Source organism: Magnolia sinica, chromosome 2, assembly GCF_029962835.1.
Source record: "Magnolia sinica isolate HGM2019 chromosome 2, MsV1, whole genome shotgun sequence".
NCBI lineage: Eukaryota > Viridiplantae > Streptophyta > Magnoliopsida > Magnoliales > Magnoliaceae > Magnolia > Magnolia sinica.
This window is the reverse complement of record NC_080574.1, coordinates 39,973,248-40,045,336: the sequence shown is the minus strand read 5'-3', so window position 1 is coordinate 40,045,336 and position 72,089 is coordinate 39,973,248. Positions and strand designations below refer to the sequence as shown.

At 39.0% G+C, this 72,089-nt stretch overlaps 1 protein-coding gene and 1 non-coding gene across 3 annotated transcripts; one reads left to right on the top strand and one right to left on the bottom strand.

The window, feature by feature from the left end:
* Nucleotides 1-22,941: 22,941 nt before the first annotated feature.
* LOC131238339 (small nucleolar RNA R71) lies at nt 22,942-23,048 on the bottom strand. Its single transcript, XR_009167740.1, has one exon. It is a non-coding gene; the product is annotated as a small nucleolar RNA R71 (small nucleolar RNA).
* An 18,999-nt stretch (nt 23,049-42,047) lies between these two features.
* On the top strand, nt 42,048-63,996 carry LOC131237005 (uncharacterized). Of its 2 annotated transcripts, none has more exons than XM_058234610.1 (6): nt 42,048-42,376; nt 43,979-44,179; nt 44,702-44,781; nt 45,692-47,416; nt 47,840-48,008; nt 63,132-63,996. In XM_058234610.1, the coding sequence occupies exons 2-6, from the start codon at nt 44,098-44,100 to the stop codon at nt 63,734-63,736; spliced, it is 2,661 nt and encodes an 886-aa protein (XP_058090593.1). In that variant the 5' UTR covers nt 42,048-42,376; nt 43,979-44,097; the 3' UTR covers nt 63,737-63,996. The 2 variants fall into 2 exon arrangements, with proteins under 2 accessions (XP_058090593.1, XP_058090594.1); XM_058234611.1 differs by having other exon boundaries at nt 42,055-42,168.
* Nucleotides 63,997-72,089: the final 8,093 nt, after the last annotated feature.

Below are 72,089 nucleotides of genomic sequence, written 5' to 3'. Positions count from 1 at the left end.
AGGGAAAATAGAAATTTCAGCTTGACCCAGAACTTCTGTGGCCGTTGAGAATTTTTAATTGTAAGCGTTCAAACCCCATGTGTGGTTCATTTGAGCCTTAGATCTGTCTCATTTTTTGGGTTTATTCATAAAATAATTCTTAAAAATGGATTAACGGTGTGGATAAAACCCATACATTACGATGGGCCTCACAGAGCCCCGCCTGGACCGATTCTGTCCAAGCGGGGGCAGGACGCAATCCTCTCCCCTTTCTCACCGGACGAGGCTGGGAACTTAGGTAGGGCCCACTGTGATGTTTGTGAGAAATCCTCCCCGTCCATCCGTTTTTTGAGTTTATTTTAGGACTTGTTATCAAAAATGAACCGTATCCAAAGTCTGAGTGACCAGTACTAAAGGAAAATGTGGTTAGGGAAATTCCTACCGTTGAAACCTTTCTAGGTATAACAGTGATGTTTAGATGTCATCCATACCGTTAATAACGTCATTCATTTTGGGATGAACTGAAAACAAAAATATTAACATGAATCAAAACTTCTGTGGCCCCACAAATATTTCAACTGTGGACATTTAATTATCACATTTTCGGCTCACTTGAGCTTTGGGTACGGTTCATTTTTGGTAACATGTCTTAAAATGAACTAACAAAACGGATGGACGGGAGGATTTCTCACAAACATCACAGTGGGCCCCACCTAATTTCCCAGCGCAGGAACTTCCCGCGAAAGGCTTTCGCAGGAAATCCGCGTCCTTTCTTACCCGTTGTCGACAACTAAGTTTTTGGGGTGCATTAAAAAAGAAATGCCGTTCATATGCTGCAAGCGAATCTGTGGCTGTAGAAGCTACCCTCGCTACTCAAGGGGCCGTTCATGTGGTGGGCCACACTGCGCATGTGCTGTGGGGCCAAAAATCAGGCTGGTCTGGTCATCGAGTGGGTCACACATGTATGGAAAAGAGTATCGTAGCCTTCTATTACACCTATTTTAGGTATCGTGTACAGCACTAAAGCTATGTGGGTCCGCCACGTTGTTTGCCTGACAACCACTCCGTCCATCAGGTGCGGTGCACCACATGGAACAATGGATTATGGGACGCCAACCATGTTTGTTTGTGGGGTCACCACGGTGTGTATCTTTCATCAAGCCTGTTCAACAGTTTGAATCACAGGGATGAAGGGAATACATGAAAATCGGCATGAGCTTTGGGATTACATGAAAATCAGCGTGATTCAAAGCTCAGGTCGACCATACCCTGTGAACTTGTATAAGATTTTATAAGAATTCGGATCTCAGCTTTACACAAGCAAGAAATGTAAAATTGCAAAGCATCGTGCCATGCATTGAGTATGGAGATCAAATATAGTGAATATATCATGTAACTGATTGGGACACCATTGTTATTGGCTTGATGATGTAGTCTTTGAATATATCATGTAGCTGATTGGGACACCATTGTTATTGGCTTGATGATGTAGTCTTCCGTACCTTACACTCTTAAAGAAGCACTGTGATGGGAATGCAGTCTTCCGTACCTTACACTCTTAGAGAAGCACTGTGATGGGAATGAAAACTTCTGTTATTATAGGTTTGAAGACCCAACCCTATTTATATAGTTTTGAGGGTTGATCAGGAGTTTAGAATCCATCGAAACACCTCTCCATAAATTTGGTAATCTTTTTTTTTTTTAGTTAGCTTGTCAATACACCACACTGTGAGTTCACGCTTCACTGTTATCCACCCCCCACTAGGGAATCGATACTAAGACCTTAGTGTTAGTAATCCTAATTCAATTAGAACATTGTATGTGTGACACGGTTATAGTGCACTACCCCTTACACGATTTTAGATGCATTACAACTGAGTGGGGTCTACTGATATTCTTGATCATACTATCTAACACTTAAAACAATCCAGATTATTGATTAATGAGGCCCACAGTATATAATTCTTACATTCTTCTACTTAGGCCAAATTGATCAATGTTAATGATTAATATTTGAAAACATTTTAGAAACATATTTTAATTTTGAAAAAAAAAATATCTGAATGGTTATTCAATCTAATTGTTGGATAATACAAGCAACGCTATTACAATTTGGTCCATCAAGATTGTAACAACCTATCTTTTTAACAGTGGAAACCATTCCTACCGTCCTTTTTCGTGTGGCCCACCTGAGTCTTGAATTGGCCTCATTTTTGGCCTCATGTTCTCTCATGGTCAGGCTAAAATGACGGATGGAGTAGATTTATAGCATCATCAGTGGAACCCACCGCATCTAAAAAAAAAAAAAAAGAGTTATCTATAGTGACATGCAGAAGCACGTCACCATCCAAACCAACCCACTCCTTGACTCTCTCTTCCTTCTTCCTTCTTCTTCGTACGATAATGGGTATCAGGCCCACCACCATTTCATAACTTCCATCATGGTGGGACCCTCCAACCAATCTAAACCATCCCATATCCACCCCACTCTTCCATTTCGTTTCTCATTTCCTTTAAATAAAAAACAAACAAACAATTAAATAAAAAATAAAAAAAAGAAAAAAAAAAGGGGAAAGAAGATAAGGAGAACTCTTGAGATAGGAGAGAGAAATCGAGATTCAATCATGGCCGTGTAAAGTTGGATCAACAATTTTTTTTAAAATGGTAGGTGATCTTATATAAATTTAAAATTTTAGATATTTATGCTTTTAAATTCGAATTTTCATGTAATTTTTATTATAGTTAATTAATTAAAATTCATATAATAATTTAGTCAATCCTTTGAATTTAAATAAATTATTTTGTGTTATTAGGGTGATTCTATCTTATACTTGAAATTTTCTAGATGCTTTTGTGTATTTAAATTTTCATGGTGAAAATTTAATAATTAATTTAAACTAGAAAGTTCCTTAGAATTATTAATTTAGAATTATTGCTGAAATTTCTTACGTAAATTTATGATTTCAAGTTACTGAGAATTATAAACTCTTTTGAATTGAAATGTTTTACTATCAAACCTTTAATTCTGGATGTGTTAATTAATTGAAATTTCTTTATATTTAGCTTCGAATTAATCAACAAATTTCTGAAGAAAAAATGCTTAATAAATTTTTTATTAATTAGAATATGATATAAATTATATCTGTACCATTGATGCAAATTTTATTAAGTCGATTAAGCTATAGTTTAAATTAAGAATAATAAAATTTAATAATTTAATAAAATAGTATTAAATTTCATGAATTGTAAATCTGATTGTATGTATAAAATAAATAACTTGTACTAATTATTAATTTTAGATTAAATGTTAGAATTTGTTTAAATTCATTAAGATGGATTTCTATTTAGAATTTAAATAAATATAATAATAATAATAATAAGGTGGATCTCACTTAGGGCCCACCATATAGTGTTTATGTGTGTGTGTGTGTGTGTGTATATATATATATATATATATATATATATATATATATATATATATATATATATATTTGAATTAACGACTTTTTATTATTATTGTCAAATTTATTTACACCCTAATATTCATTTTTTGAATTTTAGCATTAACTTGTACAATTAAATTATAATATGATTTTTATTTCTAAATTAGGTGTTAAGTGAATTAAATTATCTACTTAACTTGTACAGTTAGATTATAATATGATTTTTATTTTTAAATTAGGTGTTAAGTGAATTAAATTAAAATTTCAAAATGTAAACCTTGAATCTAAGTTAGACTAATTTATTTAAATCAGTTTATTCATAATAAATATTAACTTATTTTATTTCTAAATTTCAGTAAAAAAAAAAAAAAGAAGAAAGAATAACTTTACTAAGATGTATTCTAATTTAGAAGTTTTAGAATTCTTCTTGTCAAGATTAAATTAAATCATTATAAGTCTAAATTTTAAATACTTTGGAATTAATATGATCAGTTTTAGATTATTATTTAAATTATTTAAATCAAAATTTTAACCCGATATTAAATTGAACTTTTAATTGTACTAATTAAAAACTCAAATTAAAAAATAAAATCTAAACATAAGGTCCAGATAAATCTTTTCTATAAATTATGAAAATTTGAATTTAGAATAAAATACTCAATTTATATCTACACATAATTAAATTTTTTAAAAATCAATTTTTGAGATATAAACAATATTTCAACATTCTTAAGGGGTATCTAAGTAAAATTCTAGCACTATTACAGAAAATAGCTTGATATTCAGTAAATTTTAAGAACTAAATTTTTATCAGCATTGAATTTATGCACCTTATATAGAACCTATATTATAATGTAGAAATTTGATCTATTAAATTATTTTATTGCTGATTTTAGAATCGTTCATATCATTCATGCTTATCTATTGATTATTGAATAAAAAAATAGAATAAAAGAAAGAAAGTATAGTTGTATTAGTAAGTAGGGCAATGAAAGACCCTAAAGTTAACAAGTAGGGCAATCGTATCCCTTGGTGAAAAACCTTACAACCCGTTGGATTTTTTAGAGTCTCCTTTGTGTACGGCGTATGAGTACAATCGTGTTCGCGGACATACGTCAAAAGTACAACTGAAGCAGTAGGCTGACCAACTAATGTATAAATGGGTCCCTCACCATGAGATACCTGTACGTGGTCATTAATGCATCGTGACCATATACTGAGTACAGTGTTGTAATTAATGATGCATGTTTATTTGGTTATTTATGAGGATTCATGAATAGTATCACATTCATATCATTTTTACATTCTCTTTATTCGATATTACCATAAGTTATGTTGTTATGTTTGTCTCAAATATGTTACTTTATTTAAAGACATATGAATTTAGAACTTCAGCTTTATGTATGAGACGATCCTACTGAGTCGTTGTACTCACGTTAATTTAAACCATATAGGTGCTGAGTTGAAATACTTCGAGCAGACGGGCCTTTATTATTAATTACATTGTTATTAGGCTTAGTTAGAAATTTTAAATGTTAATGTAATAAGTTAAGTTATTTAATTTAATTAGTTGCTTAAATTGTAAATGGTATAGTACAGTATTGTTTAATTAAGTTTGAATAAGTAGTTGTCCTCATTTATTTTGTATGTACATAACCTTGTGGGATTAAGTATTTACTTGAACATTAATGATGATATATAAATTTTAGCTCACGTGCTTGGAATTTGGGTATTGAGTAGCCCTACTTGGGTACCCAAATTCTGGAGGCGTGACAGTTTGTGAGTATGAAGTCCTTTGTTCTTTATAGGTGGTGCAACACCTTTTTTGTATCTATCCAATATTGTATTCTTAGATTAGATAAATACTTGCCCAATATTCCAACTAAAAATGCAATATCCAATCGCGTGTAGACTTAAGCATACATGATGCTCCCTACTACTGATGCATATGAAAATTCCTTCATTCAATTATTTTCCAAATCATTCTTAAGACGCTGGAACTGGCCAAATTTATCACCCTTTATAATGGGTGATTGTCCAGGAACATAGTTTTGCATGCCATACCTTTCAAGTACCCTATCAATATAAGTCATCCGTGATAGGCTAAGCAGTTTGCATAATCTATCATGGCGTATCTCAATACCACTGAGATAAGAAGCGTCACTAAGGTCCGTCATTTCAAACTTATAACTATTTAAAGACCCACCCATCTGAGGTTACCATTCTAATGTAACTATCAATCATCAATTCAATGAGCAGTAAATTCATGTCTACCACAATACATTTCATAAATACGATAACTAAATAGAAATTAATCTAAAATAAATAAATATAAATCCTAAGTAATGAAATAGAGAAATTAGTAATCAATTCAATGCAACGAGTTCCTCTTCAGTCAAATAAGGCCACGTGTCGTGTAAGTCACTCCGTAACTCAGTTACAATTTCAGGCTCTTGTGCCAACGGTTTGGCCTTAGTTACATCTGTAGGGTTTTTCATCAATAAAGTGTAAGCTAACCAGGGTTAGTGAGAATTCTCAGCATGATTTGTTCTTGTTAAAATTAAAATAGTACAATAAACATAAGGTGCACAGAATAACCATCAAAGTCTTGTAAATGCATAAAATGTCTGAATGCATTAAGGGAGATATTCGTCCACTTGCTTGAGTCAGAATATCGTCAACCTGCATCCGTCGTTTGGCCAGGCTTCAACTAAGTTGGTGGGCATGGGCATGGCCCGCATCTGCCTAGGAATTTCTTGGCATCACTTAACATTTTAATGTCACTGATAACTAATAAAATGTCATTAACATACAAAACTAATATTACGAACTTACTTTCATTGATTTTAATGTAGATACATTCATTTGCAGTATTTTCTACAAAACCATATGAGGAAATTACTTCATGAAACTTCACGTACCACTGTTATGATGCTTGTTTCAACCCATAAATGGATTTCTTTAGTTTACAAACCATATATTCTGAGCCATTGGCTATAAAACCCAAAATCCTCAGGTTGCAACATATATACATTCTTATTTAAATCTTTATTGAGAAATACACTCTTTACATGCATATGATGTAGTTTTAAATCTATATGAGCCACAAGAACCATTATGATACTGAATGAGTATTTCTTGAATATTGGTGATATAGTCTCCTTAAAATTAATGTATTCACGTTGGTTAAAATCATTGACAGCAAATCTGGCTTTATATCTTTCAACATTATCCTTAAAGTCCTGTTCAGTTTTCAACACCTATTTACAATCAATCGACTTTATTCCTTAGGATAACTTAACAATATCCCGTACTTTGTTGTCCTTCATATATTTTAACTCATCATTCATGACATTAATCTAAAGAGAAGGGTGAGCATTCTATTTAACTTGGGTAAAAGATTCAAGATTTTTTTCTACCCCTATGTTAAAGTCGCGCTCTTGCAGATATACGATGTAATCGTCTCGATTCACAGACTTCCTCTCTCTTTCAGATCTTCTCGATGGCTCACCCTCTTGAGTGTGATTTTAATTTCCTTAATCAATGGGTTGTATAAGAGGTTTGTCATGGTGATTCGTAGTGACTATAAGCTCAACTACAGGATTTATACCAAAGAGATTCAGAATGACTGCAGTGAGAGTCATAATCCTTTCTTTCTCGAATACAAAATCCTTAATGTTCATGCTCTTACTATTTTCAATGTTCTCAATGAATCTAGCATTCCCAGTCTCAATTATCCTAATTGAGTGGGAAGGATAGTAGAATCGATAACCTTTTAACATTTTCGAGTATCTTATATAGAAATAACTTATGGTTCTGTGATCGAGTTTTCTTTCATGTAAGTTATAAACTTTGGCCTTAGCAGGACATCCCCAAACATATAGATATCAGACACTTGACTTTCTCTTATTCCACAACTTAAAAGAGGTTTTACTTACAACCTTTTTGGGGACCCTGTTAAGGATATAAAATATAGTTTTGATCGCATCACCACATAAAGATTTTGGCAATGTCTAATTGCTTATCATGCTACGCACCATATCCATAAGGGTGCGATTGCATCTTTTAGCCACACTATTATGCTCTAGTGTCCCAAGCATGTTGTACTGGGTGATAATGTCATAATCTTGTAGGTATCTAGCGAAGGGTCTTGTGTTGCTCCTGATTTATCGTATCTATCATAGTATTCACTACTACAGTCATACCTGACGACCTTAATCTTCTTATCGAGTTGATTTTCAACTTCAACATTATAGATTTTAAAAGCATCCATGGCATTTAATTTTTCACTAATGAGATAAAGGTACCCAAAACAAGAGTAGTCAATTATAAAGATGATAAAGCATTTGTGTTCACTTAAGGATGCTGTAGGAAATAGCCCATAAATGTCCGTATGTATCACTTCTAAGAGTCCTACACTCCTTGATGCACATTTATTTATAATTCTGGTATGTTTACCCTTAATATTGTAACATCCTGGATTTTTCACTATTTTGAATTTTCAAAAATCCTTGAAATTTTTTTCTGTAATTAGCTTATAATATTACTTACTGACCATTAGCACTCAATGTTAGTTGTACACGACTGGTACTAGTAAGAACTGCATAAGTTCAATTAATCAACCATAGGAAACCAACGAATCCGCCTGGATCTTGACTAATAGACCAAATCAGTCTCATTACTCCTTTAGCCTCAAACCGACGGTTCAGAGTAATCATGACCAAATCTCTACTTTCACTAGTTATAAATGGGCCACACTATGAACATAGTTAATCCAAACCCTAATCATTGCTCATGAGAAATCTCACTACTAAATTCATTTCAGAAATGCCTCGATTCTCCAAACAAGCTCTAGACCGCTCGTTGGTGGGCCACTAGTTCCAAAATTATAGAATAATATCCGTCTTACTGGGCTTGACGTCCATCGCGGGAGTAAGACCTAGGTACTGCCCAGAACCACTCAACTTGAGCCAAAGGATGAGTGCATGAGAAGCGCAAATACCCCAAAGAAAGGAGCTGGAACTTAAGTGAATTGGGTCATCCACTCTTATGTAAAGTTGAGAATTTCGAACCGTCAGTTTACGACCAAACTTCAAACGTGAAGTGATGATATTTCCTTGCTCATATCCGTATAGCCGCCGCCCCGATCGACCATCGGCGACCGTTAAACAGACTTCTTATCATATCTGTCGATCGGCGCATCCAAATAGCGGGCCGATCATATCCATACATAGATCATCATTAGGGCTAACTATCCTACAATGTATATTGACTTGTACACCTCATAGTGGGCCTTAGAGGCTAGAAAAATCCTCCCATAGGGTTAGTATAGTAAAAACCTAACACTTGGGGCCATTGACACCAAATTTGGCATTATAAAAGGGCCTCATTTGGGGCACCCCTCTCCCCATACGAATTTACCCTAGGGAAGGAAAGAGAGAAAGAGAAAAGGGAGAAAGAAGAAAGGAAGAAGAGAGAAAGGGAGAATGAAGGAGAGTGAAGGTGGGCCATAGATCAAAGTGGGGCCCAAGGGAGTCCTACCTTGCAAAACCCTACCTCTCCCTCAAGAAAATCCATCATCCACAACCGGGAGAACCCCTCTCCGCCGATTAGGTAGGTAAATCTCTCATCTTTTTGGAAACCCCTCATATTGAGGGAGGTTTTGCATGAGATTCTAACATGCAAGTGCAATGTCTTAGGATTCCAGCCGATCGGCACCGGGTTTGGCGTTTCTAGGTCGTTTTTCGAGACTTCAACAATCCATAGGTTTGGACTATTATTCTTAGGTGGCCTAGCACCAATTTTATTTTGAATCTAATGATTTTGCTTGTTGGGTGATGTATTTGTGTAATCTAGAGAAACCTAGAAAAGACCTTATACCGTAGACCCTCCCCAAATCAATGTGGAATGATTATGGAATGTTTGATGTTCTAAACATGATTGGGTGTGAATTGATGATTGGTTATATATTCCTTGCTCGATTCTTACATGATGTTTTCTCATAATATGTTTAATGTGCTAACCCTTATGTAATTTTTTGTATTAGGGAAATATATGAAGTTCTTAGCTTCCTCACTACCTCACATAAACACATGCACTTTTGTTTCCTGATATTGTTAGCTTGCTTGTTAGGAAATCCAAATTGTATGTTGAAAAAATATGAACACATGATATTGTTTATGCTAGTTGATAACCTTGATAGTTGACATACTATGGATTACTATCAAACCCTTGGGTTGGTCAGGAATATGAGGAGAGTGAAGGTGGTCCTGTTGGTAGGACTATCCTGAGACTAAACCCGTGGATTTGGGCGGGGGCGCATGGGCGACAGTAGTTCGACTACATGGGTCGCTCGTACTTGATGTCGTCTGTCACGTGCTCGCTTGAATTTGTGTAGTCTAGTCTACTTACTGACCAACCTTGTTTATTAACCCTGTCTGCTCACATATGTATGGAACCTGGAACAACCTACAATCGTTGTAGTCCATTGATAACCAATTGAAGCTGATCTACTGACTTGTGAGCCGGACATGGTGGAATGGGACACTGTAGCTGAGCTGTCGGCCTATGCTGGGGAGACGAGCTTCCCCGTAGTGACCGCGAGCGATACTTTTTCTCAGCACTCCTCATGTGCTTGAAGTCGGGGATGGGGAACCCGACAGGATCAAAGATCGCGGGGTCTTGGCCTCACACGTTGGGGGCCTTGGCCTCGTAACCAATTTAGGGCATTGATACGTGGGGTGTATCAGTTTTCCCAACCTGTTGGATGAATGAAATTAATTAAGAACTTGGCTAACATTATCATCGCATCGTACTAGCTAAGTTGGTGACTTGGCAGTCGAGGTCGCTCTGAGGGAGTGTTGGTCATACGCAATCATTAGATGGAGTCGCTCGAGGGAGTGTTGTGGCGAGGGCATGCATCATATCATCCATCATACACACACATTAATAAGATTTGTTAGGTGCTTATGAATGTATTGCCTTTCATTAAATCCATAATTTAATTGATGCCTGTTGTAATTTAAGACTAATAGCACCCACTTAGTTGATCACTCACTCCCACTCTGGGACGGTATGTTAAAATACCAACCAGACTCTCCCGTAGATGCAGGTGGCGTAGAGTACGAGGAGCCTGACGGCGCGAGTCTTGACGAGTATGATGAGCTATCTTACTTCCAGCTGATGGGCGGCTCTCCACTGGCTTGATATGCAGGATTTGGATCGCTGAGCAATAGGCTCAGCTTTATTCTTTTTGGACATATCATTCTTTTTGTAGTTTTTGTTGGATAACGCCTTGTGCGACCCATTTATATTTTTTAGACCTGTATATATGCTAGATCTCTTCATTTCAATAGACTTGTGTGGTTGTGTTTCATGTTCTAAGAAATTCCAGGCTGCGCATTTAAACCTGATTAAACATATATTAATGAAAATCGGTTATAAGTGATACTCGGGAACTCGGGAGTCGAGTGTATGCACGACCCCCGATTTCCAGGGCGTTACAACAATCAACTCATGTTTTATAGTCGGAGAAGTATAGAGAATGAAGAATCCATTCTCTAGATTGAGGCTGTTAACACGATTTGTTACTTGGTAAATCAATCCCCTTTTATGGTCATTAAATGTAAACTTTTAGAATAAGTGTGAAGTGGTCAGTCGATAGACTACTCAGGGCTATGAGTATTTGGTTGCGATGCTTATTTTCATGTACCATTAGTTAAGAGAGATAAACTAAGTAAGAAAGAAAAATTGGACCAAGGGCTAAAAAGTACATTCTTGTCGACTATGATGGTGATGTGAAGGGTTACAGGCTATATGACTAGGTCACATGAAAAATCATTATTAGTCGTGACGTTAGATTCGATAAATGATCCTTGTTCCGTAAGGATAAACACAAGGAAGACAAAAGGTCAGTTGTGGATGTTTAGATAGATAGAGATAAGACAAAGGCTGATACTGAGACATATGTAGAGGTACAGGAGTAGGTGGAGTAGTCACCTATGAGAAGAAATTTGCCAAGGGATCGTAGGTTACTGACGAGATACATGAATGACTCAAATGTTGAATTCCCCTCATTACGGATGAGGGGGATTCGTCTATTTTTCATAAAGCTCTTGATGATGTAGATACCGAAAAGTAGAAAGTAATAATGTATGAGGAGATGGACTTTTTGTACAAGAATGAGACGTGGGAGCTGGTGGAGCTTCCCATCATCTGTAAAGCGATCAAGTGCAAGTGGATCTTTAAGAAGAAACATGATTGGTACAAGGCAATGCTGGTAGCAGAGGGATATGCTCAGAGAGAAGTTGTTAACTTCACTAACATATTCGCTCATGTGGTGAAGCAAGTATATATTAGATTCGTATTGACATTGGTTTCCCAATACAATTTTGAGTTGGAACGAATGGATGTAAAGACAACTTTCCCGCATAAGAAATTTAAAGAACATATTTACGTGAAGCAGCCAGAAGGTTTCGAAATACAAATGACAGAATAAAGTTTGCAGGTTAAAGAGGTCATTGTATGGCCCGAAATAATCGCCTAGGTAGTGGTATAAGAAATTTGATTCTTTCATGATGAGTTAAAGGTTTACCAGAAGTGAATATGATTATTGTGTCTATTACAAGACTCTAAGTGATGGGAAGTTCATTATCTTGGTATTGTATATTGATGACATGCTTATCGCCAGTCATAGCATGTTTGATATTGACATGATGAAGACTCAGTTATCAAGGATATTCGAGATGAAAGATCCAAGGTCTGTAAAGAGAGTTCCCGGTATTGACATACACATAAATAAGAAAAGGAGCAAGCCATGGTTATCTCAGGCGGAATACTTTGAGAAGGTATTGGTGAAATATGAGATGGATAAGGCAAAGCCTGTTAGTGTTCCCCACGTGGCTCATTTTAGGCTTTCTTTTGAATAATGTCCTGAAACAAATGAAGAAAAGGAGAATATGTCTCGTGTATTTTATTCAAGTGAGGTTGGCAGCTTGATGTATGTCATATCCTATACAAGATCAGATATTTCACATACGGTGGATTTTCTTAAAAGATATATGTTTAACCTTGGTAAGCTACATTAGGAGGCAATGAAATAGCTACTTCGATATATTCGAGGTACGTAGGACCAATGTTTGTATTATCGGCGAAAAATCGATATTATCGCCAATAATTTCGGTATCACTGGACTTGCGATACAGAAAACCCAAAAACTCGTTTCTCTTCCAAATATCGGCGATATATTGGCGATATATCATCGATAACGTTGATGACAACGAAAATATTGACAATTCGATAATTATATCTCCGTATAATAGCCTTAAATTCAAAAAAAAAAAAGAAGCGAGAGATATTGGATTAGATAGAGCAGGTAATTGAATAGAGCTAAACTTGTGGAAGGAGAATCTATCGGAACTGCCCGCGTTGCAGTGGCTGCTGCGGAGGGAATGGGTGTGAGTTTTAGGGTTTTGAAAGAGAGGTCGAAGCTATTTGCTTTTAACTTTACCTTTTTAACTTTTTCTAAAGTATGCTTTTCTACCATTTAAAAGCATATGTCACCACTATTTTAAATGGAAATAAAACTAATAGTTTAAGTAACTTTTAAGTTACTTTTAGAGTGTAAGTTTCGTATCATGTAATAAAAGTGGTTCACCACCACTTTAAGAAAAAAAAAATGCAGTTTTAAAAAAAACTAAAAATTTCAATAGAGTGTGATATTTATGGCAGGTGAAGCCCTTATTATGGGGCCCACCATGATCTACCTATTCTATATCCACGTTGTCCATCCATTTTGCCAAAACATTTTATGGCATGAGCCTAAAAATAAAGATCCAAATCTTGTGGACCATACAACAACGGTGATTGAATGTCATACCATTAAAAACTTCCTAGGGCCCACCTTAATCTTTCCATAATGTTTATTTGTCATCTAACCAGATGCTATGGTCACGTGAACATGGATAAAGGGAAAAAGGAAATATCAACTTGATCCAAAACTTTTGTGGCCCATTTATGGTCAATCACCATCATTTCCTATGATAAGGTCCACTTGAGAATTGGATCCACTTCATTTTTAGGTTCATGCCCTAAAAGGATCTTGTAAAATAGATGGATATAGAATACATAATTCAAGGTGGGGGCCACCCTCTTAAGTGAGGCCGAGTCCACACATCATCCACTCCTGATGGTTAGATGGTTGGATGCATGGATGGGATGGGATGGTTGGATGGATGGATGGATGGATGTTTGGATGATTGGATGGGATGGATGGGTTGGTTGGATGGATGTTTAGATGGATAGATGGGATGGATGTTTGAATGATTGGATGGTTGGATGGGATGATTTGATGCGATGGATGGGATGGATGGATGGATGGATAGGTCGGTTGGATGAATGTTTAGATGGATAGATGGGATGGATATTTGGATGATTGGATGGATGGATGATTGGATGGGATGATTTGATGCATTGGATGGGATGGATGGATGGATGTTTGGATGTTTGGATGGATAGATGGGATGGATGTGTGGATGTATAGATGATTTGATGTTATGGATGGATGGGATGGTTGGATGGTTGAATTATTGGATGGATGGGATAGATAGGGATGGATGGATGGATAAATGTTTGGATGATTGGATGATTTGATGGAATGGATGGATCGTTAGATGGATAGATGGGATGGTTGGATGGTTGAATGATTGGATGGATGGATGGATGGATGGGATTGATGGATGTTTAGATGATTGGATGGGATGGTTGGATGGATAGATAGATGGGATGGATGTGTGGATGTTTGGATGATTTCATGACATAGATGGATGGGATGGTTGGATGGTTGGATTATTAGATAGATGAGATGAATGGATATATGTTTGGATGATTGGATGATTTGATGGGATGGATGGATCGTTAGATGGATAGATGGAATGGTTGGGTGGTTGGATGGTTGGATGATTTGATGCGATGGATGGATGGATGGATGGGATTGATAGATGTTTGGATGGATAGATGGGATGGATGTGTGGATGTTTAGATGATTTGATGGCATAGATGGATGGGATGATTGGATGGTTGGATTATTAGATAGATGGGATGGATGGATGGGATGGTTGGATGGTTGGATTATTAGATAGATGGGATGGATAGATAAATGTTTGGATGATTGGATGATTTGATAGGATGGATGGATGGTTAGACGGATAGATGGGATGGTTGGATGGATGGATGATTGGATGGGATGATTTGATGTGATGGATGTTTGGATGATTGGTTGGATGGATAGATGAAATAGATGTGTGGATTTTTGGATGATTTGATGGCATGGATGGATGGGATGGTTGGATGGTTGGATTATTGGATAGATGGGATGGATGGATAAATGTTTGGATGATTGGATGATTTGATGGGATGGATGGATGGTTAGACGGGATGGATGGATGGGATGGTTGAATGGTTGGATGGATGGGATGGATGGTTGGGTGGTTGGATGGTTGGATGGATGGGATGAATGGTTGGATCATTGTGCATATGTATTTTGTTTAATTTATATGCTTATTTATGAATGGTTGTAAAATGTATGAATGCATTATACTTGCTAATTGGTTTTATGAGATTTGAGTGATTGTTATGCTACTATTGGACTGTTTCTTATGATAGCACATGCTTTTAGGCCCTAATTAAATAGAAACTTATTATGTATGCATTCTTTTTACAATTTTTTTATTCCTAAACATGTAAATTTGTGTATTTAACCCTCTACTGAAGTTTCATTGAAAAATTATTTCGTTTTACAATGTTTTCCCTGCATTTTCGGTTATCGGCGATATCATCGGCGATAACGATATTATATCTTTATCTCCAGCCAGCGAAACTTGTAGCGATACCGGCAACTCGAACACTGTGTAGGACTACGTCTTGGCATTTGAAAAATTAAGGGACAAGTTAGCAGGCTATGTGAATTTAGATTATGCAAGTAGTGTGGATAATAAAAATAGACTTCCGATTACTTGTTTGTGCTAAGGGGTGTAGCGATCAATTGGATGTCAAAGCTTCAATATGTGGTTGTTCTTTCCACAACCAAAGGTGAGAATATGACAGTAACAGAAGCGTTTAAGGAATGTGTTTGGTTAAGAGGAATGATAAATCAGTTGGGGTTTCAGCAAGAGGCCGTACTAATTAATTGTGACAGTGAAAGCGCAGTCAATTTAGCTAAGAATTATGTTTATCACTCACGCACTAAACATATTGATGTGTGTCATCATTTTATTCGACAGGTGCTTAATTGACATGCTTACCAAGGCGATTCCCATAGAGAAGTTAAAATTATGTGCTATTTTTCTGGGCTTGATGAAGCTGTAATGAGAACGGAGTATGCATGAGAAGCGACAACGATTCTATGATGGAAGGCAAATTAGAGATGATGAAGGCTAAGGAGCCATGAACAATGAAGATTGAAGACACGATGGAGAATGTTATTGATGTCTTAAATCTATCAGTAACAGGGTCTGTCGATGTCATCGATAAACCACTCGATGGATGTTGATGCCATTGATAGATGCTCGATCCCATCGAGAAAATTTAGAAAATTTATGTTGGCTACTAGATTGTTTTAGAATTGTCACTCGATGGCATCAAAGGATCTTCGAAGTCATTGACTGGGTTTAATGCCTATCGAGGCCATCGAAGGTCCCATTGAGCGTGTGCAGAATTGCGTAAGTGCGCGATTTATTTCCTATTCCGGTTGTGATAGCATATATATCGGGTGTAATCGGGGTTAGGAGAGGATTAAGGTGTATTAGAGCTTTCTGAAACGTTCCTAAGGGTTCAAGGGCATAATTAAGGCTTGAAGGAGATTTGAGGCTTATTCGAATTAGTAAAATCATCTATCTCTTATAATTATGTTTTCATAGTGCATTACTCATTACATTGTGGCTTGATTTTTTTTCCCGTAAGAGTTTTTTCACGTAAAAATTGGATTGTTCTTGTTTGGCTTTATTTGTATGAATGCGTGTACTTTGCTTGTTTTACTTTATTGTTGAGACTCAAATATTGCATAATTTCTCTCATTTATATCTTGGTTTTATGAACATAAATCTACTTAATATTCTATTTTACTCATGTATGTTTTGCAAGGTGAATTTAAGTGCTTGGATTGAAATAGGGTATTAAAAGCATGAATTTGATGCTAAAAAATCACCAAGGCAAGGGATGGATCTTATGAGACCAAGATTGAATAATTCACATGCCAAAGATCCAAGAAAACCAAGTGAGGAATGAAAAGAATCGAAGATTTGAAGTGAAGAATCCTGAAATCGTCCTGAAAAGTGTATTATGAAGTTCTGAGGTCTATTTTGAAAAACTGCGCAACAGGAAACTATTTTAAACAAACTGTGCTGTGAGAAGCCTATTTTGGAAAAATATGTATATTTAAGGTGGTTTCTAGGGTTTTTCAACTTTGTACGAAAATTGGAGTTTCCTACTTATAAATAAGGCTTCATAGGGCATTCCTAAGCATCATTCAAGGCATCCCAAAGCAAAATTTAGGGTTTTTAAAGAGTTTTTAGTTTTATTAAAGCTTTATAAGTTGTTTTTTTTTAGATCTTTTCTATTTGCATTTTTTGCTTTCTTATTGTTTTTTATTTCTGAAATTTAATTATGTTTTTCTAAGTTCCTTCTAGCCCAAGCTAGAAGGGAAGCACATGGGTTTAACAATTCTTTAAGATTATGATTGTTACGCCTCAAACTTGGAAACCGGGCTCACAAAATTCCCGATTGCTGAATCTGGCGCCGACAACCTCCGTAGTACCCCATTCTCGGCTCCCGGCACTTATACACCAGGTTCCAATCCTGGGATGCTACAAGGAGGGTTTCAAATCATCAATTCAATCGTAATGAGCATAACCAAAGCCATAACCCACGAACAATAACCACAAGAACACCACCACAGAATTCATTATGATAAAAAACTTTTGAGTACAGTGCGTCTGAAAGGAAAAAATACAAGATAATGCAAAACACTGGAGTCCTCACTGCTCAACTCTACTCCACGCTCTGCTACTTTGGCGCCTACCTGACGTCACCTGCACGCATCAATCGTGCATAAGCTTATAGAAGCTTAGAGGGTGGTGTAAGTGTGTGCGCAATATAAGCGTGCTCAGAATGCAAGATCAGAGTAATGTGGAGTCATGGTGATGAGTACATGAATGTGATCAGCCGTACCAAGGCTATGCTGTGCAAGATATAAATGTCATCGGCCATAACACAGCCATGCGATGGGAGATGCAACTCAAGCATGCCAATCCTCAACATGTATCAGTACAGTTCTCATTCTGGATAATCACCGGGGTTCAATACACTCCAAATGACACTGTCACTCTTCTAGCCGCACAGTCCAAGTGAGCGTAAGAAACCTCAATATCCGCCTGGCCAATAGTCTGCTAATACCTATCCGGCACGTCGATAGCGGACCCATTCGCGAGCTGGTCAAACTCAGCCTAGTATTGCCCCCTACCCTCGGGCGAGTAAGGCCACACCCATTTTCAACCGACCACAACACAGTGGGAGACGCGGCCTCCTGGTATTCGGCCCTCGTGCGCTCATATATCCACTCGGTCTCGACGTTGGAGTCATCCTCTGGTACCATCGGGTTTAGGAATTTTCACCCAGGGACATCTATGGCGCCCGTATGCTAGAACCAAACATTTTCAGTATCCAACCCAGCCACCCACGATGAGTCTGTGGAGGTTATGGCCCTGATGTTGTTAGGGCATATAATAATCATGATCACACAAATGCAAGTGCATGAATCACCCTACCAAACATGCAACAATCCTGCGCGTACCAAGCGCTCATGTGGGGCGACTCCGCCTATCCGGGAGCCCATAAATGATCTGCCCGAAGGCATATGCTATGATCAATCACTTCTCATATCAGGCATACATATGATACGTATAATCATGAATCATGAATCTATACTAAGTATGTTATGTGGTGATGGGTTCTGATCAAAACGAATATGGGCTTAGACGGACTATATGCTACAGGTATGGGCCTATTAATAGGCCCTAGGGAGAGAGTGACAATGCAGACATTTAACCAACATCATCCTTACAATGTGGACATCAAACCATCATTGCTCCCAAGGTATAGCCCACTATAAAATCAATATATATCATAGTGGAATTACACTATATTGGGCCTTATGTATGTCCTATTGGGCCTTGACCCATGGACCTCCAGTACATCAAATGGGCCTCATAATATGGGCCTAATACAAATCAAGGTGGGCCTCAACAAGGACCACCAATACATCAAGATGGGCCTCAACAATGGGCCTTAAATTATCTCCAAAACGGTTGGACAGTTGGATGAAACACATGCATCATGATGGAGCCCACACTAATGGAGGGTGTGGATTACAATACATACATAGGTGGGTTCAAAGTAGGACTTACCATAATGTTTATTCTCCACCCGGCCTAGGGCCCAATAAAATGTTTATTTTCCACCCAACTTAGGGCCCAACATAATGTTTATTTTTCACCCAACTGTTCATAAAACCACGTGGACCAAGGTAGGGCCCACTGTAATATTCATTTGCAATCCAATCTATTCATAAGGTCACGTGGACCAGAGGAGGGCCCACTGGACTGGGGCCCACTGTAATATTTATTTGCCATCCAAACTGTTCACGTGGACCATGGGCGACGATAATGTTTATTGTCATCCAATCTATTCATGAGATCACGTGGACTAGGGCCCACCGTGATGTGGTTCACAAATCCAGTCCACCCATTGTGCGTGTCCCACCTAGTTAAGGGTCCAGACCAAGTTTTAGTCATATCCAAAACTCAGGTAGGCCCCACCAAATGATTTTATGTGTTTTAGGCATGTCTTCTCATGATTTTAGATGGTATGGCCCGCCTGAGTTCCGTTTACGGTTGATTTTTGGGGTGGACGGCTGATCCGTGGGGACCCACTAAATGCATGGTTTTGATGTTCGAAACGCATCACGTGGGGCCCACAGCTGGGGCCGTGAGCCCCAGCCCGTCCGCCCACTCGTTAGCCGCAGGTAGCGCCTGCTGCATACTGACAGCTGCAGCGCTGCTGCCTTGTTTTTATTTATTTATTTATTTTGAAAAATGAAAATCCATGGTTTTTGGTAGGTGGGGCCCACCTCGGACGAATCCAACCCAGCCAATGGTCCCTGTGGCTCGATACAATCCCATTGAGTCCAATATTGGGTGGTTTTTGATGTACAGGAGCATCAGGGAGTATATCAATGGTAGGAATACTGTTTCCTATACCATGGCCCGCTAAGAAACCAGGTCAACCTCATTTTTCGATTCAACGCCTAAAATGACCTGAGGAAGAGGATGGTCAGCTTGGATTGTATAAAAACATCAAGGTGGGGCCTGCATGAATGGCCCACCTCAAAAGTCCCCTTTTTTTTTGCTAGCTTGAAAGTACACACAATCCGTGTTAGCCACCCCAGCCCAGCGTCCAGAGACGCTGGACGCCTATAGCTTCATGGTGGGTCCCACATACACGTGGCCCACCTACATGTATATACATATATATATATATATTATATCATATATATATCATATATAATATATAGAAGTAATGGTATATTGGGTCCATCTAAATAATGGATGGTGTGGATCATCACCTGTAATAGGGTGGGTCATACCGTCTGATGTTGGTGGATGGAGTAGATATAATACATTTTGGTGGGGTCTACACCATCACAATGGAAAGAGAGAAAGAGAGAGAGAGACAAGAGAGATGGCGATGGAGAGGAGGGACCCCGCCACTATGGGCCCTCCATTGATACAACACATACATCAAGTGGGTCCCACAACAAGTGGCCCTTAAATTGAAAACAACGGTAGATCACCCACCTTATCTTCCTTCTTCTTGGTCCCTTAGACTCCAATGCTCTTTAGCTTGCCTTTTGATGGAGGTTGATGGGAGATTGATGGTGTGGATGAGAGATGAGAGGGTGCAGATGGAAGATGAGAAGTGGACCACACTTGTGGTTTGGGAGAGAGGGGTTGGACGTGTGAGGCTTGAGTTGCTTGGGAGATTTGAGAAATGAGAGAGAGAGAGAGAGATGATATGGATGGGTGAGGTGTGATGGGTGATGGATTGGGTTGAAAATTTGTAAAAGTGGTATGGTTATGGTTGAAATTTGAAAAAAGAGGAGTGGTGAGGTGGAAAGAGAGTGGACTTTTGAAAAAGTAGAGATGGGTTATTGTACTTGAGGTATGGTTGTACTTGACATTGATTGATGGGACATATCGTAGAGATTCCCTCGAGATTCGCAATGCGCGGCGTTTCTTCAGAATGAACGCAGGTCCACATCTCCTGGTCTGGGTATCGATTCGGTGCTCAAGTCACGGCGTTGGAACCACGGCGACGACACGGTCGCTATGATACAAGTTTCGAATCGAGCCGATGTCGGTGTGAGGGACCTGGCTTAGGATCGCGCGCAAACGTCGGATACGGTGCGAAGGTTGCCAGAATTCGACCGGAAGGACCGCGGAAGCTAACAGAACGATACGGACTGGGACACGGGTCTTACAATGATGATTGATTGTTTTAATGATGAGAAGAATAGTGTATGCATGTTATCTATTATTTAGATTTTATTTTTTATCCTCTTGTGAGATCCATATATTTCCATCATATGAGATCCACATTGATGGATAGGCTTACCCTAGATCAATCAGATTTCCTAGATAGGAGAGGTTCTCAATCTGTTATATTTCTTTGATATTGATTATCCTATAGATATTGAATACTTAAAATCACTAACGCTTGAGAATATATGTCAATGGTGCAAATCCATTATTTTCTAATCTTTTTTATCATTTATTAAAATATTTAAACTATTTTATTTTCTGATTAGGCTGACCATAGTGCTCAGATCCTAGTTGTGTTATCAGTCATCATGATTTTGGAACATTAACCTATGTGTGGAACTTTGAAGCTTGGGTGTTATTTTAATTCAGTTGAATTACATTCATTCAAAAATTCCAAAATCAAATAATCAGTTTAGTTTTTATTACTTAGTTTGTTTTGCATTTGATTTTTTCCTTTTTGCAATTCATCTCCCTGTGGGATTGACCATGTATTCACAGGATATTACTTATGAACCTCTGCACTTGGAGGCAAGCAATTAAGTTTTTAGTGCCGTTGCCGGGGAGAGACTGAGATAGATCAGATCTGTGCAAGATAGCTAAGGTAAGTTCTCTTCTAAACCTTTCAAATTTTCTATAGATTTTTTTTTCTTTTTTTTTTTAAAAGTAAATTCAGTTGGGTCTTTCAAGCACTAACTATGACATAAGGTTGCCCTGCTTAGGATTTTATCACCTAAGTGTTATAGTTGTCCTACAGTTGCTGTTTGATCACAAAGATCATCCGCTGAATCTATTTTTCAGATTAGCATAGTTTAATTTCTGCATTAATTTTATTTTGTTGATTTATTTATTTATTTATTATTATTATTTTCATGGACTGAACCCTCATAGTCGGCCCTGCCACCTGGGTTGTTGATTTATTTTTATTTTGTGGACTGAACCCTCATGGTCGGCCCTGCCGCTTGGGTTGTTGATTTGTTTTTGCTTTGTGGATTGAACCCTCATGGTCAGCCCTACCACCTGGGTTGTTGATTTATTTTGCTTTGTGGACTGAACCCTCATGGTTGGCCCTACCGCCTAGTTGTTGATTTATTTTTGCTTTGTGGAATGAACCCTCATGGTTGGCCCTGCTGTCTGGGTTGTTGATTTATTTTGCTTTGTGGATTGAACCCTCACGGTCAGCCCTGTCGCCTGGGTTGTTGCTTAAGTTTTTATTTTTATTTTAAGTATCATACTTGCTATTTGAATTAGTAGTATTTGTTGTGTGGTGTGGATGGTTTATGTCTCGTTAGAGCAGGGATCAAAACAATCGACTCTCCTCCAAAGGCGGACTAGTTTCAGGCCTTGATCATTCACTTAGAAGAGGCACTTAACATCACTTGGATTCCATGGCAGACCTAGTTGATAATCCAAATCCAAATATGCCAGATCCAACTATAAATCAAAACAGAGAAAATCAACCTAATCCGCTTCTTGAGGATGAAAATGAAGTTCATATGAATGTATTAAACCAACCACGAACTTTACGTGAACATTTATACCCTGAGAGATCAACTTTACTATCTTGCATAGTGTTCCTTGCTCATATAGGGAATATTGATTTTAAACCAGGTGTGATTCAATTAATTCCTAAATTTCATGGCTTGGATTCTGAAAGTCCCTACTTGCACCTCAAAGACTTTGAGGAAGTAATTACAACGTTACAAGTAAATAATAGCAATAGGGATGTACTTAAGCTTAGGTTATTCTCATTTTCTCTAAAGGATCAGGCCAAAGCATGGCTCAACTGTCTAAGACCAAATACCATCACTTCATGGCAAGCCTTAAGTAGAGAGTTTTTGAAAAAGTTCTTTCTCGAGCACCAAACAAATGCACTAAAACAAGAAATCATGTCATTCTCCCAAAAGGGGAATGAACTATTTTTTCAAGCTTGGGAGCGCTTTAAAGACATTCTAATTACTTGTCCACATCATGGTTATGAACCATGGCACATGATTAATGCTTTCCGAAAGGGGCTCACCATGGATACCCATCAGTTCATAGAGATGGTGTGTGGTGGAACCTTTCTTGACAAAGATCATAATGAGGCTTGGGATTTTCTAGATATGTTAGCAGAGAATACGCAGACATGAGATGTCTCTGCTAAATCAAACCAAACTAGATCCATTCCTAGAGAGAAAGCAGGATGTATGTCCTAAGAGAGGAAGACGACTTTAATGCAAAATTCGCTGCATTGGCTAGAAAGGTCGAAACCTTGAAAATTAGGAAGGTTGATATGGTTAAAGAAAACAGTTCTTTAGGTAATTTTTGTAGCATTTGTGGTGGATAGACCATGACACAAAAGATTGTCCAATAATCTCAGTTATACAAAATATCATACATGAGCATGATCAAGCAAATGCTATAAATAACTACCAAAGGTTAGTTATGCAACCAATGGGAAACACCTATAATCTAAATTGGCGTAACTATCCTAATCTTAGTTGGAGGAATGGACCACAAATTACTGCGCCCAATGCACCTCAAATACCTCCACAAAACAACTTCTTTGGGGCACCTAACAATGCACCATATGTGCCCCCACCAAAGCGATCATTTGTGGAGGATGCATTGATCGCATTCATGAACTCTCAAGCTCAAATGAATCAGTCTCTAATCCAATCAAATTAGGAATTAAAGGTAGCTGTGACTAGGATTGAGACTCAACTAAATGTTAGGAAAAAAGGGCACACTTTTTTCTCAACCTGTGCCAAACCCTAGAAACACACATTTCATTGGAGACGCAAATCTAAGTGATCTACATCATGAACAAGCTAAAGCTATCATTACCTTGAGAAGTGGAAAAGAGGTCGATAACAAGATAATGCAACCGGTAGAAATACCAGAGGATGAATCACTGTCTTAAGAAAATGATGAACTGGCTATGGTTCAAGAGCCGCAACAGCAAAAGGATAAAGAGACTAAGTCATATGAGCCTCCAGTTCCGTTTCCATCTAGACTTCGAAATCCAACTGTCCCCATGAAATATCAAGAGGTGTTGGATATGCTCCAAAAGGTTACTGCCAATATTCCTCTGCTTAATGCTATTGGACAAATTCTATCATATGCTAAATATCTCAAGCACTTGTGCACTGTAAAGAGGAAATTAAATATGTACAAAAAGACCTTCCTTACTGAGAAAGTGAGCGTTATCATTCAACAAAGGGTTGTACCCAAATATAAAGACCCGGGAAGTCCCACTATTCCTTGTATTATTGGGAATTTTCAAATTGATCATGCTTTTCTAGATTTGCGTGCAAGTGTTAACTTAGTACCTTATTTAGTTTACAAACAAATGGGGTTAAGCGAGCTTAAACCAACCACGATTACACTCCAACTCGCTGACCGCTCCATTAAGGTACCAAGGGGAATTTTAGAAGAAGTGCTAGTCCAAGTGGAGAAATTCTACTTCCCCGTAGATTTTATTGTACTAGACACTAAACCATGTGTAAATGCTAGTGCTTAAGTTCCCATCATTTTAGGCCGCCCATTCCTAGCAACTTCAAATGCAATCATAAATTGCAGGAATGGAATGATGAACTTGTCTTTTGATAACATGACTCTAGAGTTAAATATTTTCAATCTATATAAGCAGCCCATTGATAATAATGAGATCCATTAGCCAAATTTCATGGACTGCTTGAAAGAAAAAGAGGAATTGGAACCTAGTCTGACTAAAGAATTGATTCAAGTCATTGGGGACTTGAAAAATTCTGATTTAGAAAAAGTGTTTACTGAAATTTGTGATGATAATGAGAGCACTATCACCCAGGACATTGGTATGTACCAATGGAGACCGCACACTCAAATCCTATCTATCGAGGAATCGCGACCTCTGCCATCACCAACCAATGTTCCAAAGCTTGATTTAAAACCAATACCAAATGAGCTTAAGTATGTATATTTAGGTGAAAATAAAACTTATCTTGTGGTGATCTCTTCATTTTTAGAGAAGGATCAAGAGATTAAATTGTTGAAAGTTCTAAGGGACCACAAAGGAGCCTTGGGCTGGACCATTTCTTACATTAAGGGTATAAGCCCTTCCATATGCACCCATCGGATCCACCTCGATGAGGACGCCAAACCAATTAGACAACCTCAAAGGTGTCTCAATCCAAACATGATGAAAGTTATAAAAAATGAGGTGATCAAATTATTGGATGTGGGAATCATCTACCCAATATCCAATAGTGTTTAGGTGAGTCCAACTCAAGTAGTCCCAAAGAAATCCGGAATAACTATTATGCAGAATTTTAATAATGAACTCATACCAACACATGTCACCACTGGTTAACGTGTTTGCATTGACTATAGAAAATTGAACCAGGTCACAAAGAAGGACCATTTCCCTCCACCATTCATTGATCAAGTTTTAGAGAGGGTAGCAGGTCACTCCTTCTATAGTTTTCTTGATGGATATTTTGGATATAACCAAATAGAGATAGCCCTGGAAGACCAAGAGAAAATCACGTTCACTTGTCCATTTGGCACGTTTGCTTTCAAACGAATGCCATTTGGACTGTGTAACGCCCCACCAACTTTCCAATGATGTATGTTAAGTATTTTTTCAAATATAGTTGGGAAGTTTCTTAAGATTTTCATGGACGACTTCTCAGTATTTGAGAGTAGTTTTGAGGAATGTCTCAACAATTTATTTCTTGTCTTGTCTAGGTGTGAAGAGAAACACCTTGTCTTAAATTGGAAGAAATGTCATTTCATGGTTCAAAAGGGAATTGTTTTGGGCTATGTTATCTAAAAAAATGGAATCGAGGTAGATCGCTCAAAACTCGACATTATAGTTAATCTACATATCCCCCAAACTGTTAGAGATATTAGATCACTTATAAGGCATGCTGGTTTTTATAGAAGATTCATCAAGAACTTTAGTGCCATTACTAGACCCTTGACTAATCTTCTTCAAAAGGATGTTTCATTTAAGTGGACAGATGAGTGTGCAAGTGCCTTTAATAAAATTAAATCATGTCTTACCATTGCACCTATCATGTGTCCTCCAGATTGGACACTTCCTTTTGAACTAATGTGTGATGCAAGTGATTATGCCATAGGGGCTGTTTTGGGCCAAAGGAAAGATAAACGGCCCAACGTTATTCACTATGCGAGTAGAACTCTAAACTCGGTCCAAGTGAACTACTCAACAACTGAAAAAGAGTTACTTGCAGTAGTTTTTGCTTTGGATTAGTTAAGGTCTTACTTGATGAGATCCAAAGTAGTCATTTTCACGGACCACTCGGCTTTGAAATATTTGCTATCTAAGAATGATGCAAAGCCGAGACTTTTGAGATGGATCCTCCTACTCCAAAAATTTGACTTAGAGATAAAAGATAAGAAAGGAGTAGAAAACGTAGTGGCCGATCACCTTTCTAGATTGGTGTTAGATGATTCCACTGAGGAGATGCATATCCAGGACACTTTCCCTGATGAACAATTATTTGCAATCTCCAAATTACCTTGGTATGCAGATATAGTGAACTATCTTGTAATAGAAAAAATGCCACATCATTGGAAGTCACAAGATAAGAAGCATTTTGAAACCAATGTTAGGAACTTCTTCTGGAATGACCCATATTTATATAAATTTGGAACTGATCAGATTTTTAGACGTTGTGTCCCAGAGGATGAAGTTCAGAGTGTTATTTCCTTTTGTCACATGGAAGCATGTGGTGGTCATTTTTTTGCTAAGAAAACCACTGCAAAAATCCTGCAGTATGGTTTTTACTAGCCTACCATGTTTAAAGACACCCATGCTGTCTGTGTTGCTTGTGATAGATGTCAAAGGTTGAGAAAAGTGTCCCGATGCAACATGATGCCTTTATCCCCAATTTTACCATTGAAGATTTTTTATTATTGGGCTATTGATTTTATGGGCCCATTTCCATCTTCTTTTGGATTTCTTTATATATTGATTGGTGTGGACTATGTTTCAAAGTGGATTGAGCCAGTTCCAAGTAAGACCAATGACAACAAAGTGGTCATACGATTCCTCAAGGAAAATATTTTTTTTTAGGTTTAGAATTCCAAAGGTCACCATTAGTGATGGCGGGTCTCACTTTTGCAATAGGACATTTGAGGCTTTGATGAAGAAATATGGCATCAAGCATAAAGTGAGGACTCCATACCACCCACAAACGAGTGGGCAAGCTGAGATTTCTAATTGAAAAATCAAACACATTTTAGAGAAAACTATAAGGCTAGATAGGAAGGATTTGTCCCTCAGACTATCCGACGCTTTATGGGCTTATAGGACTGCTTATAAGACCCCGATTGGAATGTCTCCATACACATTGGCGTATGGGAAGGCTTACTACTTGCCTGTAGAATTGAAACATAGAGCCTACTGGGCAATAAAGAAATTAAACTTTGATATGGACCAAGCAAGTAGGTAAATGAAATTAGAGTTGAATGAATTAGAGAAGTTGAAGAGAGATTCCTATGATAATTCTAAAATCTACAAAGAGAGGACTAAAGCTTTTCATAACAAAAATATCCTGAGGAAGAATTTTGAACCTCAGTAAAAGGTCATATTGTACAATTCTCGTCTCTAGTTCTTTCCGAAAAAGTTAAGATCAAGATGGACAGGTCCCTTCATTGTAAAAAATATTTATACTCATGGGGCTGTTGAAATTAAGAATCCACGTAATGACAATGTGTACAAGGTTAATGGTCAGAGATTGAAACCTTATGTGGAAAACTTTCATTTGGTAGAGGAGTCCTTCCCTCTTCATGAACCAGAATATTCAGAATGATGCTTCTAGTTTGACGGAGCATTTGTATAAGATTTATATCATATTTAATTTTTTTAGTGTCACATAGCAGGTGAGTTTTTCATGGTAGGTACTATTCACCATTTCTTTTATTTTTATTATTCTCTGCATTACATTATCATTACATTGGGAACAATGTACATTTTAGGTTGGGGGGTGTCGATAGTCATCCATGTGAAGGTTTTTTTTTTTTTTTTTTTTTTTTTTTTTTTTGTTTCAGTTTATTTTATTATTATTTTTAGGTTTCAGTTAGGTTTAAGTTTTTTTTTTCTTTTTTTAGGTTTATGGGAAAAAAATTTTTAAAAAAATTTCAACATTTTCAAAATAATATTTTTATACACAAGAATGTGAACATGATATTTTGTGAATTCCAAAGGCAAAGTTAATATTTAGTCTAGGTTGATAGTAGTCAGAAATCTGATAACTGAAAATTATAGACTTGAGTTTAATTATCTAATCATTAGTTTAAAGTGAGTTGTAATTTGATGTACTGAATTCACAATACACCCTAGCTAAGTGAAGAATATGATATGTGAACTAGAATAACAAATTTTGATTCAAACCAGATTGAATGAACTAGTACCATTGATATATGCTTAAAAGAGAGAATATTGAAGAAAAAAATGATGAAAAAAGAAAATTTTATTATAGAGCATAAATGCAATGACCATAACAACGTGTCAGTAATCCGGAGTAAGGATAGCTTAGTATCCATTACTGTTACCATTACAAGTACGATACCTTAGGTTATGAAGCAAACCCGGTGAAAATTTTCATCTAAGGGTAGTCTATAATAATGAGGATATAATGATAAAAGAAGAAATGTCATAAAAAAAATGAGATAACTAGATATTTCATATTCTTGGGATGATTAAAAGGAGTTAGGATAGGGAACATGCGTATTTCTCAAAGTTAAACTAGTGTTACAAAGCACTTAAGGATATTGAATCATAACTATTCTAAATTTTGATTAGGTTTCTGAACTCAAGGATGTAATGGATTAGAAAATTGAGATTCTACTTAACTTCAGACTTAGGGTAAGTATTGTTTTGTTTTGAAATTCATATGATGAATGGAGGCATAATTGTATAAATTTCTGAGTGTTGAATTATTTTTCATGTTTTCAATGTTTGTGGGTAACATTTCTGAAAACCCTCACGATACCATAACTCGTCCATTAGGGGAAACCTAAGGGTTTAAAGGCTTGTTGCATATGTTAAATGCAATCGAGATTACCTATGAAAGTGGTGTAGTTAGAATTTTTTTCATTTTAATTTTATTTCTAGAATTAATTTTTATTTTTCTTCGCTTATTTTGCTCGGGGCTAGCAAAATGTTGGTTGGAGGGTGTGTTAAAACTCAAATATTACATAATTTTTCCCATTTATATCTTGATTTTATGAACATAAATTCGCTTAATATTCTATTTTACTCATGTATGTGTTGCAAGGTGAATTTAAGTGCTTGGATTGAAAAAGGGTGTTAAAAGCATGAATTTGATGCTCAAAAATCACTAAGGCAAGGGATGGATCTTAGGAGACCAATATTGAAGAATTCACATGCCAAAGATCCAAGAAAACTAAGTGAAGAATGGAAAGAATCGAAGATTTGAAGTGAAGAATCCTGAAATCGTCCTGGAAAGTGTATTCTGAAGCTCTGAGGTCTATTTTGAAAAACTTCGCAGCAGAAAATCTATTTTAAACAAACTATGCAGCGAGAAGTCTATTTTAGAAAAATACGTATATTTGAGGCGGTTTCTAGGGTTTTTCAACTTTGTACAAAAATTAGAGTTCCCTATTTATAAATAGGGCTTCTTAAGGCATTCCTAAGCATCATTCAAGGCATCTCAAAGCAAAATTTAGGGTTTTTAAAGAGTTTTTAGTTTTATTAAAGCTTTATAAGTTGTTTTTTTTAGATCTTTTCTATTTGTATTTTTTTCTTTCTTGTTGCTTTTTATTTCTGTAATTTAATTATGTTTTTCTGAGTTTCTTCTAGCCCAAGCTAGAAGGGAAGCACATGGGTTTAATAATTCTTTAAGATTATGATGATTGATTGTTTTAATGATAAGAAGAATGGTATATGCATGTTATATATTATTTAGGTTTTATTTTTTATCATCTTGTGAGATCCATATGTTTCCATCATATGAGATCTACATTGATGGATAGACTTACCCTAGACCAATCAGATTTCTTAGATAGGAGAGGTTCTCAACCTGTTATATTTCTTTGATATTGATTATCCTATAGATATTGAATACTTAAAATCACTGACACTTGAAAATATATGTCAATGGTGCAAATCCATTATTTTCTAATTTTTTTATATCGTTTATTAAAATATTTAAACTGTTTTATTTTTTGATTAGGCTGACCATAGTGCTCAGATCCTAGTTGTGTTATCCAAGTCATCATGATTTTGGAACATTAACCTATGTGTGGAACTTTGAAGCTTGGGTTTTATTTTAATTCAGTTGAATTACATCTATTCAAAAATCTCAAAATCAAATAATCAGTTTAGTTTTTATTACTTAGTTTGTTTTGCATTTGATTTTTTCCTTATCGCAATTCATCTCCCTGTGGGATCGACCCTATATTCACAAGATATTACTTACGAACCTCTACACTTGGAGGCAAACAATCATTTATGTACTTCCACAGTTCCCAATAAGTAACTCAATACGCAATCCGATTTCAAATTTTAGGTCATTCTTAAAGTGAAATAAACCCCACCAAGTGCTTGTAGATGTTTTAAGCATGATTTCTTATGGTTCCAGATATTGTGGCCTAGCTGATTTTTCTTACTCCTTATAACCTAGAAGGGACCTACCAAATGCATGAAATGAATGCCCATCACGGTGAGCCCATGGAGCTTCACCTCATGGGGAGCTCCCATGAGGTCAACCGGAGAGAGCGAGAGAGTGTCAAGTCATGGGTTGGACCATAGTTTAAGGTCTATCCACTTGATTACTTCAAACCTGTAAAATGCCGATGATATCCAATCCTCCTAATTGGTTGGCCCCACCATGGGAATTACCTAGTGCAAAAATAAGCCCTTTCCAATCATCAAGTGAGCCACGCCATAGAAAAAAGTGTATATCCATTGATAAATAGAAAAATACAAGTGTGGTCCACTTGGTTAGTGGATGGGGTGAATTTTGCATGAACTTTTCTTCACTGTGGGGTCAATCTATTGAAGAGGTTGGATGTCCCATGAACTTAGCAAGTTAGAAGTCATCTCCTGTGTGGACCCCACCAAATAGGCCATTCCAAAACTCAAGTGGGCCCCACCAAGTGCTTTTGAGATGTTTTGTAATGATTTTTCATTATTTCATATGGTGTGGTCCACTTGAGTTTCAGATGCGACTGATTTTTGACACATCCTATCAAATGCACGCCATGGATTGTCCCTCACACATCATGGTGGGTCCCAGGGAGCCCATGAGGTTGACCTCATAATACCATTTCTATATATTATATATTGTAACTTGGATCAAGCCAGTGGGCCTACTTGGGCCAATATTTGAATTCTGGGCTTGACCCTCAGACCAAGTTTAGGAGCCCAAGCCACCCTGGTTGGGCCGCCTGGCCTGGCCTACCCACTGCCACCCCTAATACTAAATAAGGGTCAAGATCTGAATAGTTCATACATGGGAAATTGGGCCCACATGCTGAGTGGTCAGATGTCTTTTTCAACATTGGTGCTTTTTTTTTTTCTTTAATTAACTCAACTCGATTGAACCCAACTCAACTTGAGCTGTGTTAGGGTTATAGTACTCTACTTCCCGTTGGGCTTTGAGTTGATTGATCTTGATATTGGGCCTTCAAACCAACACTAGAAAACAATACTTGTATTGGACGTTTGCCATGTGAGAGTATGAAAAGGGGAGGTGATGGATGAGAATGTCTAATGGGGGTAATTTTTGAAACGTAAAGCCATCCGAGACTTAAAAAAAAAACCAATGAAATGGACGGTCCTGATTGATACATCACACAGCCTAGTCTACAGTGAGAGGTAGCTTTACCATAATATCTCCAACAGGCTGGGCCCAGTTTTAGGAGTATAGAGGGATCTAGGCCTGGGATTTTGAAGGCTTCAACCAGAACAGGTGTGAAACCTGAATGAATCCAAAGTATGGGATGAAGGAAAAACTGGCCCCACAAAGTTTTCAATCCCCCATTGCCTTTTGTGGTGTGGTCCACTTGAGCTTTGGACCTTTTTCTTTTTGGGCTCATACCCTAAAAAAATCTGGTAAAATGGATGGACGGTGTAGATATAACAAACAGGACCCTTGACCTAGTCTCGAGGATAGCCAATAGGTGGTCAGGGAGCAGGCTCCGAGTTGCACGAACGGTTCAAAGGAGATAAAAGTTACATGGGACCCACGATGATGTATTTATTATATCCACACCGTTCATCCATTTAAAGAGATCATTATGGAGTATTATGTCAAAAATGTTTCATATTTAAATCTCAAGTGGACCACACCACAAATAGCAGTGGGGACAATGATTATCACCGTTAAAACACTCGTAGGGTCCACCATAACGTTTATTTTCAATAAAATCTGTTCATAAGGTCACACAGACCTTGATGAAGAGGAAAAACAAATATCATATTGATCCAAAATTTCTGTGACCCCGAAAGGGTTTCAATGGTAGACGTTCAATCCCACTGGTTTTTGTAGTGTGGTCCACTTGATCTTTTGATCTGTCTTATTTTTTGGCTCAAACCTCAAGCCGAGCTCGTAAAATGTACGGACGGTTTGGATATAATACATGCCTCATGATGGGACCCACAGAACTTGGTAACGTCAACACATAAGCGAGTTCGGTGGTGTATGGTACACCAGCCAATCCGCTTCCGTGTAGTGAATATTCAAATCTGACACATCAAATCAATGATCTGGACCAATGAACAATGGGCCTTGATTTAGCAAAGTACCTTGAATGTCCGTCCAATCTTACCAACCTAAATAAATAAATAAATGAACTGGACGGTTGAAAATCAATCAACATGATTTTTCAGTACTGAGCCGCACGTCAAAATCATAACATGGTTTGAATGTTTACCTGTTGTCGGCTTTTGAAGTTGAATTGTCACCACCATACTTGGGCCCCTGCACATGTCATTTTGGAGGATACGAACAGCCCTCAACAGAACATCCAGGGACCATACAATCTGACAATTTGCCTGGACCAGATCAGTCCCACCTGGTGGGCCCCACTCCAGATCATCCACGATTAGAGTCCTACGTGAAAATATTCGGTGTTTTCAATCATCCTCCCTGTTGCATGGTCCATTCTCTTGCTCCGGTGGTAGACTCTCATGAGTTTCAACACCTGGTCAAGGGCCCATAGGTGGTAAATCCCACTATTGCGTGAGTGTGTGACGTTGCGTGTACTTGTGTTTTAAAAAAACAAAAAACAAAAATATAAAACAAAAGTTTTCTAAGTCACACGCATGTAAGAGAGCTCGAGTTGGGCATGGTTTGGCCCGACTCGACGTGAACTGAATGGGTGAGTCGGTTCAAACCAAATAGGCTTTGCCTAATCCGAACTCAAATCCAGTCAAGTTTGAGTTACCTAATAACTTGACTTGGCTCGACCGAAACTTGATCCAGCCATACTAGACTTGGATTCATGTATATATATAATAAAAAAAAATTCTAATTTCTAAGTATCTCTAACTTATATACCACATCTATCCTAACCCAATCCCAAACACACACACACTCTCTCTCTCTTTCTCTCTCATCCCCCACCTCTTCCAAGCCTGGCAACCACCCACCACTATCACCACCCTCCTCTCCGCTCCCTCCCTCACTCCTCTTCCAAACCCAGCAACCATCCACCACCATCACCACTCTCTCTCTCTCTCTCTCTCTCTCTCTCTCTCTCTCTCTCTCTTCGAATCAGTGCCAACTCAGTACTTTTGACCCAGTCAGACTCGGTCCAGATTGGTCCAGGCTAGACCCGGACTCGGATCGGTTTAGACATGCTAGACTCAGTACCAAGTTGAGTCGAGTTCTCGTCAAGCCCATTTCAAAACCGGATCGCATCGGATCAGCCCTAACTCGACTCGATGCCCAGCTCTAAAGACAGTCAATCTATGCACCACCCAGGCGTCAAAGTGTCATATGCATGTGCAATGTGGTTCATCCGTCGGTGGGCCCGACCATGTAAATTTCCTTATCTGATGCCAACCTGTACCGAACCCAGACCCAATCGGATTCGGGTCCTAAAAATGAAAACGGACCCGGAAAGTCAAAACCCAGTTCAAAATGGACTGGACTTGGCTGGGATGGCCACCCTACATATACATCTGATGGGAGGTGAAATGCCATGGATGGACGAGATCCAGACTGCTTATTCAACATGTTGGCGGCTTTAAACCAAAATTCACACTGATGAGCCAATCCAAACCGTTCAATCAGTTGTACACAGATGGTTCACATTTCATGAGAGAAACAGCAAGTTCTTTGATTGGATGGTTAGGATTGTCCTACCAAGTCAAATTTTGGATATTGTCAAATCAACGGTGAAGGCCTTGGGATAAACGGTCCAGATCTCATCCGCATGCCACTTGTATAACAAATGATGCATAAGCAGGGCAACGCGTTGTAGTATCAGATACTATATATGATCAACACATGCATGGCTAGCCGTCGCGGATGGATTAGACATGAATTTTCGACACTTGAACCACTGGCGTTTAGAGCTGGGCACGGGACGACTCAACTGGGCAAACTCAACTCATTCGACCTGTTCAAATTTGACTAGGTTCGAACTGTGTGGGTGAGTCAATTCGAATCAAGTTGACTTCGTCGAATCCAAACTCAAACTGAGTCAAGTTCGAGTCACCTAGTAACTCGACTTGACTCAACCCGAAATTCAACTCAGTATTGACTCACTTGATCTGAAACTTGACTCACACATATAAATTAAAAAAAAAAAAACTCAGATATGACATTTTAGATTTGAGATGCCATGTAGATGATGGAGAGGCTACAATTCTGACAAGTGAATTTAGGCTTTGAGTGGTGATTTTGCCCGTGACTACCTATTGCACCCAACACGACTCGGTGCCGACTCAACCTGACTTCGTATTTGTTACTGGGTCTGACTCAGTCTAGATTAGTTCAGGCCAAACCTAGACTCAAATAGGGTCAGGCATGCTAGACTCGGTTCGAGTTTGGGTTAGGCCTATTTCAAAAACCGAATTGGGTTAGGTCAGCCCTAATTCGGTCCGACTCGACTCAATGCCCAGTTCTACTGGCATTGAATTGAAAGCTTGGACCAAGGCCCAATTTGAGGGGGGTCAGGTAGTAGGAAGCGTTGGCTAGTAGAGCTGGTCATTGAGTTGAGTCGAACCGAGTTAGGGCTGACTCGACTCGATCTAGTTTTGAAATAGGCCTAACCCGAACTCGATCTGACTCGATATCGAGTCTAGTATGCCTGACTCAATCCGAGTTCGGTCTAGCCCAGATTGATCTAGACAGAGTCCAATTCGATCAGAAGACTTGAGTCGGGTCGAGTTTGCACCGAGTTAGATTGAGAGATGAGGGAAGGAGAGGAGAGGAGAGAGAGGAGGAGGAGGAGGAGGGTGATAGTGGTGGGTGGTTGCCGAGCTTGGAAGAGGAGGATGAGGGAGAGAGGGAGGGAGTGGAGAGGAGAGAGAGGAGGAAGAGGAGGAGGAGGGGTGATGGTGGTGGGTTGCCAGGCTTGAAAGAGGAGGAGGAGGGAGGGAGAGAGTTTGGGATCGGGTGTAGTGGGTAGGGTTAGAGAGTCGGGTCAAGTCAGCTTTTGAATCAAGTCGAGTTTAACCAGATCAAGTTTTGGGTCGAGTTACTAGGTAACTCAAACTCGACTCGGTTTGAGTTCGGATTGGGCGAAGCCTACTCTGTTCGGACCGACTCACCCATTCGGTTCGAGTCGAATCAGATCTAAACGAGTCGGACGAGTCGAGTTAGCCGGATCGAGTCGTCCGATGCCCACCTCTATTGGCCAGTTTGTCTCACCTATTGTACAAATGGAGCCCGTGGTTCGGTGATCCCAACTGTTGATACTGTGTGGGCCCGCATGGATGGCCCTAAAAATCCCTCGGATCGGAAGGATCATAACCCTTTACTAGGGGTCTGAGAAATGTGTGGTTAATAAATAAAATGAAGCAATGGTTCACATTCAACCAAAGATAATATAGCTAGGATCTTTGAATCTCATATGGCCATCATGTCAACGATTTGGATGACCCTGCTTGAATAAATTTAAAACCCTAAGGTTTAAGTTCATAGAAGTGGAGCCCATGGTTCAATCATCCAAACAGCTGATACCGTGTTTTGAGTGGACCATGCACCGAAAAGGCAAAAATCACTCACATTGGTGTATCCTAATCTTTCAAGTCCAGCAAATGGTCGGTTAACAAACAAAATGCAGTAATTGCTCACATCCAACCAAAAAAGGTCAAATACTACATTGCTAGGATCGTTGAATCTATAGTCCCATCATATCAACGGTTTGGATGGCTGTCATAAGCCCTGCTGATACAAACTTTAAAAAAAAACCTTAAACGTCCTGAGCCCAAGCCCAAGTCATTGGTGGGCCAGGTCTGCAACGCCGACGACCGGTCAGCCCCACCTACTGAAGCGCCAGACTGGTATCTGCTACAACACCAGTTTCACGCAGCCAATAAAACACTCCAGCTCTCTGGGACCCACCATGTTGAACATGTAATATCCACTCCGTCCATCAACTTCTATACTCCATTTTAGAAAGTTGGAGTAAAAATCATCCAGTTCCACAATACATGTGGGCCACATCACAGGGACAATAGGGATGGGATGACAACCATAGCTTGTGTGAGGCCATCATTGTGGTTTATCTTTCATCAAACTCTTCAATCAGGTGTAACTCATCATTATGAAGTGAAAATACAAATATCAGCATGACCCAAAACTCAGTCAGCCCACACCACATGAACTTAATGGTTTAGGAGCAATTTCACATCATTTCCATTAGTGTAACCCATTAGGGGTTTTTATTGAGCTGATATTTTTAAAGTACGGTTTAAATAAAGCTTCTCACCTAATGGACGGATTGGATTTACATATACAAGAAATTGGGCCCCACATAGCTCCACTCCTTTTCAACCCAAGTCCAAGTCATGATGAGCCAGGTCCCCAGCGCCGACTAGTTTGGCCCACCCCATTGAGAGATAGAAAGAGAGGTGGATAAAGTGGTCCACTTTTAGGACCACAAGGGTTTTGTTTATCAGTAATTTCCTAAAATGAAAAAGGTAGGAATGGGTCACACAAGTCTCATGGTTGAAGCTACAAAGCACATGACCACATGTTCTCTCAAATCATTATACAGGAAGGCTTGACCCTTTTTCCAAAAAGTCCCTTTCTCTATTCATATCTTCTAAACTGCATCTTCTCTTTCCCCTTTTTTATTTTCATCTATCCCTTTACAACTAATCACATATATAAAATAAATCCATTTCATTCAGCTTATTTCCTTCATTCAAAAATAATATCATTTATACTCTCTCATTTTCACCTTTCAACTACTCAGCCCTGCCAAGTTTTCATTTTGCCCAAAATACCAAAGTACAAGCTAAGCTCTTTTCATTCACCCTTGTTGCTTTTGTTACCCTCATTTTCCATTTTGAGAAACTGTATGGATACCCTTTTTTTATCTTTTCAATGCGGGTTGTAGCAGTTGGATTTGGGGACATGTTGTAGTGATCCAAACCATTTATATGATGGGCCGATGAGATATTTAAGAAAAAAAATTGTTAGATTAAAAAATATATACTCTTTGATCATTTAAATATTTTTTTTTGGGATAGCTTGGTAGTACACGCCACTATGTACAGATTCCACTGTTAGCCGCCCCCACTAGGCAATCAATACCAAGATCTCCGCATTGAACGAAGGTATCTTCACTCAATCTACCACTTGAGCTATTGATCAGGGTGTTACAATCTTGAATTTATTTTATTTTGTTTTAACTTTTGGGTATCACTCATCCCATGATAAGATTGGCTTCGTTCACTACAACATGACCTCAGGTCCAGGCTATAGTCCTGGCTTAAAAATAGCAATGTATTCAATTAAAAAATACTGGAGCCTGCCAACTCCATGTAGCTAATGGACAATGCTCCATGGACCTTATCATAATGTATGTGTTTCATCTATGTTATTAGTGCATTTTTTTTAGATCATTTTAAGTCATAAGCCTAAAAATGAGCAGATCTAAATCTCATATTGAACACCCACCATTAAAAACTTCATAAATGCCATAATAATTTTGGATGAAACTAGTATTTGTATTTTTCCTTCATCTAGATTTCTCTGACCTAATCAATAAGTTCGGTGTCAAATAAAAATTACAGTGGGCCCTAAGAAGTTTTTATTGATAGCATTTAATCACCCCTAATTTTGTATGGTGTGCTCCACTTGAGATTTAGATGTATCTCATTCTTTAAAACATGCTCTAAATATAATATAAAAAAATATAGATGGACAACATAGATAAAACACACATCATAATAAGGCCCCGAGAGCACTGTCCAATAGCTGGGCAATCTGCGTTGAAAATGTGTCCCACACACAACTAATGGTGAGCATGTACGCAACTTCCTGTGGCCTATTTGAGTTTTGAATTGTCTGGATTTTTTTTAATTTCTACGGGTATTAGAGAGTACTTCATAGAAAGTGTGGATTTCATGCACGTTCCTTCCAGTCTGGTAATTGAAGTACAGGAGCTGAGCTGCCAAGGGCTGGAAACGGACCCATGCCTGAGGTAACCGAAGTACAAGAGCTGAGCTGCAAAGGGCTGGAATGGACCCACTTGCTAAATGGGCTAACTTATTTATTGCTTGGGCTGAAATGGTGGGTCCATTGAATATCTTAATCCTCACTACAAAACCTGATCCGGGCCATGCATAATCATGACTTGGAGGACATCTAAAAAACTGGAAGGAGATCTGAGTGCGGTTGTGCTGCTCATGATTCATCCGTTCATCAGGTGGGTCTCACAGTAGATGCATCATAGTGCTAGAAATCATTGACTATATGATCTTATTTCTTCTGATTGGAGAACTCTCATCTGCACGCTTTCTCTTTTTAAACCTTTCAATTGCATTTTATTGGCCGTTGCATTGCATGCAAGTGTCCTGGCTCATGTGTATAGTACACACGGCTGTAATTGGTGGGACCCACTTGTGTGTTTTGCTTTTACTTACTGATTCTTTATGTGCCATCAGGTCCTCTGATCTAACCTGTAAACACAACCTTTGAAGATCATCACGTAGTGGGGAAACCAGATGAACGGTCTGGATGATACTGACCCACATAAGGTGAATTTCATAGACCCCATGTGTAAATAATCTTTACCGTCCGATGCACATCAAAGTTTGGACAATTCAATCATGGGCTTTTTCTGTGACACAAAGTCTCATCAATCAGATAACTCGATCTTCGAATCTATGGAATGGACGGTTGTCAACAAAAGTATAGGCAAGGGTCCATCAATAATGATGGGTTATATAGCTGTGATCCGAAGTCTCAATCAAGTTATCTGATCGATTGAATGATCCAAATTTTAACGGTACATTCCCTATAACTTTATCAGTAATTCCAAAGATTTATTATTATTTTATTAATTTTTATCGAAAGACTTTCGAAAATATCAAGGCATTTTAGTCGTTTTACAAACAGCTCTTTCTATTAGTGCGACGCAGATTTCCTGCAAAAGGCTTTTGTAGAAAGTTCCTGCGATGTGATGCTTAGTTGGGGCCCACCGTGATGTTTGTGAGAAATCCACTCCGTTCATACGTTTTTCCGGGTAATTTTAGGACAAGAGACCAAAAATCAGGTAGATCTAAAACTCAAGGCATCTATACGAGAGGAAACAGTGGGGATTTAGTGACCACCGTTGAAATTTTTGTATGGGCAGTGGGAATGACCTTATAAACGTTTTGGATGGCATATAAACATCAAGGTGGAGCCCAGGAAGGTTTCAACGGTAGGAAACTCTTTCACTAGTTTTCCCTTTTGAATAGACGCCTTGAGTTTTGGATCAGCATGATTTTTGGTCTCTTGTCTTAGAATGATCCAGAAAAATAGATGGACGGAGTGGATTTCTCACAAACATCACGGTGGGCCCCACTTAGCATCCCTGCGAGTGCCTTTTGCAGGAAATCCGCGTCCCTATTAATAGTAGTTCCTTTTGTCTCCGTCACGACTAAGGTTTCAGCTTGTGTCGCGTAGTGGATCCACCTGCTGAGATTATCTGATATTTGCACCGTCCACATTCTTGTTAATACGTGAATGGGATTCTTACCCTTATTCACTCTTCAGGGATGATCGTAATCTTTGATTTTTTAGAGTTGAATTTAAGCCATTGAAATATTTACTTTCATTGTTCAAAACCCATTTAGGATACTGAATTAGTGATGGTTACAGTTACTATTCAGTGTAATTGTATTAATTTGACTATATAGAATCAAATCAACAAAATGAACGGTTTCGATCACCGGATCACTCAGCATGTGGGCCCCAGTGGGTGCCGACACATGCTGGAGGCTGAATCGCGACACTAGCAAGCTAGGAAAGCTGTTTGCAATTGCACATACGTATGAAACAACAAGCGCTACAGATATGCTGACGTGGAACACGTGTGGGAAATCAAGGACGTTCATCAGTTATATGCGGTTGATGTTTTACCTCCGGTTGGTCTACTAATTAGACAGACTACATTTCAGTAAGAAAATGGACGGTTATAAATGGATAACGATAGTTCACATTCAACATAAACATCCAGCCTTCATGAAAAGAAAATGGACGGTTATAAATGACACTCATCCGGTTCTAGTGTGATGAACGTCTCGGATTCCTCCTACGTGTTCCATGTCAGCACTTGAGAGGCGCTTGTGTTCCGCACTTCTGCTGCGTGGTTGAGACTAACATCTCTTCTATCGAATGAGAAAAAGGCCTGAAGTCAAAGATAAAGACATTGCGTACGCGGCTCCCTTCCTACCGAAGCGTGTACAAAATATTCTCCATTCTATAATGCGCCACGGCAGATCATCCATCTTGACCGTCCATTAGTTTTTCTACACGATCGGAGGAGCTTCACCCTAGAATCAATTACATTCACTAACGGACGGTGTGGATCTAAGAATGTCTATCATCAACATAAATATTCTGAGTTCACTTTGGAAAACGTGTGTAGAAGGAAACATTTTGATCAGATGATTACGACCATCCATCCATGGCTTGATCAATATGATTATTTCATAGTGGCCCAATAAAAGTGGGGAAAAACTAATGGACGGTCTAGATGGAGGAATCGACCGTTAACATTTATTGCACGCCCAGGGGAAACTATGAGCAACATTGTACCTCCGGTGCACACAAGCGCTCTTCCTAAAACAGCTTGCCCCTATTTCTAACGCGCGCATGATGCGCAGGACCGACAATTCTGCAATCGGAAACACCTCAGTGCGTGCGTATTGCGCACAGTGTCTATTTTAGAACCAACCAAATATAATACTCCAAAAGCCCAGACCGTTTGATGTGCCGCCAAATGGAACTATCTTCCGTAAAAGCAACTCTTCTTGAGCTGTTTCTCGTTTTTTTTCTTTCTTTCTTTATTTATTATTTAAAAGACACCATTGATAAGTAAACTCTCAGTTTCAACCGTTCATCTCAATCGATACGGTATATGTTGCCTCCTGCTGCCATCATAATTAGTGGGGGCCCTAAAATCCACGAACATTTGCATCTTTGACCGTCAATAGACGGTTAGGATCTTTAATACAGAGTCCATTAATGGGATATACATTCAAACTATACATGGGATACGTGGTCCACATGATTCCAACCGTCTACTTGGGACTCTACATTAAGGTCCATAAACAATTTATTCCACTAATTATTTTTCATCCTGACCCTTCCATTATGTCGCTCGAGACACAGACGGCTCAGATCAATGTAATTGAGCATCAAATATGTGAAGATGAGATAGAGATTCACAGAATAGAGTAGAAGCGCAGATCACCGTATATTTTCTGTGATCGGGGAGGCCTATCCCAATTTCCAAGCCTTCGTTATTTTATCTGTCCAAACAGTAAAAGAAAATAAAAAAATAAAAAAATAAAAAAGAAAAAGAAAAAGGAAAAGAGAAGAATAGAAAGAGAAAAGCTTCCGCTTTCTTTCCAGCCATGGATTCTACTCCTCTTTCAAAAAGCTCCTCCTTTCTTCCATTTCTAGGTTTTCAATCGAAAAACCCTAGCTTTAAATCTCTTTCCCTTTCTCACTCCCATCATTCCTCCAACCAGACTTCTTTTGATTTCGGCCGATTTTCATATTCTCCTTCAATCTACCTTCCAATTCGTGGGCACGAACTCCAGCTGTTTGATGAATTGCTTCAATGGTCATATTCGAAATTTCTCTTAACCGTGATCGGACTTCGAGTTTGGTTCGTGTTTTTCCAAACTGCATGATGTTTTTTGTTTTACATTTTGAAAGAATTATGATCTGGAATTTGGAGAATTGAACTTCTGCTCTGTCTTTTTTCAAAATCGAAATTAGTTTTTTTAGTGAATTGGTGATTTGAGGATTACTGGGGCACATCAATTCAAAGAGCTTTATTTGAATTTAATTGGAAACATGGGTTTGGAAAGTTGGAATTTGGATGAAATTGATAAAAATAGTGTCTCAAAAGTAGTTAATTTTTCTGTATTGAATGTAATTCATCTGAATTACGATTATGGAACTACGTCATCTGAAAATTGCTCTGTCATTTGTTTAAAATCGAAGGATTTTGATGAATTGGGGATGTGGATTTTGGAATTCTATTTGTTTAAGAATGGTTTTCTTTGAAGAGAAAATGTTGGTTTGTAAAATTGAATTGCATGCCTTTTGCTGCATTGTTTTGGAATTAATTCATGCTGTGAGGATCAGTTTTGAACGTATTAGGTTTTCTGTTCTGGCTTTAGTATGATCATACGCATGTATAGGTGGTGATTCATACTTGTTTCGGATTTCTATTCTTTATGTACTACTGCAGTCTTTCACTATTCTAAATAAGAATCATCCTGCCCATGAACTCAATTTCAATATTCTTTTTAAGGCATCTTTGGATAGTTTGCAAAATGCTCGCAGAAGCACCACATTCCCCCAAAATCGGTGGACATGTTTATCTCAACTATGATTTGAGGCATAAATCAAGGCAAAAATTCTATCAAACACCTGGACTCTTTCATTTTTATTTCCACCCAAGTGCATGGCATGTTGGATACAATTTGTGATCTAACATCAATTTGGAAAACATTCATGCACTATCTTTGGATGGCGCTATGGAAATGAGTTGTGATTGTCAGTTCAATAATGGGGAAATGGCCGAACTGCAATTAGCTTCCTCAGTATTCAACACACATATTTAGGGACTAATATCTAAATTACAGTTACGTTACTTTAAAGTTGGACTTGAAAGGGATGCAAATGAAATTTGAGATCTACTTCCGCATTATGAATACTAAGAAAGGCAATCATAGTTTGGTAGTTCCTCTTCCTTGAACTAATTATTGCAGTTCAATTCAATGATGCATCCAAAACACATCCTTAATGTCAATATTCAAGTCCACTCCAAAATTGCTTCTCTGGTGCATTTTCTTCATTTATTTATTTATTTGACCAAAAGTCCTTCACATGAAGGGTTACATTCAGTTTCATGGGATTCACATCCATGCTGGTTGAAATAATAATGCATGTTTAGTAGGTATGTGATTTTAATTAAACAAAAGATCCAAATATTAAACAAAAAAACTAGGTATGTAATTTCACCTACTGCTAGTTTTGAAGCAGCCCCGTCATAAGAAGTCAATTGTTGTCTAAACCAGTAATACCTAATAAGCCGAAATGAATATCTTCGAATATGCTTGGTTATTGATTCTTGAACATAATGGAAGAATTTTGTTTTGGTTTCGAGAAGTGGGCGCATTGAAAAGTTTGTTTTCAATTTCTATTGTTTTCTTATTGAAGGATACCATGATTTGAACTCTTTGTGTTGGTTTTACAGGTTACCAGCTGGGACTTGGTTGTGCTTATGTCAGAATGAACAATTCAGATTGTCATTGGAGAACACATAAATGTATTAAACAAGGCAAATAGAGTTTTTGGAAAGTCTCATCCAAGTCCATGGGAGGCATATTACATCTTTTTGACTTCAATCAAGCTAGCACATCCCGGAAATTGTTGACACACAAGAGGCATGCTGGTGGTGAGGATTTTAACTATTCATAAATAACAATGAAGCTATCAAGGGCCAAACAGTGTTCTATACCTGTAACTAAATAATGGTTGAAGTATTGATCTCATGAATTTGAATAGACTGGGTTGTGTTTGGGGATGCGTGTGAATGGGCATTCCCAATATATACTGTACCTGTACCGACATAGCTTTGAAAGGCACCCTGTTTGGAAAATGCTCAAGTCACTTTTTTGCATTGGGGGGGGGGGGGGGGGATTTTCTCCATCGAACTGGGCATGAACTGGCTAGTGAGTTCATTTCTTGTAGTACAAGAACAGGCAGAATGACCATTCTGCTCAATGGGGGCTTGGTAATTCCAAATGCACCCTTAGCCAACTGCTTAGAAAGAAAGAAAAACAATCTGATGAAATTGAGATCATGCTGCTATGCTGACTCCATAATACAAGGCTTCTTTTCCACTCTTTATTTGCTTTTTGAGCATTTCCTCTTCTTAAAATAAAAATGTTATGCTACTGTCTCAACATTTATGCAGGCCTGGAAGCTCCACGAAATAGCTTGGAGCTGCCTATAGAGACATTGCAGAGCTATCACACCATTCACGAAAACATACCGGTATAACTTGCTGTTTCTTATGTTGTCAGAGTAAAGCCTTACTTCTTTTATAGTTAAACAGGAATCGCCTTTTCAGGTTGCTTGAGAGTTATAAAATGATAGATGATTTTGTTAATCGAGTGCACTTGCAGATAACATGATTCTGTTTTAGCTAGTTTTCTTCAGCTTCCTAAATGAATGTTATTGATAAGATCTTACATAAGGTCCCTATACCTTTATGGAAATGTTACATCTGAAACGTTCTATGCTGCATGCTTTTGATACACAAAAACTTAGAAATAAAGATCTGAGCTGATTCAACTTCAGAACAATTTTGTTTCAACTGGATAGGACTGAAACTGTAATCATGTGAAGTCCCATTCGCTAAATGCTATTGACTTTTCTGACCTATCTCAAAAAAGAAAACCACTCAAAATTTTGTATCTTTGATAACTATTTTAAATTGAACTATCGGGAACAGCCAGGTGTCATTACTCAATAGGTCATCTGAGGATATTAATTCAGTTAGACCATTCTCATCAATCTGTTAAAACTCATAGTAACACTTTCTGATATTCATAGGTCAGAGAAGTATGCATCCAATTCCAATTCGATTAGGTTATCTTTTCTTGTTTTATTGGGAGCTACAATTTCAAAGTGTTTTCGAGTTTCAATATGACTGGCACCCACTTCTTGAGTATCCTTCTCTTTTTTGCTGGATGGACCTTCATGAATGTCTTATGGATTTCTCTAACTAGTAATAAATATGGACTGATACAATCTCACTAAACACGGGGGTATTCTTCCCTTCTTCTGCAAAGGTTTCACTTATCTCACTATATACATGTAAATTTTCCCATGTTTTACACTGATTCATTTCTTGGCCATAAGCCAATACTGACAATTTTTCTTATTTGCTTTGGATTTTCAGTATTCATATCAAGTGAAGCAGCATTCATCTAAAAACAAGTTTTATCCAAGTGGAATCCCCATGAAAAAGTTGATTGACGAGGAGGTGTCCAAACAAACCGATAGCAGGCGCAATGTCCCCAGCGTTGTTGCCCGTCTGATGGGGGTGGATACGTTACCGTCAGATGTAAAACCAGTGGTCTATGCAAAGGAAAAAAAGAACGAAAATGCAAGGAACAAACAGGCTGAAAATGGTTCAGCTCACTTTAGTCCACTCATCTCAAAACCTGCCAAGCAATCAAAACAAGATTTTCTACTCCCCAGCAACAAACAGGTTCCTGAAAAATTCAATGACCGCCTTAAGTTCACAAGACCACAGCATCGGGAACATCCCCAAGAGGAGCAACTACAGAAATTCAAGAAGGAATTTGAAGCATGGCAAGCATCCAAGGTCTGGGAACATTCAAGGAGTGTTGAACTGGGAAATAATCCTAGAAAATGGAAATATAACCAAACCCTCGCACAAGAAAGTCTCAACAAGGAAAAGATGGTGCGACATGCAGATGCTAAGAGAAACCCAGCAGATGGAAAGCCGATAGAACCCATGGATTATACTTCGCCAACTACATCAAAAACAAGCACAGAACAACTAGGTGGTTTACGAAATCACAGATATAAGAGTAAGGAAGTCATGACTTTAAGGAACAGGAGCAAAAGTTGTGACTTTGAGGAGTTCCCCAAAATGAATTGTGATGAGAAATTTGGAAGATCCTCCATACCCACGAGGATAGTGATCTTGAAGCCTGGTCCTGAAAGGACCGACGATCCCGAAGAGTCCTGGGTCGGCTCATCAGAGATAGTTGAAGAGGAAGGTAGTATTGAAGATTTTCTTGAGGAGGTGAAGGAAAAACTCAGATTGGAAATAGAAGGGAACATTAGGAAGGATACAACAGTAGGAGGGATGAGAATCGAGACTCCTTCCAGGGAAAGGCCAACAGACCCAAAAGAAATCGCTCGACATATAGCAAAACAAGTCAGAGAAAGTGTTACTAGGGACCTTGGGATGAATTTGCTGCGGTCGGAATCCACCAGATCATATCGCAGTGAAGTTCAACTCAATGGGCCAGGCTCCCCTGAGTTCATTGACAAAGATACAAGGAAATTCTTATCAGAACGGCTTAGGAACATCCTAAGAGATGAAGGGGATGTGGACATTCCCATGGTTATCAGTGGCAGCTTGAAAAATCCTGCATTAGACAGGGAAGGAGGAAGACTTAGATCAATGGCTTATGCTGCTCAGACTGGGAAAAAGACGAGCTACTGGGGAAACATGAGAGACGAGCCTGGAACAACAAAAACCAGATCTTTCAGACATGAGAAGAAGAATGATCATGCATTCAATACTGGAGAAGTATCCCCAAGGAACCTTATCAGATCTTTGTCAGCTCCAGTGTCAGGGACATCCTTTGGGAAGCTTCTACTAGAGGAGCCACACGTTTTAACGGGAGCCCACATCAGAAGGAAGCATGAAGCTGCAGAAAATGTTTCAGTGGAAGTGAGAAAAACCAGGAAAGACAGGTTTAGTTTCAGAGGGAAAGTTTCCAGTTTGAGATATAGTTTAACTCTCAGGGGCAGATTATTCGGCAAGAAGATTCCATTGGTGGAGGAATCAGGAGCAAACGAATCTGATTTTGTGAAGGCTTTCATGACTGCACCATCAGTTCTGATGAATTTGGGTGCTGTTCAGGCAAGAATTATAGTTAACTTCATGTCTTCTATTTTACATTTGAATATTTATAGCAATAGGACTTTATTGCTTTTGTTTTTATCTTTAATTTATGTATTTTGTCTCGTCATTGTGCTGAGCAGTTTGCCTCGCAACTGGCTCTCCATGACCCTACTTTGCTTATTTGCCTTTGGAGGCAGGCATATAATGGTTTGGCTGGGGGTCCATACTGGGTGGACCATGCTGGCATGTGAGTGGTATCAATGTGAACCTCTACCATAGCCAGTTCCAATAGTCCAGCTAAAAGAGGAAAGTTGATGTCTGGTGGGCGGCCAATCGTAAAATTTTTGCCAACCTACCATTTCAAAGCCAGCCCCAAAAAATTACTGGGAGAAAGGCTAAGATGATGATGACAATGATGTATTTTGTCTACTCTGGCTTCAGGAGAACTCAACTGAGGTGCCACCCAGCCCTGCGTCATTGTGTAGCAGCCCACATGAGGAGTATGCTATGCAGGGAGAGCAACGATGCCCAGTCTCCGCATTGGATGTACCTTTTGTTGAAGATAACCCTGTTCCACAGATCTTCAGAGAGATCAACTCTAACCTTCAAGGTAATAAAAATATTTTTTTCATCCATTTGTAACTTTATATGGGCTTTGAGTCTTTGATCATTGCACTGGGTGAACAACCCATGTTCCCATACAAGCTACCACTTGTGCCAATATGGCACACATGTGGAACCTCTGAGCTGTCTGTCAGGTGGACACCACTATAGACAGCCCTAGCTCAATAATCAGGTTTCTCCACTCATCAAGTGGGTTAATATACACAGCAAGTGTGTGCGTGAAATCAACGTAGCCTTTTCTTTAGCCAGACATTTTCTTTTGTACATTGTAGTTGTTGGAAATGGGCTAGTAGGTGGGTCCCACAAGTTTTTCCTCGAAATATCTCTAGGTGAATATAATTTTTTCCACCTTTTCTTGAATTTCTAATCTGAATTCAATGATTTTGATGAGGCAGAGGGTTTGAATGTAATAGGGATAAGCCCTATCATATTCGAACTTCAAGTGTCCCACGGGGTTTTCTTGGGATATATTAAAGTGTAGATGATAGGTGGTCCATCAGATCAACGGTTAGATTGAGTTTTGAGCAAGGGTGTACTGAATAGGGTGCGTGCATGACTACCGAAACCTTTTTAGGTTTAGAAAACTGTAGGATGTTAAGTATTCCTCCTGGTGGCTTGGGATCTTTAGAACTTGGTCCAGGTGTGGCTTGATGTGGAAAGTAACCCAATGGATTTGTCGGGGATTGTTCGTATATCACAGTCGTTGTGAAATTTTCAGGCAAGCTATCTAACAGATATGATGCGAAATCCGATGGACTGTGGATCCTGTGAGTCAGGTTCTAAAATTGAAGGTGTACGTCTTAATTGGGTCAACCAAGCATTGTCTGAAATTTCATCAGGATCGGGTTCCTAGAAATAGGTTTTCTAAGGTCCAATGTGGGTATGCACACATATACACCATGGAAAACTTGAGATGATCAATGGCGCATAAGTAATAGTTGGAATTTGATTTTGATGGTGTAAAACACTCCTAAGTGTATCAGGATCATGATGTAAAGTCTAAATTCATTTATGATCGGATCTTAACAGCTAAGATGAACTATTTATCTATTTAAAGGTGATGTGAGAGTCTAGATTGAAATTGAATGGTTGGATGGCTTAATCAATCCATAAAGAGTCTTCGCAATGGTTTGGATTGATGGTAAATCGAGTTTATAATGATACATAGGCTTGGGATGCGTAGAAGTGAGTATATATACATGTATATGTAAGCAAGGTTCTTAGATCGAGATTCCAATGGTAGGTTAAGCTTATATTAGGGTGACAAGCAAGATGAACAGGTCAGAATTTTGATTAGAGGTGTGTATGAGTGGATAGGAAGATCTTGTGGTTAGTTTAGTATGATTTGGTGGTCCAAAATCGAAGTGGATGAATCGGATATATTAATCTAGTGGTGATGAGTTATTTAAATGGTTGGTTTGTTGAATGATCGAGTGTATGATAGTATGTGAGGGTCCAAAGTGTATTACAGTATGTATGTGCGAGTAAGTACGTGTACATGCACGTTTATCTAAGCATCTCTTATAAAAAATTCTAAGTGTTAAATTACACACGTGTACATGTCGAAAAACACTCGTGTACCTACTCGTGTGTAAAATTCTTCAGGATGTTACAATGTCGCCATTGACAGCCGAGGCTAATTTTGCTTACGCCCTCCCTATCCTCCTCCTCCTTCCCTCCTTCCTTTCTTTAGTGTAAAAGTAGTCGACGACCATGGGTAGTGGAGGCAGTAGCAGCACCTGCAATCACCGCCTCTAGTAGCCTTGTCAATCGCCACGTCGATTGTGTCTATTGCCACAGGCATACACCCAAATAATTTTTTTGATGGAGTTTTGGAGATTTTTCTTGAAACCCTAATGAAGAAGAAGATGAGCAGGAAAGGGGAGTGGGCCTAGATGGAGGTTAAGTGTGCCTACTCTTTATGGGCCAAATTGGAAAGTTTTTCCCCTCTCTTTTGAGCTTAAATTGTTGTAATCTATGGTCCCCACTCTATGAAATCCATAGACATGATCAATTATTGTTTATGCATTGTCCAGGGTTTTTTTAATTTAATGTGGACCCAAATAAGAGGCTTGTGCCCCATCTACCTTCTTTATAGTTTTTTAATGGTTTTTGAGGTATCATTAATTCTCTAATATTTTTCTAAGATGTAAGGACCATCACACACTATGCATGGGCATCCAGACAATGCATGTGGGCACCACATTTGAGTGTAAAGAGTAATGGGCCCGACTGTAAGCTGAAGTTACCTCTTAAGTCAAGACCGTGTATCAAGATTATGGCCTTAATTGGCCATTTATGGGCTGATCTAGACCTTATCTTAAGAAATAACTAAGGATTTTTTGGTGAGATCTTTTCAATGGCGCGACCCTTTTTCATGATTAATGTTTCGGATATCTTTTATCGATGATGATCAATGTATGGATTAAATTGTAAGAGCTTGAAATGATAAAATTTTGGATTCCTTGGATTATTACTATTGTGATCATATCCTATTACTATCAGTGGGCCCCACATCTTTCCAAGATGACTAAAATGTGTGACCCAATGTGATCTAATGCTTTTACTTTTATGATTTCACATGTGTGTATCTTTGTGTAATCCCTTTATCACATTGATTATAGACTTGATGATGGTCGGATCCTTGATCAATGATGATGGTCAGATCCCTGATCAACGTTGATGATCGACAACAATGGTTAGATCCCTGATCAATGCTTATGATCTAATCCCTAATCACCATTGGTGATGTTTGGATCCCTTGTCAACATTGATTATCGATGGCGATGGTCAAATCCCCAATCAATGCTAATGATTGACAATGATGATCAAATCCATAATCCATTCTGATAATTAACCTTGATAATTGACAATGATGATCGAATCCCTGATCAACGTTGATGATCGTTGGCAGTGGTCGTATCTCTGATCAACGATAATCTCTGATCAACACTGATGATTGATGATGATAATCCGGGTTCTTATTCAACGCCGATGATGATTAGATCCCTGATTAATGTTGATGATTGATGATGATGGTCGGATCCCTGATCGACGCCGATGATCAGATCCATAATCAACTTTGATAATTGACCCTGATAATAATGGTAATGGTTGGATCCATGATCAATGGTGATGATCATGGATGCAGAGATGATTAACTGTAATTATCGGCTAATTGATTACATGTGCATTATTATTCATGGATTCTTTTGTTGGTTCAATTATATTTGTTATAAGTGTACAACTAGATGCAATTAAATCTTACCTCTTTATTTGTTATGAATCCTTACCTTTAATGCCAAATGTGATCATTCTTTAAGGTTGTGCACAACCTGAGTGGGAACTTGTCTCTACCACCAAAGTGATGATTGCACCCATGATGAAGGGTTGCATATTTTATACAAATAATTGTTGCAATGCATCATGTTCATTTAATTTTTGAAAACTTGCTTACTTTGCACCACCGACTCTGGGTATGTGGAGGGTTGCATAAGATGAGTAAATTACTTTTGTAACAAGGTAATTTGCATAACAGGGAAAACACTAATATTAAGTGCCAATACACAACATTAACTATGAAGATTGGTCTTTTGCCGTTGAGAATCCTCTTAGATAAGGATGACTTAATGTACACTCCGGAATTGGTTGTAGAAGAGCCTAACTTACAACGCAACTCGGTTGTTGCTAGGGTTGTTTTAGCTATTACCTAAAATGATGGATGAACAATTGTTCAGCTTGTAACATTTTGTTGAGTGTCATGCACAAAGAGCTCGTACCCACGTATGAGGTGCATGAGATCGCTAAAGTGTGTGGGATACATTGGCTGAAGCATACACACAAATGCATGGATTATGGCAATGGAAATGGAGTTTGAGTATAGGATGTCTATCGAATGCACCATCAAGGATCCTATCCATAAGATGGAGTAGGCAATAAGCGACCTTCCGAACAATGGGTGTACCTTGATGGAAAATCAAAATATTATTGCAATGTACCATTCCTTTCTGAGTCTAGGGCCCCCATTAAGAAGATCTCACATCATAATGATTCAGTCACTACGTTCAGAGACTTTTGTAGTCACTTGGTATGGTTGATTGAAAGGAATGTTGTTCATTAAGAGAAGTAAAGGCCCTTACGACTGAAACTCGCAAGCAGAACGCTCATATAAGGTTAGACATTACAAGAAATCCAAGTAGGATGCATAGCATATAGACACTAAATCCCGAGAAGTGTAAAGGCAGAGAACAATAGAAAACATGTGGTGTCATTTGTTTTGTTTATGGAGAACCTAGTCATTATGCGTGCCAGTGCTCTGAGAGCAAAATGGTAATTCCCCCATCACAATTTGCCTTGTTCATGACCTTTTCTGAGATCTCTGAGATTTCAAATCTTCAGAATAAATCTTAAACTTAGGCTCAACTAAGCATTTGTCTTGAAATTGCAAAGGATTCAAGGAGTTTCAACCCGTGGCTGTGAGTAGCTGCTTTGTGTATGTTGGAACAATGATGCTGAAGACGTGCTTGAAGTTGGTGTTTATCACCTATTGAAGTGCCTCAAGCAAACATTGATCCTTCATATCACTCTTTGAGCAAAGGTCATAAGCTGGCACTTAGTTTCTTGAGAAACGTTTTTCTATTATTTGCTTTTCTTAGACTAGAGTATCTATAAGACTTAAGTACCTCATTTGTGAATGAGAAAACTAGATTTCAGATTTGTAGATTTTGAAGGGTTTTTATACATCTTTTAAATATTACAACTGATACTTGTATTCTAAGTCTACTAAAAGAAATTTAAGGTTAGCCTAAATTGGCAAGAACCAACGTGATTAACCTATGATTGGTTATGGGATTCTTGATGAAAGTGGGCTTATCATTTTATGAGAAATTTGTCTAGAAAAGCAATTAAAGAATCATTTCCCAAAGTGGTTCAGGGACCCAATGCATGCTGTAGGTTATGTAGACCATGGAGGATGGATCTCAATAGGTGACCTTCATCGAAGATAAATACCCTAGCTGAAAGAGATAAAAAGTTACAGTAGAACTTCTAATAGCCTCCAACAATCTCAAGGAAGTGGGAGCCAGCCTCTAACAATGATGGGACTACTATAGTTCATTAAGATAGTGGGAGTGTTCCTCTTGAAGTTTCTGAATTATGTTGAAAAGGGATAAAATCCTGAAGGTGCTCTTTTACATAGAGGTCGATAATGATGAACTTGGATCTTTTCAAGATAAATTGTTGTCCTAGATTCGACTGATTAAGTAACTGTAATAGATGAGGAAATTGATGCCCTAAAGAAAATAAAGTCTAGGAACTTGTACATACGTTGTCCAATCATCGAGCGAAGAGAAAGGCAATTGATATAATGGACAAATATAAGGAACACCTGGTAGCCAGAGGTTTCCCACAAATCGAAGGCATTAACTATGAGTAGATCTTTTTGCCTGATGTGAAGTTCTCCTTGATTCGCATAATATTGTCCAATATCGAAAATTTTAAGAACTGTATCAGATGAATCTGTAGACTGCATGCCTAAATGGTGGTCCATATAAGGAAGAATCACATGCAATAGCCCTTAGATTAGATATGTAAAAACCGAAACTGTGTGGATGAATAATTTGCAGGCTATAGTGGTCTCTCGGTACATGAGGTTCCACATGGCCATCACCATCTTCAAATGCATGTGTGACGAAGATTATTGTGTATAGAAAAGTGGTCATGTAGATTTCTCTTGATGTAGTTTCCTGTATGAAGATTGCATCTTTTTAATTGGTAATAATATGGGGTTATTGATGGCAATGTTATTCTACGTGTGAATGTCATTAGGAATTGATCTAAGATGTTCTCAAGAATGACCAAGAATGATTCAAGATGTAAAACTCCAAACCTATTGAAATCCCATGGAGTATATTACCAATTTGGATAAGAAGTCATATTCCCATACTAATGTTGAGAAATCGGTGATGTCCCCTATGCCTCATGTAATTACAATAGGTGACCCTACATACGCTATGCTGTACTCTAGGCCTACTTATGTAGTTGGCGCAGGCAATGTTTGAAATATTGGTATCACATTATGTATCTCACTCTTGGGATACGGATATGTATCAATGATCACATGGGATATATCGGTTGTATCGTGTAATGTATCGTTGTGGATGGAAACATGGGGAAATTGGTCGATTTTTTTCAATTGAACTTTAATGATTGTTAAAAAGAAAGACATCAATACACACTTATAAATCAAAACATTACAAAAAACAAGTGCACATAATAGGTTTTCTTTATATGCGTTCCTAATCTATGCATTGTCTAACTGAATTGATGCAAATATATTCGAAGTCTATTTATATAATTTATAAATGTAAGAAGACATGTAGAAACACAAGCAATACATTCAAAAGCAAAAGAAGAATCACTAGATCATGTTACATACATTTTTGATTTTATGTTTGTACACAAACATTGCAACCGATTTGTGAGAAATTGAGAAATTTTGATTTTTTAAAATTTTCCGCAACTCAGCCCATCTCCTCCAAATCTCGAAATTGAAGCTACCAATCCATTATTTTTCATGCAAAACATGAAAAATCAGGGTTTTGTAACAATTTGACACTGATTTAACATGATTTACAAAAAAAAAAAAGGTTCAAAAATCGAAAATGCTCACCGGATTGAACATGTTGGATATATCCCACTACTTGTGCATTTCGTGTCGCATAGGTAGGATACAAGATATGTTGTGGGATATACCGGACGATATTGGCGATACTTAAAACAATGGGTGCATGCACTAAATACTAGAATAACCCAGGATAGTCTCATTGTCAAGTCGTTGTTGAACCTATATTGTGTTATCTCAGGAGTACTTGAGTATACACATGATATGTCATAATTGGTTGAGTGTTTGGATCTAACATGTTCTTAAGGAATCTCTGTTTATCAAGTGATTACAAGTATGTTTTTGCTAAGGATAAATAACACCTCTGCCATTGATATGTCAAAGGATCTCGAACACCATAAGAAATTTCAACATATTAATTGTAAATATCTCTACGAATGGGATCGAATAAAATGTAAGCAAGCAATCCTTTATTACATCCTTGACAAAGAGATGTTGGCAGATCTCCTGACGAAACCCATTCCTAGAGATCTTTTTTAGGATTTCGTCAAGAAGAAGAGATTGAGAAGGGCTTGAGTTTTATAGTTTTGTTTTTTGTTTTTTTTTTTTTGTTTTTCCCTTCTATTGGTGATGTAATGGTTATCTATTTAAGTTCATGACACACTTTTCTCATGTGTTGTGCACATTCATTAGTAGTATGTAAATCAACAGCGTTAGTCCTATGGTCACGAGTTTAGGTGATCCCCTTTGGAGGATGAGGATACCAAATGTGAGATATCATATCTGCCTTCAGTCCCAAAAATTGAAGATGAGACTTAGCAAAGTCAAAATCTTGTAATCACATTCCATTGTATAACTCCTCGATGAATGTTATGGCCTAATATTAAAGCTAGGTCGTGAAGGAATGGATGAGTCATACCTCACATATGATGACCTGCATATAGTAAACCTGACATATGTCAAGTATTGTTTACTTTACAGCAAATTGTGGCAACATTTGAGTAGCCAGTCCCATAGGTGTTTTCTTCTTCTTCTTCCTCTTCTTCTTCTTCTCGTACTATTGCGGCTGCGGCTGCAGCCCTGCTGCGGCTACGGCTGCGGCCCGGACCTCCTCCTCCTTCTCTCTCTCTCTCTCTCTCTCTCTCTCTCTCTCTCTCTCTCTCTTCTTTCCCTCTTTTCCTCTTTTTTCTTTTCTCTTCTTTCCCTTTTTTTTCTTTTCGGTTTCCCTCTCGCTCCCTTTTTTTAAAATTTGCAGGTGAACCACGCAGTTTAGGTACAGTGTCATCTCTAAGACAAGAGTCGAACTCCTCGAGCTTCAGTTGTATCGAGCAGTCTCGAATGGAGTATTCAAAGTTTCATGGGCTCCACTAGTGTGAATGTATTTATTATATCTACCACGTTCATCTATTTTAAGATATCATTTTAGTGGCACTACCAAAAATTGAATTATATCCAAAGATCTACCACACATATTAGGATGTTTATCCATGTCACCACACATAGGGCACTGTATATATTTTATCATGTGTCCATCTCATTTGCATCAATTAGTTACCTGAGTGGGCCCACCATGATGTAATATATTAGTAATATCCTAATGTCAGTGACACACTAGAAGGTTTTTATTGCCACTTCATTTCTTAGGTCGGGATCCTTGATAAAATTATAATTGCCAAATGTGGGCAAGGTGGATAAGCACCATTCAGTCAAACGGGTGGGGCCTATAAAAATTGCGTGTCTACCTTAACAATTTCTTACGAGTCCACTGCTAATTGGCCTTAATATTTCACAGCTAATTATTAAAATTGGGCAATTCTAACACACAGATCATGATCGTAATTGGGCTGACGTAGCACATATATCAATAGTTATAACTGGGCTGATTTAGGGTGAAAGTTAAGGGTGATACTTGTTTCATGATTCACTATCCAATAAATGTCCACCAATTCATAAGTAGGATAATGGCAATAAATTGCATGAATTTGAGGCTGATTTGGAGCATAGATTAGTCTTCCAAGTTAGCCCCAAATTGGCAACGCCATCTACTTGAATTTAAATTCGTTTTTTAAAAAGAACTATTGGGAGAAATGATATCAAGTTGTTAAGTATATAAATTAGATATTTCGAAAATTAAATATATGAATTTTGTAGTCAAATTCAGGTTACATGGTTTAAAAATTAATCAGACAATCCTATACAACTTCTCACTAAAGAGTGGACCGTTACACCACCATAAACATGTTCCAATTTATAAATGAATGCATATTTGGAATGCTTAGAATATTCCGGATTTAATCCATATTTTTTTGGCAAAATTTTTTTTTTGTGCCGTTACGCCCCCGTATCCGTATCGGTTTTGGAGGACACCGTTACGCCAACCGATACCGATATGGGACACCTTGGTCTTACCTCACGTATGATGACCTGCATATAGTAAACCTGACATATGCCAAGTATTGTTTACTTTACAGCAAATTGTGGCAACATTTGAGTAGCCAGTCCCATAGGTGTTTTTTGTGTCCTTAGCTACCCTCGTGTAAGAGGATAAGATTGAATGCTGCCACTTTAGTGTACGTTGACAAAGGTACCGAGATTGGGAGTGACTTGGTCAATAGCTTGATTGATTCCACATTACAAATCTGTGTGGGGAAGATCCCGTGAAAGCTACATCAAGTTTTTAAAACTATTAATGCGCACTTGGAGACTTATGTGCCGACAATATTGAGCTTTGATAGATCTTGCAAATAACATTCTTTCGAATTGTGTATATATTATACTATTATTTTAAAAGGGGTTGAAACATATGCTTGCAAAAGACTGAGTTTTTCTAAATAAACTCGATAAGTTGGATAAATGCATACATTGATCGAGTTCTCCAGATCAAGAGTCAACTCTATTCAATGTGGTCATGCAGACTAAGATACGCCTAACAAAATTTGGGTTATTGAATGTTAGTCAAGTGGTCACTTAGTACCGAAGCACTCGTGAAATGACAACAATGTTTCAGTTGGTCCCATGTCTCTAATTCTTTTGGTTTTGGTTGTTATGACTTATGAGATGAGTTAGATGGACAATCTACATTGTACCCCTACCACAACGTAATTGTGTGGGAGATGTTGGATATGGGCTAGTGGGGCCCATTTGTAGGTGACCATTAGTGGGTGGGTCCCACAAATTTTCTTGGAATATATCCGAGTGAATATCCATTTTTCTACTTTCTCTCGAAGTGTCAATTTGAATTCAAATTCAAATGAAGAGGATTGTGATAGGGTAGAAAGTTCGGATTTGATAGGGATAATCCCCATCGTATCCAAACTTCTAATCCTCTAGGCTCTTACCTTTATAAAAAGAGAGCATTCCCTCAGTGAAAGCATATATCCGAGTAAATTGCCAGAGAGAAAATCAAGAGGAACGAGGAGGGAATTACTCTCGCATTGGTTATAGACAAGTTAACGAGGCATTTGTAAGAAGAGATTCCATGGTGTATATTGTTTCCAGATGGCATAGTTTTGATTGACAATATGAGAGAGGGCATAAACACAAAGCTGGATTTATGGAGGGATGCTTTAGAATCTAAAGGATTTAAAATTAGTCAGAGACTAAAACTAAGTGTATGGAGTGCAAGTGATAATAGGAGTGAAAATGAGGAATTGGTTAAAATTGTTGATCGAGAAGTTTCCCAAAATGACTACTTTTGATACCTCGGGTCAATAATTCATGAGAGTGGAGATACCGAAAGTACGTTGCTTACAGAATTCAAGCTGAGTGGAAGAAATGGAGATGTGCCTTTGGAATTTTATGTGATCGTCGTGTACCACTCAAATTGAAAGATAAATTTTATAGGATAGCTATAAGACTAGCCATGCTTTATGAGGCATAATGTTGGGTAGTTAATGAACAACATGTTCAGAGGATGTGTTGCTGAAATGAGGATGTTGAAATGGATGATTAGCAAGACGAGGAAGGATAGAATTAGAAATGAATGAATTCAAGGAAACTTAGTTGTACCAATAGGTAATAAGATGAGGGAAAGTAGAATTAGATAATTGGTCATGTGCAACGAAGACCAAGAACTACGCTAGTTAGAATGAGTGAGTTGGTACAAGTTGAGGGCTCTAAAAGGGCAGGGGGAAGGCCCAAAAGGATGTGGATGGAGGTAGTAAGAAAGGACTTGATTACTTATGGTGTAACTGAAGGTCTGGCCCTTGATAGAGTAGAATGGTGGAACATGGTTTATCTAGCTGGCTTTAATTAATTGGGATAAGGCTTAGATGATGGTGAATAAGGAGAGAATATTTGATTGTCCATTAGGCTACCTCTAGATGATCTAAACTATTGATATTGTCTAGTGGTCATCTTAGCCATGGATTTGGGGGTTGGTTAGCTTCTTTCCACTCCCCTAGTAGTTAGGCAGATTGCTAGACGGGGGTCATCCATTCTAATTTTTATAAAGGCCCCTAGAATTGTGTAGATACTATCGGATCCAATGGGCCCACCCATCCGGGCCTTAGCTTACTTAAAGAGTGGTACTGTACGCATGTTGGAACAAGTGGCTGCATGTATGGGGCTGAGCTATACATGCATGCACGCATGTATATATGTATGTTTATGAGGAAAGTTGACCACATCAAGTTTAAATGAGTTTCAAGATCACAACTATTCAACCATTGATTATGGTTGTAAGGGTGGAGAAGCCCTCCTGGTAGTGCGCAACATCTGATTGGTTGTCAGTTGTTGGTTCCCCACCTGACAACTCTCCAATCAAAGATTGGACACTTGTGATGTCTACCAATATCAAATTTACTCCAAAATTCTTATTGTCTAGATTTTCTAGATGATTCCTATACTGCATGTGATGTAGGATGATATTAGAAGATATTGTGCAAATATTATGATGCAGGACAATTAACCACATGCTCTAAAAGCTCAAACTGTTAGAGTATGACGAATTAATCCCTTTATCTCATAGCCCAGGCCCCACATCTCATGGGTTAGGACCTCGGCCGAACCCCTTTTGTGAGCCCCAAATCACATGGGCCACCCACCCTAAGTGTGTCCCTGCATCCCACGGGCTACCCCACTAGAGCCCGGTGTGAAACGCGCATCAATCACCTCTGATAAGGAGTCTCGAACACAAGACCTCCCCCGTGGGCCCCAAATCGCATGGATTACCCACCCCGAGTGTGTCCTTGCATCCCACAGGTGACTCTACTTGAGCCCAGTGTGAAAATGCCCCTACATTAATCACCTCCGGTGAAAGTATGACGAATTAATCCCTTTATCTCATAGCCCAGGCCCCACATCTCATGGGTTAGGACCTCGGCCAAACCCCCTTCGTGGGCCCCAAATCACATGGGCCGCCCACCTCGAGTGTGTCCCTGCATCCCACGGGCTACCCCACTCAAGCCCGGTGTGAAATGTGCGTTAATCATCCCTGGTAAGGAGTCTCGAACACGAGACCTCCCCCGTGGGCCCCAAATCGCATGGGTCACCCACCCCGAGTGTGCCCTTGCATCCCACAGGCGACCCTACTTGAGCTCAGTGTGAAAATGCCCCTGCAGTATATTACTTCATAGCTCATATGGGTAAAATATAGAAGAAAGAAAGAAAGACAGAAAATAAAATCCAAAAAGGTTATTGTAAATTGAAGCTATCTATACCATATTTATAATGCAAGTTGGTTTTGGACATTTTTGCTCCCGCAATTAGTTTTTAGAGGGCACCTAACACTGAATATTCCTAGGACATGGAAAGATCTTCTAAAAGAAAGTTAAGGGTATGTCAGGAATCTGAAAATATGGCTGTTGTCCAACCAGCAACTCAGATTTTACCTCAAAATGCACTTCAGTATCTTAAATGTTACCTGCAAATCGAGGAGATGGCATATTGATAATCCAGAAATGAGAAAAAGGAAAAATTAAGGTTTTCTCTAAATATTAAATGTATTTATGCTTTAATGCAAATGGGTATTATATCTAGCGTTTTTTTTTTTTACCCCCACACGGGCACTCGAATCCATGACCTCGGTGTTGAAATGCACTCTGTCTACCACTAAGCCATGTGTTGGCAGCTGATATCTAGGATGTAATGTTAGCAATTCACAGCAAATATAGTGACTGCTTATAACCCATGTCTTCATAAGAGGATTGACCACCTACTACTTGTACGCTACCGCCCACTTTTTATGCCTCCAGAACTTCTTTTTCGAACTTTTCCCTTGAAATTGTCATATATTTCAAGGGAAAAACTTATCTAAAATAGGTTTGAATATCAAGCTACAACTGGTTACAGGCGACCAGTTCTCTTTTCATAGTGGCAAATTATATGCTTGCACGTAACCGAATCTTTACTGTATTGTTGACCAAAAACGTCAAGTTCCCTATTTGTTCCAAATAGGGAACTTCCCTATTGGGAACTTAGTTTATAGATGTGGGGTCCTTGGTTGGCCTATCCAAGCCATTGATTTGACAACCCCCATCATGGATGACCATTTCCCCCAAAATCTCCCAAATTGGAAGATCGTAGCCATTTGAATATTTGGTCTTTCCTCCATTGAATGTTGTTTGTTTGTGCATTTCTTTTTAGCGATGTATTTGCATGCCAAAAAGGGGAAAGGTTAAGAGTTGACCAATTGAGAGGATATTCTAGGAATGGTCCATCCATGATGAGGGCCGTCCGATCAATGGCTTGGATAGACCAACCATGGGCCCCACATCTGCAAACTAACTTCCAAACAGGGAAGTTCCTATTCGGAATGGAAAGGGAAATGGGCCTCCCTTAGTTTATACATTTCATCTCTTTAATAAATGTGACTTGTATCTCTACTACATATAACAAGAGTAGCACAGGCGACGTTTGCAAGCATGTAGTTTTTCAGGTTGCTGAAACTATGCATTATTGAAGTATGTGGAAGGGTTTTAAACCAAAATAGAGCGATTCAGGTAACTTACAAGGTGAAGCCTCCTCGGTAGATTCACGAGTTTCAATACAGAGGTCATGGGTTCGAGTACCCACTGTGGTGTGTGGGTGTGTGTAAAAACAAAAAAAGGTGAAGCCTCCAAGGTAAGCAAGACTTCCCATTGGGAGGTTAGCTACCATACATAGTGTTATAGCCATTGGGTAATGTTCGGTGATCCAAACTGTTGTTCTGACGAGCAGCTGATGGTGGCTGCCTGGAAATATCTTTGAGATCGGAAGATCCTAAAATTTCAATCAATGACCCACAAACTAATCGTTAAAGATGTCCATATTCAAAAGAAAAGAGTTAAATGAATAAACGGTTCAAATATTCTGACCTGAGTTTTTCTTTTGGATATCCTCCATCCATGGTGAGGCCCATCGTATAAACAATTTGGATTATCGAACATGAACCAAGATTCAACGTGTACAGTCCCAACATATTGTATAGCAATACATTGGGTAGCAAACCTCCCACATCAAAGAGACCAGCATTTTAAATTAATGGGATTTCCCTACTTGTCCTAGGTCTGGAGATTTCGCTTGAGCAGAATTTTTGAGCAAATGCAAAGCAACCTGTCCGAATCTATGTTACCTAAAAAATGAAACCTCCCAAAATTTCCGTTCCAGATTGAGCAATCCAGATTATGGGTCATTTGTGATCAGTTCACTATTTTTAGCGACCTGAAATTATGGCTCTATATTCTACTATTGATTAAGTTAATGCAATTTTTTATTTACAATATGAGTACATTTATAAAACTCATATATAAATTGCACTATGTGCACTTATACAAAACTATGTTGCATACACAGTGTATCTATTGGAGTTACAAACATGATACTACCCCTAGTGTTCCATGTATTGGAGGAGGTAGCATACCATGTACCCGTTCCTGTACCATGTACCCAAACAATTCATGATCCAGGCAACCTTGGTCTGGATTTCCAAGAATATCTGCATCATGGTTTGACATATTGTCTGAAACTGGTATCTATCGCCCCATATGTACTGTTATCATACATGAACAATGGGGCTGTGTCAGCCTGAAACAGCCCAAAAACCATGATCTGCTTGCAACATGGCCACAATAACGATATTTTAGGGGACCAATATGGTACACCAAAACCAATTTGCAAACCATGATCTGCTTGTGACATGACTGCAAAAACCGTATTCTAGAGGACCGAACTGTTCTCAACGAGTATATCTCGCTCTCCCTCCTAAACATAACTTACCCTTTTTTCTTGTCCTTCTATACAAACTGATGGGTATGGCATGAGTTGAAACTCATTTTCTATTTTACTAGTTATCTATCGAAATTTCCTAATTCAATCAAGTAGCTAAGATACTCACAAAAGCACCTCATTTCAATCTATATAAAAGAACTAGAGCAGAAACCTTGTCAACGAGTGAAATGATAAATTTCTGCCCTTTTATCTCTAAATTCCCTTCTGAGTGACTAATGTTTGTACAGGTTGATACTAGGACCATGTATTTGACACTTTCTTCTGTTCATTACTTCACAGAGCTGAAGAAACAGTTAAATGACCTTCAGTCGGATGCACCCCAAGAAGCAGCGATCGAAGAGGATCCTTTGGAGGTTGAAGTAGTAGGTTTAGAGTGCCAAGCACAAGTTTATATAAGAGATATCCTCGTTGTTTCCGGCTTGTATGATGGTTCATCTACACTAGCAGAGCCAATTGATTGCTGTGTGTTTGAGGAAGTAGAAGCAGCTTACAAGAGACGTGGCAAGGAGGGTGAAGGGGCTGCCAAAGGCAATGATGAGAGCAAGGTGGGCCACAAAGTGTTATTTGATTTGTTAAATGAAGTAATATCAACTATACTAGCATCTCCTGTAAGCAAGTCTAGATTCATGAGAGGAGTCCTGGGCTCAACCATGGCGATGCCACTTGGGAAGAAATTGTTGGATGATGTATGGAGGATGATGCACGTTTATATATATACTTTGGAGAATCGATGTCAATCACTTGATGACATGGCTGCCGACGACATGGCACGGGTGCCTTGGTTAGGTACGATGCATTATGAAGTCGATGCAATTGGAAGAGAGTTGGAGTGGATGATTGTGGGGGAGTTAGTTGATGAAGTTTTGAGAGAGATGTGTCATTAATAATTCAGTGGCGTGTATTAGTTTTGTGCAAGGGTGATTATTGTTTGGCAGCAGTTTGAGGAACATTATGATGGATGGATGCAGATGCTGATGAGCGATGTAGATTTCGAGGTTGGTGTTTATAAGGAACGTTGAATGATGTACAGGAATGCCACCATCGATTCATCACATTGATGTAGATGGATGTCCCTAGGGAGATGATAGCCACTGAAATTTGCTTGGGGGAAATGTACATTCATGGTTGCTCATGTTCTTGTTCATCGATGCAAGTGTTTATTGGGAAGGCGTGTGGATGTGCAGCTGTTATGCATGGATGCCGATGATGATGGATCATGGGTCATGAATCCGCTTGGGGCGCACATAAGTGCAAGTGTTTATTGGGAAGGCGTGTGGATGTGCAGCGATGTAGATTTGTGATAATTTGATTTGGCTTTCAATTGGGCCATGAAATCCTAACTGTTTTGTGCTAACTTGCTAAGAGACATGCGATGCATAGTATGTATCTGGGGCAGATTTATCAATCTAGTAATTTGTAGATTATGCGTCCAAGCGCTCCCTGATATGACATTTTTGTCAAGTTGCATGTGTTGAGATTTCGGCACAAAGTTACTGTGTATGCCATTGTTATTCTAAGGGAATTCATTTTGTGCAAGTTGTGAATAACACTCATCCAGAATATCACTGTATGGGACCCACATGGATGGGTGGTTGGATGATTGTCAATGGGGGACAGTCCAAAAGCAATGCTAACAGGAGATCTTAGTCGGCGACGTATGCTGGACTGTATTTACTTCCACTGCTATTAAATGCAACGAAACGTGTGGTCAAGATCACTTGGGGTGATTTTGGACTATGGCTCATCCATGTAGAGTCCAGTAAGTGGACTGTTTGGATCATATGATCATTGACCCATGTGAGCCCCATCTAGTGACAAATGCTGGACAATTATAAGCTGCAACAAATGAAATTGAGTCGAAGATCGTCTGTTTAGACCAAAAGTGACCACAATTACAGGTAATTTTAGAAGTAAGTTCGGGTTGGTTTGACCCGTTTGCTCAGGAATCAACCATCCAAACAGTTGTACTGCAAGCATGTATATCATGTGATGTGTCATTATATTAGGTTGGACCATTTAATCTGGTGGTTGGACCGATATGGACCGAACCCCATCTGGTTTTTGAAAGATTGTTTAGAAATGTCATTTGAAAGGATGTCATCGAGCTAGACCTGGGCCAGGTCAGGTTAAACCCATGGCTGGACTCAAAATAAAAGTTCTGAGCCAACCCAGACATGAACCCAAAACAGACGTCACTTTCCAGACCTGAGCTGTCTTGTTGAACCCAGCAGTTAAATGATTTTTACGGTCTAGGATTGAACCTGTTGGATCAATGATCTTGATCTGAGGCAGGCCCAATTACCAACGGTTCAAAAGTCCAGACCTGACCTGATAGGAAATAATTCAACGGTTAAGAAAACTTTATCCTTTAAAAAATAATAATTTTGAGTTAGCATTTGTTTCATATACTGTGGCCCACCTAACTAGTGGGCCAACCTGATTCTTAGGCTATAGGATCTAGATAGTGGTGTCTTTCTGATGAATGGATTGGATCTAGTACTAATATGCCATGATGGGAGAAGTGGGGCATGTACATGACCTGCCTTCGAATTAGAATAGCTAAAGCTAACTGGCTCGAGTCGGCACTCAGCTGAGTCAACTCGACTCGACAAGATTTCAACCTGAGTCACTAGAAAACTCACTTGAATCTACCAGCGGCGATTTGAACTGAGTCACTCACCTAGTTAACCTTCACTCAGATAGAGGGCCTTTGTTTGATTTCTGTTATTTTATAAAATCAAGTGCAGTGATTTTAATATCTACTACCAAAAACATTTTTTAAAACCATGAGATGAGTTCTTAGGTGAGTGGTCCTGATCTTTCAATGGGCCACATGAAAATCATAGACATCGAATGATCCTGACCATCCAATTGGCCGCTCTTCATTGGAGCAATGGTCATCTATCCATGTTGAAATCCACATCTAAGGATTAGAAATGTCACATCGTTTAGAACCATCCAACGGTTGGTTCCACCTAATGGCCGTTCTTGGTTGTACCGTGCAGCCACGTGTATGACACTTGGCTTCAACGGACAAAAGTCAACTTGATGGTCAAACCGGTACGACTTTTGGACAACTGAATTCGGTGGTACGCGGGATTGCCTGCGACACGCTCTCCCACATGAAGTTCCTGCGGTCAGAAGTTAGGTGGGGCCCACCGTGATGTTTGTGAGAAATCCACTCCGTCCATCCGTTTTTCCGGATCATAGTAGGATATGAGGCAAAAAATGAGGCAGTTCCAACATCAAAGAGAGCCACGACAAGGAAAAAGTGGGTAGGGAAATGTCAAATGTTGGATCCTCTGTGGGGTCCACCGTGATAATTATATGCCATCCAAACCGTTCATAAGGTCATTCGTACTGGGATGAAGTGAAAACACAAAACTATTAGCCTGATCCAAAACTTCTGTGGCACCAAGAATGTTTCAACGGTGGACGTTCAATCCTCACTGTTCCTGTCATGTGGCCCACTTGAGATGTCAATCTGACATATTTTTGGCCTCAAGTTCTATAACGATCTGATAAAATGAATGGACGGAGTTTATTTCTCACAGACATCACGGTGGCCCCACATGGCTTCTAACCGCAGGAACGGTACGACTTTTGGACAACCGAATTCGGTGGTACGCGGGATTGCCTGCAACACGCTCTCCCACAGGAAGTTCCTGCGGTCAGAAGTTAGGTGGGGCCCACCGTGATGTTTGTAATAAATCCACTCCGTCCATCCGTTTTTCCGGATCATATTAGGATATGAGGCAAAAAATGAGGCAGATCCAACATCAAAGGGGGCCACGACAAGAAAAAGTGGTAGGGAAATGTCAAATGTTGGATCCTCTGTGGGGTCCACCGTGATAATTATATGCCATTCTAAGTTGGGAAAGTAAGTTTTGGACGGCTCAAAAACGAAGCAGGATGAAAGGTAGCGCCTACAGTGATAATTTTCTCCGCAGCAATAGGCGTCCGATCTTTTTGAGTCTGTAAGGTGGCGAGATTTGATTGCGCTAGCCCACGTGTCACGTCGTACTCGACCGAACCACTTTCTCTCTTTTGAGCGCGGCTTCCGTGGATCCACTATTATTCCTGTGGGGGCCATCTTGATGTATTTTTCTTACATCCACGCCCTTCATCCGTTTCTCCAACTCAATTTAGGGCTTAAGCCCAAAAATACAGCATATCCAAATCTGAGGTGGACCACGCTACAGGAAACAGTAGTGATTGAATGCCCACCATTAAAAACTATGTGAGGGCCACTTGAATATTTATTTGTCATCCAACCGTTGATAACGTCGTAGAGTCCTGGATGAAGGGACCACACAAATATCAGATTCATACAAAAGTTTTGTCGTCCCAGGAAGTTTTTAATAGCAATCACCACTGTTTCTGTAGGTGGTCCACATCCGATTTGGATTTGGAAAGCGGATTGGCTGGTGTACCTCACACTAGCTATATAGCTGGTGTAGATACGTGTCGTGCGAAGACGAGCGCCGACGCCCCTCGAGCTCCGAGTTGTACGAACGATTCAAACGAGATCATAGTTACATGGGCCCCACAATGATGTATTTATTATATCCACACTGTTAATTCATTTTTCAAGGTCATTTTAGAGCATTAGCCAAAAAATGAATCATATCCAAAAATCAAATGGACCCCACCAAATATAGCAGCAGGGATAATGATTTTCACCGTTAAAAATTTCGTACGGCCCACCATAACGTTTATTTTCCATTCACTCTGTTCATAAGATCAAAAATACCGGAATGAAGGAATTTTTTTTTCATATTAATCCAAAACCCTTTTCGATGGTAGACGTTGGATCCTCCACTGCTATTTGCAGTGTGGTCCACTTGATTTTTATATCTGCCTTTCTACTTAAGCCTTGAGACGAGCTCGAAAAATGGATGGACAGTTTGGATATAACACATACCTCATGACGTGACTCACTTGCTCACGTCAATACACTAGCTATATAGCTGGTGTATGGTACATAGAGGTGGGCATCTGGGATCCGATCTAGTGGATCCGATGTGATCCGACCTGACTCGATACCGTTCCGAATAGAACCGACGGCTTGGATCAGCCTGATTGAGTCTGGCCACACAGATCCGTTCATGTTTCGGGTCGGGTGCGGATAGAGGTCTATCTGGACCGACCCGACCCGGATACCTGAATCGAATGGATCCAGCCTGAACCGAACAGACCCGACCCAGCGGGTACTATAAATAGTCTTTTGATTTTTTACCCTAACCCCACCCTTCTTTTCTTTCTTACCAAGTTATCTTATCGAACAATCTCCAGATCTTCTTCCTCTTCTTCTTCTCCAACGCCCGCTGCCCGTCACTGTCCCACTCGAAGATTCCATGATCTGGACCAGTGATGTTCATGATCTGTGGCTGTCCTTCATCGGCTATCATCTTGAATGCCCACCAGGCACTTCTCCAGTAAGAAATCGGCATTCACCCAGACATGGTATTTATCTAGAACAGAAAATTAAAGATTCCATTTCCTGTGTACAGGGTTTGGCTAACACCACTCGAAAATGGGCAGTTAAAAAAATGGCCAGTCATCCACACTCAACAACAGATGTGACCCAGCTGATGAATGACTGGCCTATTTTTATAACTAGGTGATGAACAACTATGAATTGGCACACATGTGCTAGTGTTTAGATGTGCATCTAGTAATATCAAAACACCAAAATGATCCCTGGGACTGATGGTAAGGAAAAAGCTCCAAGTGGTACTTTAAATTTTCTTTAGGGCTTGTTTGGGAGCTTGGAAAATAAAAGGGGAGAATGACGTCTTCTTTAGAAGTTGTTTTCCAAGAAAGCATTGGAGATAAAAACAAGTTAGGGAGAGTGGAAAATAATCGGGAATGGTTACATTTTCTTTGAAAGTTATTTTCCAAGTAAGCATTTGGAGACAAAAAAAGGGGGGGATTTTGAAAATACATCCTTTGAAAATGTTTTGGTAGAAAGTGAACTACCAATCAGGGAAAATGTCATTTTCTTATAAAGTATTTTCCACCCAAATATTTACCAAGCTCCGAAATCAGGCCCCCTAGAAAATATGAAGAAATTTGGCTTGGAGACAAAAATCTGTGATGCTGGGGCCAATGAGACTCAGACTCAGAGTAGACACAGGATACCGAGTAATGACGTGCAATCTTTTCCCGCCACCTTCATGAGCATATCAACACTTGAGAGAGGGAGAGATTAATCAGGCAAAAGTTCCAGGCAACATCTACCTTTTTCACCTTCTAGAACACTGGCCAACAGAGCCTAGAAATCAAGTCATCCGTGTGAAAGTGAAGAAAAAAAACCCATCCAAACCTAGGCCAATCCGATCCGACTCGATTTTCTTGACCGAGTCGGACTCGGATCGGTCCAAGTCAGCAGGGTTTAGGATCGGATTGGGTCAGAGGACTCGGACTCGGTCCCGGATCTGTCCGAGTTCGGGTCAGGCCATGCAGAACTCAGACCTGGTCGAGTTGGGCCCAATCCGATTCGACTCGGTCTGATGCTCAGCTCTAATGGTACACCAGCCAATTTGCTTCCTTGAATTTGCTGTATTTTTGAACTCGTTGGAGAAATGGATGGACGGCAGGGGTTGTAAGACATATGCATCAAGACGGGCCCACAGTAAGGGATTCACCCACCTCGGTGGATGTGGACTCGGGGATTCACGGAAGCCGCACCAGTAAGGGATTCACCCATCAAGACGGGCCCAATCAAAAGGAATCAGGCTCGAAAGCTACGGTGGATCTCTGACTGTGGAGTCCACCGTCCATTCATTTTGAAATCTCTCTTAAGACGTGATTCCAAAAATTGAAGCACATCGAAATCTCAAGTGGACCACCTTACTGAAAACTAGTGCTTGAACAACTACCATTAAAAGCTTATTGGGGGCCACCAAAATGGTTATTTTCCATCTCACCTGTTGATAGAGCTGGGCAGAATCCGACTGATCCGAACCGAACTGAAGGTCTAGATCGGTGCAGTTCGAGTAGGACCATTTAGATCCAATCGTACATTAGATCAAGTTTAAATCGTGGTCAATGTAGACCGATCCGATCTAGTCGGACTCGACTCGATGCCCATCTCTACCTGTTGATAAGGTCACAAAGACCTGGATGAAGGACCACGCAAATATCATCTTGATCAAAAAAAATTGTGGCCCATAAAAAAAAAGAAAAAAGGAAGAGAGATTTTAACAGTCAATAACATGAGCTGTCGAAACGGAGTGTGGATGTAAGGCACATACATCAAGGTGGGTCCTGTGATCAAGGATACACCGAAGCTGCATCACTGATTCCACATTGATCCCTTGCATGTGTATACTGGTTAGTGCCGGAAAAGCTCTATGGCCCACCGTGATGTATGTATTTTATCCTCGTCGTCCAGCCATTTTGCTCCTTCATTTCAGGACTCGGAGCAAAAATAAAAATAAAAATAAAAATAACGCAGATCCAAATCTCAAGTGGACCAGGCAACAGAAACAATGGTAGTGATTGAATGTCCACCGTTGAAAATTTCTTAGTATCCATTGCCATGTTTAATTATTTGCCACAAACCCGTTGATTAGGTAATACAAACCAGGATAAAGGGAAAACATAAGTAAGAGCTGGATCCAAAACTTTTGTGCCCCAAGAAGTTTTTAATGGTAGGCTTTCAATCACCACTGTTTCCTATGTTGTGGTCCATCCGAGATTTGGATCTCATTCATTTTGGGTTCATGCCCTAAAATTAGCTGAAAAAATTGGACAGATAGCATGGCTAAAACACATATATTGTAATGGGGCCCGCAACTGGAACCAACGTTGAACGCTAACGGTTAACAACCGAATGGTTTGCGTGGTCAGATTTATCATAGAGACATATGACACAATCAAATCCTGCTGCATCAAAGTCTCAACAAACTCGTTTTTCCAGCCTCACCATACCAGTTCCCTTTTGGACCATGGTCACCAGTTTGAACAGAAGCAGATTGCGTGGGTGACCCGATGTGGAAAATTTGATTGAGCTACGTACGGCTATGGCCAAGCCCATTGTGAAAGATGATGACCTATGTACAGTGACCAGGGATTCATAGTACCCTACTTGTACCAACATCTGTACACAAGACTCTAAGCCAACATCAAAGATGGGCCCAATCAAGTCATATCCAACTAAACAACTTTCAGACATGCTTTTCTTAGGCACATGTAAAACACTTTTGAAAGTTGGATGTGGCAGGATTTGATAGGATGAGAAGAGTTGGTTAGACTACACGACATGTTGGGAAGTCGCTTCATGAGCACTCACTCTATCAACCCTATCTTTATTTGGAGGGCATATCATCCAATCAAATCTCACTCCTTTGTACTTGAAAGACATCAAGGGGGCTGGAGGAGTACCCAACCAACAGCCCAAGGTTATGATAAGTGCAGTAAGGCCTCGCCCAAGATGGTGCAGCCTTACTGCGGGGTCTACCTTAATGTATGTAATTTATATCCATGCTGTCTATCTATTTTACCAGATCATTTAAGGCATGAACCAAAAAAAATGAAAAGATCCAAACCTCAAGTGAAACATACTGTAGGAAACACTGGTTATTGGACGCCCCTCCTCTCATCTAACTTGATAATAAGGACACATAAACTAAGAACTTCCTAGGGCCCACTGCAATGTTTCCGTAATGTTTATTTGCCATCTAATCTGCCCAACGCAATTTTTTCATAATGTTTATTTGTTTTATATATATATATATATATATATATATATATTTGGGTTAACTTGTTAGTACACACCCATGTCAGTACACACACTCATGTTAGCCATCTAACATGATGATAACGTCACATAAATTAAAAACTTGTAAAGGCCCACCATAATGTTTCCATGATGTTTATTTGCCTCTAATACGATGATAATGTCATATATAGGCCCACCTTAAATGTTTCTATAATGCTTATTTTACATCTAACTTGTTGATAAGGTCACGTAAATTTAAATGAAGGAAAAAAACAGCTTGATCCAAAACTTTTATGATCCACAGGAAATTTTTGATGTTCAATCACCACTTTTTCCTATGATATGGAACACTTGGGATTTGGATCTCTTCATCTTGCAAAATGGATGGACCACAAAATACATACATCAAGGTGGGCTGCACCTAGAACTGGGCAAAAAAGGTCCGATCCGGTAGATCCGACTCGATCCAACCCGATTCTAACCGAACCGATGGTCTGGATTGGTGCGGA

What these genes read in the sequence shown, in the direction of transcription:
- LOC131237005 (XM_058234610.1), top strand. Translation starts at nt 44,098, where the DNA reads ATGGGAGGCATATTACATCTTTTTGACTTCAATCAAGCTAGCACATCC. An exon ending in TGAATTTGGGTGCTGTTCAG is followed by an intron (nt 47,417 to 47,839) that starts GCAAGAATTATA and finishes CTCTGGCTTCAG; the next exon opens with GAGAACTCAACTGAGGTGCC. An exon ending in GATCAACTCTAACCTTCAAG is followed by an intron (nt 48,009 to 63,131) that starts GTAATAAAAATA and finishes ATTACTTCACAG; the next exon opens with AGCTGAAGAAACAGTTAAAT.